A 71,735-nucleotide genomic window follows, 5' to 3' on the forward strand; every position below is an offset into this window, starting at 1 on the left:
GCAGCAATCCAAATCTAGCATCAACTTTACCATAGAGACTTTACTTTGCACAAAAACATGATAAGGAGAGGTTGCTACAGTAGTAAACAACTTCCAAGACTCAACAATACTGTAGCAAAATAAACACATGGGTTATCTCCCAAGAAGTTCTTTCTTTATAGCCATTAAGATGGGCTCAGTAATTTTAATGATACTCTCGCAAGAAATAGAAGTTGAAGCAAAAGAGAGCATCAAGAAGCAAATTAAAAACACTTTTAAGCCTAACCCACTTCCTATGAAAAGGAATCTTGTACACAAATAAATTCATGAAGAACAAAGTGGTAAGCATAGAAAAGCAACACAAGCGCAATTTCAAGATTCTCAACATAAAGAGGGGAAACTTAATATTATTAAGATGCATATAACCATGTTTCCCTCTCTCATAATAAATTTCAGTAGCATCATGAACAAACTCAACAATATAACTATCACATAAAGCATTCTTTTCATGAGCCACATGCATAAAATTATTACTCTCCACATAAGCATAATCAATTTTATTAGTTTTAGTGGGAGCAAATTCAACAAAGTAGCTATCATTATTATTCTCATCAAGTGTAGGAGGCATAGTATAATCATAATAAAATTTACTCTCCATAGTAGGCGGCACCAAAAGACCACTATCATTATAATCATCATAAATAGGAGGCAAAGTATCATCAAAGAAAATTTTCTCCTCAATGCTTGGGGGACTAAAAATATCATGCTCATCAAAACCAGCTTCCCCAAGCTTAGAATTTTCCATATCATTAGAAACAATGGTGTTCAAAGCGTACATACTAATATCATTGCTACTAGCATGCAAATAAGATTCCATAGGTTTTTTAATTTTCGCAGCAAACAATCCATGTCTTAACTCAGGAAATAGAATAAGAAGCTCATTGTTACTTTCCATTATGCCTAACTAGTGTAAACAAGAAACCAAAAGATACAATTGCAGGATCTAAAGGAAATAGCTTCGAGCACTTACAACGGCAACAGAAAATAACTTAGTTACCTGGGACCGGAGTATGAGTGCCTTTTACCTTTCCTCCCCGGCAACAGCGCCAGAAAATAGCTTGATGTCTACTCACGCTTCTTTTCCTGTAGACAGTGTTGGGCCTCCAAGAGCAGAGGTTTGTAGAACCACAACAAGTTTTCCCTTAAGTGGATCACCCAAGGTTTATCGAACTCAGGGAGGAAGAGGTCAAAGATATCCCTCTCAAGCAACCCTGCAATCACGATACAAGAAGTCTCTTGTGTCCCCAACACACCTAATACACTTGTCAGATGTATAGGTGCACTAGTTCGGCGAAGAGATAGTGAAATACAAGTAGTATGGATGTATATGAGTGGTAATAGTAATATGAATAAAATATGGCAGCGAGTAAACATGCAACAGAACGGTAAATAAACATGTAGTAGAACAGTAAGTAAGCGGTGTTTGCAGTATTGGAAACAAGGCCTAGGGATCATACTTTCACTAGTGGACACTCTCAACATTGATCGCATAATAAATAATAGCTTCTCTCATTTGTGCTACATACACTCTTTTGTTGGATGACAAACACCAGTCGTTGTGTAGGGCTACAAGAGCTCCCTCAAGCCGGAGTTAACAAGCGCCACAACATTCAGCATTCATATTTAAGTAACCTTAGAGCATAATAGATCTTTGCAAAATAAACCAAGAACTAACATAGCATACACACTGTCCACATTACACTATGAAAGGAGGAATAGATCACATCAATACTATCATAATGATAATTAACTCCATAACCTACAAGAGATCATGATCATAGCCTACGACAAGAACCACACGGTGCACACACTGGCACCTTTACACCATGCAGGAGGAATAGACTACTTTAATAACATCACATGAGTAGCACATAGACTAGTAGCGATACAAAGCTCATCATATGGATCTCAATCATGCAAAGCAATTCATGAGATCATTGTATTGGAGTACAGAGAGAGATTAACCACATAGCTACCGGTAGAACCCTCAGCCCCGGGGGAGAACTACTCCCTCCTCATCATGGGAGCAGCAGCGTTGATGGAGATGGCGGTGATGTCGATGGAGAAGCTTTCCGGGGGCACTTCCCCGTCCCGGCGGCGTGCCGGAACAGAGACTCCTGTCCCCCAGATCTTGGCTTCGCGATGGCGGTAGCTCTGGAAGGTTTCTCGTACCGTGGCTTTTCCGTATCAAAGATTTAGGTCAGGGGGCTTCTTATAGGCGAAGAGGCGGAGTCGGAAGGGCTACGGGGGGCCCACACAGTAGGGGGGCGCGCCTGGCTCCTTGGCCGCGCCACCCTACTGTCTGGTGGCCCTGTGGCCCCCATCTGGTTCCTCTCGGGTGTTCTGGAAGCTTCGTGGAATTCTAAGATGCTGGGCGTTGATTTCGTCCAATTCCGAGAATATTTCCTTACTAGGATTTCTGAAACCAAAAACAGCAGAAAACGAGAACTGGCACTTCGGCATCTCGTCAATAGGTTAGTTCCTGAAAATGCATCAAAACGATATAAAGTGTGAACAAAACATGTAGGTATTGTCATAAAACAAGCATGGAACATCAGAAATTATAGATACGTTTGAGACGTATCAAGGCCACATCCTCGGACTAAAAGACGATGTCTCTTTTTGCAAGGATCGTGTTTGTAGGGCTTGCGTTCAAGGAAAAAATGCATGGAGCTCCTCACAAGGCCAAGACAACCATATCTACCACAAGGTGCTTGGAGCTCCTACATGTTGATCTCTTCGGACCGCCATCTCATGAAAGTCTTGGAGGAAAGAAGTATTGTCTTGTCATCGTTGATGACTATTCACGCTATTGTTGGGTATTCTTCTTCAAGCACAAGAGTGAGACTCAAGAGACCATGATGGAGTTTGCTAACCAAGTTCAACGCAAGTACAACACCACGATCCTCGCTATAAGGAGCGACAATGGAACGGAGTTCAAGAACTACACCTTGGATGACTTCCTCGGCGAAGAAGGAATCCAACATCAATACTCCTCGCCATACACTCCCCAACAAAATGGGTCGCCGAAAGGAAGAATCGAACCTTGATTGGAGCCGCTCGAACAATGATGATGGAGTACAAATCCAAGTATAATTTTTGGGCGGAAGCTATCTCAACCGCTTGCCATGCTACTAACTGCCTCTACTTCCGCAAGGGTTTGGAGAAGACACCATATGAGATCCTTACTGGTAACAAGCCTAATGTGTCATACTTCAAGGTCTTCAGATGCAATTGTTATGTGCTAGTCAAGGACACACGTCTATCCAAGTTTGATTCAAGAGCTCAAGGAGGAATCTTTGTTGGCTATGCAACGGATTCTCACGCCTATAGAGTCTTCAAAAAGTCAAATGGGCGAGTTGTAGAATCTTGTGATGTGACATTCGATGAAGATGATAGATCTTTGGAGGAGCGAAGTGCTTCTTGTGAGAAAGGAGATGCAATTCCCCCGGATGCCGTAGGAAGGATGGGTGTTGGCATTCGCCGACCTCAAGAGCTACCTTCTATGTGTACCGGGGAAGGACCAAGTTCCACCCATGTAGAGCCATCTATACCACAAGGCCAAGCTTATTCCATTGAGCAACCAAATGCAAGCCAACCACTACCTCAACCCCAAGTTCGACATCAACAACCAAGTGCAAGTCAACCACTACTACAACCTCAAGTTCAACATCAACAACCGCAAGCTCATCTACCACAACAACAACAACCGACACCAAGTGATCAAGGCCAAGCTTCAAGTTCTTCACCAAGTGATTCGGGGACAATCTTTCCGGATACTACCATTCCCAATACCCCGAGTCATCCGGTTCTCATGATGATGATGATGTTCTCAACAACAACAATGAAGGTCAAGGCGAGGACCAAAACCATGATGAAGATCAAGAGACCTCACAAGAACCTATTCCTATGGCCGATACTCGCTGTGAAGATACTACTACAAGACATTTGCGTCTCAAGTCTCATTACTTGCATAATGTCATTGGAGATTTGAAGAGCAAAGTCACTACCCGGAGGCAACTAGCAAACTTTTGTGAGCACCACGCCTTTGTCTCTATGGTGGAACCACTTAAGGTCAACGATGCACTTGGAGATCCGAATTGGTTGATTGCAATGCAAGAGGAACTCAACAACTTCAAGAGGAATGATGTGTGGACTCTCACTAAGCGACCCGATCATTGCCGCAATGTTATCGACACCAAATGGGTCTTCAAGAACAAGCAAGATGAACATGGCATTGTCATCGTCATCCGCAACAAAGCAAGATTGGTGGCACAAGGCTATTCTCAAGTTGAAGGCGTGGACTTTGGCGAAACCTTTGCACCCGTTGCAAGGCTCGAGTCCATCCGTATCCTTTTGGCCTTTGCCGCTCACCATGGTTTCAAGCTACAACAAATGGATGTCAAGAGTGCTTTTCTTAATGGTCCTTTACATGAGGAGGTATATGTGAAGCAACCCCCGGGGTTCGAGGACCCCCATTTCCCGGACCATGTCTTCAAGCTCAAAAAGGCCCTATATGGTCTCAAACAAGCTCATAGAGATTGGTATGAGCATTTAAAGGAGTTGCTTGAAGACCGTGGTTTCGAAGTGGGGAAAATCGATCCCACTCTTTTTACTAAGAAAGTCAATGGGGAGCTCTTCATATGCCAACTTTATGTAGATGACATCATATTTGGTTCAACTAACACAAAGTTTAATGATGAGTTTGCAAAGTTGATGACTAATAGGTTCGAGATGTCAATGATGGGGGAACTCAAGTACTTCCTCGGGTTCGAGATCAAGCAAATGCAACAAGGCACCTTCATCAATCAAGCGAAGTATCTTCAAGACATGCTCAAGCGCTTCGATATGAAGGGAGCCAACGGGATAGGAACTCCTATGCACCTAAAGTGTCAACTCACCCTCGACGAGATCGGCAAGGCGGTGGACCCCAAGCTCTACCGTTCGATGATAGGTTCGCTTCTTTACCTTTGTGCTTCTCGTCCAGACGTCATGTTAAGCGTTGGTATGTGTGCACGGTTTCAAGCGAATCCGAAGGAAAGCCATATCATGGCGGTGAAGAGGATCTTCCGATATTTAGTTGATACCCCAAACTTTGGTCTATGGTATCCAAGGGACACAGACTTCTCGTTGGTTGGCTTCACCGATTCGGATTGGGCAGGAGACAAGGTTGATAGAAAGTCTACATCCGACGCTTGTCACTTCCTTGGGAGATCTTTGGTGTGTTGGTCCTCTAAGAAGCAAAATTGTGTCTCCGTCTCCACCGCGGAAGCCGAGTATGTTGCCGTGGAGAGTAGTTGTGCACAAATCTTATGGATGAGGCAAAACTTGCGGGACTATGGACTTGAGTATAGCAAGGTCCCTCTATTGTGTGATAATGAGAGCGCCATCAAGATCGCCTACAATCCGGTACTCCATGGCAAGACGAAGCACATTGAGATAAGGAATCACTTCATCCGGGGTCACATTGCTCGAGGAGATATTGTCCTATCCTTCATTGGCACCAAGGAGCAATTGGCGGACATCTTCACAAAGCCCTTGGATGAGAAGCGTTTCATTGAGTTGAGGCATGAGCTAAATATCATTGATCCCTCGAACTTCGCTTGACCGTCGTGCGCACATACCAATCTTTAGCTATATGTCTAGATGAAAATCACACATGAACATAGGGGGAGTGCGGTTTAAACTTATTGAGCTATCCCTCCCCCCATAATGCATAAAGAAAACCAAAACATATGCTATTTGTCAAATAAGTGACTAATGAGCTTCATGTTGAGTTGTAGCCATGAGTCCTAGATACATCTATGCGACCTCACACTACTATGCTCTTACACGGTGGCTTCGGCCACCAACCTCCTCCTTGAGGAGTTTTTGGTTCTTCTTGTTTCTATTTGACTTTCTTTTGTTTTTATTCTTTTGTCTTTGGTTCTTTTCTCCATGTTACTTGTGGAAGTCACACCCAAGCTTTGTTTTTCCTTGTTGGTTTTTGTGAGCTTGGTTGTGTATTTTCTTACCTTCCTTGTTAGTATGATTCTTCTCCTTGTTGGTGTTCTGATACGTCTCCAACGTATCTATAATTTCTGATGTTCCATGCTTGTTTTATGACAATACCTACATGTTTTGTTCACACTTTATATCATTTTGATGCGTTTTCCGGAACTAACCTATTGACGAGATGCCGAAGTGCCAGTTCCTGTTTCCTGCTGTTTTTGGTTTCAGAAATCCTAGTAAGGAAATATTCTCGGAATTGGACGAAATCAACGCCCAAGATCTTATTTTTCCCGGGAGCTTCCAGAACATCAAAGAAGAGTCGGAGACGAGCCAGGGGGGCCACACCACCAGGCGGTGCGGCCTAGGGCCTGGGCGCGCCCCCCTATGGTCTGGTGGCCCCAGGTCCCCTCCGAGGCTGCCCCTTCGCCTATATAAAGCCCCTGCATCGAAAACCCTAAAAAGAAGAAGCCACAGTATGAGAAAAGTTCCAGAGCCGCTGCCATCGCGAAGCCAAGATCTGGGGGACAGGAGTCTCTGTTCCGGCACGCCGCCAGGACGGGGAAGTGCCCCCGGAAGGCTTCTCCATCGACACCACCGCCATCTTCATCGCCATCGCTGTCTCCCATGATGAGGAGGGAGTAGTTCTCCCCCGAGGCTGAGGGCTCTACCGTAGCTATGTGGTTAATCTCTCTCTCTGTACTCCAATACAATGATCTCATGAGCTGCTTTACATAATTGAGATCCATATGATGAGCTTTGTATCGCTACTAGTCTATGTGCTACTCATGTGATGTTATTAAAGTAGTCTATTCCTCCTGCATGGTGTAATGGTGACAGTGTGTGCATCGTGTGGTTCTTGTCGTAGATTATGATCATAATCTCTTGTAGGTTATGGAGTTGATTATCGCTATGATAGTATTGATGTGATCTATTCCCCCTTTCATAGTGTAATGGTGACAGTGTGTATGCTATGTTAGTACTCGGTTTTTTTTGCAAAGATCTATTATGCTCTAAGGTTACTTAAATATGAATGCTGAATGTTGTGGTGCTTGTTAACTCCGGCTTGAGGGAGCTCTTGTAGCCCTACACAACGAATGGTGTTTGTCATCCAACAAAAGAGTGTATGTAGCACAAATGAGAGAAGTTATTATTTATTATGCGATCAATGTTGAGAGTGTCCACTAGTGAAAGTATGATCCCTAGGCCTTGTTTCCAAACATCGAAACACCGTTTATTTACTGTTCTGTTGCATGTTTACTCGCTGCCATATTTTATTCAGATTACTATTACCACTCATATACATCCATACTACTTGTATTTCACTATCTCTTCGCCGAACTAGTGCACCTATACATCTGACAAGTGTATTAGGTGTCTTGGGGACACAAGAGACTTCTTGTATCGTGATTGCAGGGTTGCTTGAGAGGGATATCTTTGACCTCTTCCTCCCTGAGTTCGATAAACCTTGGGTGATCCACTTAAGGGAAAACTTGCTGCTGTTCTACAAACCTCTCGCTCTTGGAGGCCCAACACCTGTCTACAGGAAAAGAAGCGTGAGTAGACATCAAGCTATTTTCTGGCGCCGTTGCCGGGGAGGAAAGGTAAAAGGCACTCATACTCCGGTCCCAGGTAACTAAGTTATTTTCTATTGCCGTTGTAAGTGCTCGAAGCTATTTCCTTTAGATCCTGCAATTGCATCTTTTGGTTTCTTGTTTACACTAGTTAGGCATAATGGAAAGTAACAATGAGCTTCTTATTCTATTTCCTGAGTTAAGATATGGATTGTTTGCTGTGAAAATTAAAAAACCTATGAAATCTTATTTGCATGCTAGTAGCAATGATATTAGTATGAACGCTTTGAACACCATTGTTGCTAATGATATGGAAAATTCTAAGCTTGGGGAAGCTGGTTTTGATGAGCATGATATTTTTAGTCCCCCAAGCATTGAGGAGAAAATTTTCTTTGATGATACTTTGCCTCCTATTTATGATGATTATAATGATAGTGGTATTTTGGTGCCGCCTACTATGGAGAGTAAATTTTATTATGACTATACTATGCCTCCTACACTTGATGATAATAATAATAATAGCTACTTTGTTGAATTTGCTCCCACTACAACTAATAAAATTGATTATGCTTATGTGGAGAGTAATAATTTTATGCATGTGGCTCATGACAAGAATGTTTTATGTGATAGTTATATTGTTGAATTTGTTCATGATGCTACTGAAAGTTATTATGAGAGAGGGAAACATGGTCATATGCATCTTAATAATATTAAGTTTCCCCTCTTTATGTTGAGAATCTTGAAATTGCACTTGTGTTGCTTTTCTACGCTTGCCACTTTGTTCTTCATGAATCTATTTGTTTACAAGATTCCTTTTCATAGGAAGTGGGTTAGGCTTAAATGTGTTTTGAATTTGCTTCTTGATGTTCTCTTTTGCTTCAACTCTTCTTTCTTGCGAGAGTATCATTAAAATTACTGAGCCCATCTTAATGGCTATAAAGAAAGAACTTCTTGGGAGATAACCCATGTTTTTATTTTACTACAGCAATTTTTGTTTTGTTGAGTCTTGGAAGTTGTTTACTACTGTAGAAACCTCTCCTTATCATGTTTTTGTGCCAATTAAAGTCTCTATGGTAAAGTTGATGCTAGATTGGGATTACTGCGCAGAAACAGATTTGCTGTCTGTCACGAATTCGCGCAGAAGTCTCTGTAGGTAACTCAGAAAAATCTGCAAATTTACGTGTGTGATCCTCAGATATGTACGCAACTTTCATTAGTTTTGAGTTTTTCCATTTGAGCAAGTTAAGTGCCCCTGCAAAATTCGTCTTTACGGACTGTTCTGTTTTTGACAGATTCTGCCTTTTATTTCGTATTGCCGCTTTTGCTTTGTTGAATGGGTTTCTTTGTTCCATTAACTTTCAGAAGTTTTGTGCAATGTCCAGAAGTGTTAAGAATGATTGTGTCACCTCTGAACATGTGAATTTTTTATGCACTAATCCTCTAATGAGTTTGCTTGAAGTTTGGTGTGGCAGAAGTTTTCAAGGGTCAAGAGAGGAAGATGATATATGATCAAGAAGAGTGAAAAGCCTAAGCTTGGGGATGCCCCGGTGGTTCATCCCTGCATATTTTAAGAAGACTCAAGCATCTAAGCTTGGGGATTCCCAAGGCATCCCCTTCTTCATCAACTTATCAGGTTTCTTCTAGTGAAACTATATTTTTATTCCGTCACATCTTATGTACTTTACTTGGAACGTCTGTGTGCTTTTATTTTCGTTTTGTTCTCTGAATAAGTTCATCCTTGTGTGGGAGAGAGACACGCTCCGCTTTTTCATATGAACACTAGTGTTCTTAGCTTCACTTTTAATGTTCATGGCGAAGGTTGGAAACTGCTTCGTTCATTGTTATATGGTTGGAAACAGAAAATGCTTCATGTGGTAAATGGTATAATGTCTTGAATAATTTGATACTTGGCAATTGTTTTGAGCTCTCATAAATCATGTTTAAGCTCTTGCATCATGTAGTTTAAATCTAGTAGTGAAGAACTACTGTAGAGCTTGTTGAAATTTGGTTTGCATGATTGGTCTCTCTAAGGTCTAGATATTTTCTGGTAAGAGTGTTTGAGCAACAAGGAAGACAGTGTAGAGTCTTATAATGCTTGCAATATGTTCTTATGTAAGTTTTGCTGTACCGGTTTATACTTGTGTTTGCTTCAAACAACCTTGCTAGCCAAAGCCTTGTACTCGAGAGGAAATGCTTCTCGTGCATCCAAACACCTTGAGCCAAAACCCATGCCATTTGTGTCCACCATATCTACCTACTATGTGGTATTTTTCTGCCATTCCAAGTAAATACTTCATGTGCTACCTTTAAACAATTCAAAAGCTATTATCTCTTATTTGTGTCAATGTTTTATAGCTCATGAGGAAGTATGTGGTGTTTTATCTTTCAATCTTGTCATTTACTTTTGGCAAACTTTCACAATGGACTAGTGGCTCATCCGCTTATCCAATAATTTTGCAAAAAGAGCTGGCAATGGGGTTCCCAGCCCCAATTAATTAACTTGCATTAATAATTCTCTTCACATGTTTTGCTCTGATCTATCAGTAAGCAACTTAAATTTGCAAATAGACACTCCTCCATGGTATGTGAATGTTGGAAGGCACCCGAGGATTCGGTTAGCCATGGCTTGTGTAAGCAAAGGTTGGGGGAGTGTCATCTAATAAATAAAACTAAAGTACATGTGTAAACAAAAGAGAAGAGGGATGATCTACCTTGCTGGTAGAGATAACGTCCTTCATGGGAGCCGCTCTTGAAAGTCTGGTTGATAAGGTAGTTAGAGTACCCATTACCATTCGTTGACAACAACAAACACCTCTCAAAATTTTACTTTTATGCTCTCTATATGATTTCAAAACTTGAAAAGCTCTAGCACATGATTTAATCCCTGCTTCCCTCTGCGAAGGGCCTATCTTTTACGTTATGTTGAGTCAGTTTACCTACTTCCTTCCATCTTAGAAGCAAACACTTGTGTCAACTGTGCATTGATTCTTACATACTTGCTTATTTGCATTCATCATATTACTCTGTGTTGACAATTACCCATGAGATATGCATGTTGAAAGTTGAAAGCAACTGCTGAAACTTATATCTTCCTTTGTGTTGCTTCGATGCCTTTACTTTGAATTTATTGCTTTATGAGTTAACTCTTATGCAAGACTTTTTGATGCTTGTCTTGAAAGTACTATTCATGAAAAGTTTTGCTATATGTCATCTATTTGTCAAACTATAGATCATTTCTTTGAATCACTCCATTCATGTCATATGCTTTACAATAATGTTGATCAAGATTATGATGGTAGCATGTCACTTCAGAAATTATTTGTTGTTATCGTTTACCTACTCGAGGGCGAGTAGGAACTAAGCTTGGGGATGCTGATACGTCTCCAACGTATCTATAATTTCTGATGTTCCATGCTTGTTTTATGACAATACCTACATGTTTTGTTCACACTTTATATCGTTTTGATGCGTTTTCCGGAACTAACCTATTGACGAGATGCCGAAGTGCCGGTTCTTGTTTTCTCGCTGTTTTTGGTTTCGGAAATCCTAGTAAGGAAATATTCTCGGAATTGGACGAAATCAACGCCCAAGATCTTATTTTTCCCGGGAGCTTCCAGAACATCAAAGAAGAGTCGGAGACGAGCCAGGGGGGCCACACCACCAGGCGGCGCGGCCTAGGGCCTGGGCGCGCCCCCTATGGTCTGGTGGCCCCAGGTCCCCTCCAAGGCTGCCCCTTCGCCTATATAAAGCCCCTGCATCGAAAACCCTAAAAAGAAGAAGCCACAGTACGAGAAAAGTTCCAGAGCCGCCGCCATCGCGAAGCCAAGATCTGGGGGACAGGAGTCTCTGTTCCGGCACGCCGCCGGGACGGGGAAGTGCCCCCGGAAGGCTTCTCCATCGACACCACCGCCATCTTCATCGCCATCGCTGTCTCCCATGATGAGGAGGGAGTAGTTCTCCCCCGAGGCTGAGGGCTCTACCGTAGCTATGTGGTTAATCTCTCTCTCTGTACTCCAATACAATGATCTCATGAGCTGCTTTACATGATTGAGATCCATATGATGAGCTTTGTATCGCTACTAGTCTATGTGCTACTCATGTGATGTTATTAAAGTAGTCTATTCCTCCTGCATGGTGTAATGGTGACAGTGTGTGCATCGTGTGGTTCTTATCGTAGATTATGATCATAATCTCTTGTAGGTTATGGAGTTGATTATCGCTATGATAGTATTGATGTGATCTATTCCCCCTTTCATAGTGTAATGGTGACAGTGTGTATGCTATGTTAGTACTCGGTTTATTTTGCAAAGATCTATTATGCTCTAAGGTTACTTAAATATGAATGCTGAATGTTGTGGCGCTTGTTAACTCCGGCTTGAGGGAGCTCTTGTAGCCCTACACAACGAATGATGTTTGTCATCCAACAAAAAGTGTATGTAGCACAAATGAGAGAAGTTATTATTTATTATGCGATCAATGTTGAGAGTGTCCACTAGTGAAAGTATGATCCCTAGGCCTTGTTTCCAAACATCGAAACACCGTTTATTTACTGTTCTGTTGCATGTTTACTCGCTGCCATATTTTATTCAGATTAATATTACCACCCATATACATCCATACTACTTGTATTTCGCTATCTCTTCGCCGAACTAGTGCACCTATACATCTGACAAGTGTATTAGGTGTGTTGGGGACACAAGAGACTTCTTGTATCGTGATTGCAGGGTTGCTTGAGAGGGATATCTTTGACCTCTTGCTCCCTGAGTTCGATAAACCTTGGGTGATCCACTTAAGGGAAAACTTGCTGCTGTTCTACAAACCTCTGCTCTTGGAGGCCCAACACTGTCTACAGGAAAAGAAGAGTGAGTAGACATCATGTTCCGATGCCAAAGGGGGAGAAGTTATCTAACTAGGACGGGTTTTTGCATGGGGACGTGTTGGCTGCGTCTATTCTATGGAGGCTCCTTATGTGAGTTTGGGTATACTCAAGGCTAAGGTATGACAACTTCACCCAAAGCTCTTTGCATGATCTTGTGTTGCCTCCATAGTATGCATATGCTATATGAACATGTCAAGTATCCTAGTTGCATATGTGCATGGTTTGTAAAATCTAGGGGGATTTATGCCTCTAGGATGTGTGTATATGTATTCAAATGCATATTCTAGTTATGCACACGTCTAGGGGGAGTTCCGTCTAGATTTTGCAAATCTAAGAACCTCATCATAATATCTTATGCTATTGCCAATTCTGTGTTGTCATCCAACACCAAGAAGGGGGAGACTGAAAGAGCAAAGTCTGTACTCCATGTTTTGTGTGTTTGATAACAACACTTGAATGAATCTCACCGTGTACAAAGATTGTCTTTGATAGATTTGCAAGTGCACGGTAACCTCGCTGGACACGTCATGATCGGAGGACTGAAGCGTAGCTTATAGATTTTCTGGTTTTGTGTGTGTATCGCGAGGTGACATGGTTGAAGAGAAAAAGAGGAGAAATCAGTTTCTGCTAAAGCGGTACTACCGGTACCAGTAGCGGTCGTACCGCTACCCTCACTGGTACCGCTCCGCAGTACCGCTCTGGAGGTTTTACACTGAAAAGTCCCACAGAACAAGTTACGGTACCTCTACGGTACCTTGTGCGGTAGTACCGCCTCGGTACCGCTTAAGTACCGTTAACAAAAGTTACGGCACTACCGCCGTGATACCTCTTAGGTACCGCTTGGGATCCAGTACTCCCAGAGGCCATTGCGGTACCTCAAGCGGTACCGCATGCGGTAGTACCGCTGGGTGTCCACCTGGATAAGTTCTGTGGGGGTTTCGAATTCAGAGCGGTACTACCGCTTCCAAAGCGGTAGTACCGCTTAGGCGGAAACTGCACATAACGGTTGGATTTCGGGGGGCCCTATATAAAGGGCCCTTCTTCCCCAGCTCGTTTTTATCCCTTCTCTCTCTCTCTCCTCCATTGTTGCTGAGCTTAATCCTTGAGGATCTCCCCAACCATCCAACCAATCTTGCCCAAATTTTGAGGAGTGGTGGAGGAGGCCCCGATCTATAGTTCTACCAAGAGAGATTTCACCAATTCGTGCTAGTCCTTAGTGGATCTTGGTCGTAGGGTTCCTATGGTGGGATCTTGGATGAAATGCTCCTATGGAGGCTAGCTTGGAGTTGTGCTAGCCCCATAGGGTGTTGGAAGCCTCCTAGTGTTGTGGAGCTCGCCCAACCTTGTGAAGGAATCACCGCCTCGACCGGTGCCTTAGTGGAGAAGGGGGGGCCCCTTTGTGGAGCTCTCTTGAGGAAGAAGGTGAGGCCTTCCTTCGTGGTGTGGCCGCCTAGCCTCTTGTGTGAGGCTAGCACCCCCTCAACGCAGAAGTACTCCCTTTTGTGGGAGGAACTGCGGGAAACAAATCCTCGCCTCGTCTGCGCGCCCTCCGGTTGTCCCACTCCTCATCTTTATTATTGTTGCTTGGTTCCTTTGCTTGTTGCACTACCCTAGGATCATACTAGGATCATCTCTAGCATCAAAGCTATCACCTTTACTTCCGTTGCACTAAAAATTGAAAAAGGCTAAAAGTTGCGTAGCGCCCATTCACCGCCCTCTTGTTCGCTACGGTCCATTCAACAAGATCGGGTAGTATTCGGTCGTGCGCACCCATGCTTTTATTCCGACCGTTTGGTTACGGAGGGAGCGACACGAAGCTCTGTTCTGTATTGACATCAAGAGACTTTTGGTCCATGGTGAAGTCAGAAGCAGAGAATTTCATGAAGGCAGGATTGAAGGATTAGCTAAATAAGGTTAAAGTCTCCGCGGTGTTGAGGAACTTGCTTGGTGTTCCGGGATTCGCAGTAGTGGTATGAAAGTGGGGGCGACAACACATGTGAAGTTCAGAGTCCTACCTTTTAGGGTGAAAATCCAAGGTCTGGCCTTAACTGGTTGTGCCTGGCAATGACCTTGTTGGAGGCATTGTTTTGAGAGTGGGGACTATCTTCAGGGTGAAAACCTAAGATCTTTGATCGGGCGACGACGGTGCTGGTGCACTGTTTCTTTCTTGGAGGCGTCGCTTTTGGAGAGTCTGTATTTCAGGTGTTGTCTAGGGGGTGGATGTATTACTGTTGCTAGGCTTAGAATACTATAGAGGAATTTTTCTGTCATAGTTTTTTTTATTTTTTTAGCTGTGTGCATCCGTACTGCCATTAGGGTGTTGCGTTGTTGCAGAAGTTGAATATAATTGATATCTTTTAATATTAATATATTCTCTTTATCGAAAAAGGCTCATATATGTTGATACACCGATTGACCGATGTGTAAGCTACGAGCTAGTAAATACTCTTACTCCCTCCGTCCTAGTTTGTAAGTCATAATTTTTGAATATCTTAGCCCAAGGTACTAGCTGATTGGGTCTCATTTTCTCTCCCTTATTGGTGCATGCAGCCCTTTCTCTCCCTCATTAGTGCATGCATTCTCTTTCTCTCCCTCATTGGTGCATGCAACCTCTTTCTCTCCCTCATTAAATAAAATTATGCCTTAGAGGTGAGTAGGGTTGTAAATGGTACGGATAATTTCCGCTCCGAATCCGCATCCGTATCCGTTTTTGAGGATATGGTATGCATTTTTAGAAATCCGCCGGATATGGATGCGGATGCGGATAGTGCTCAAGCGGATATCCGACGGATACGGTAGAGGATATGATATTGATACTATCCGACGGATACGGATTATCTTCCATTTTTGCGGATTATCCGAGGTCCTCCATGAGGATAATCCGAGAAAATTAGCCCAACCCTAAATATTTAGACAATATAGTTAGTTCATCGGCTAAAATATGTATGCTATTAGCACGCAATTTGCTTTGTTGTACAAACATGTGTGTACATTTAGCTATAGCCTATAATTACAAACATATTATACATAAAAAAGCATACTTCTATTTTTATGTGTATATTTGCTTAATAATCCGCTTCCGATCCGAATTCGGTCCGAATCCGCTCCATATCCGTAGTCCGATATAATCCGCATCCGACCATTATCCGCTCCGATCCGAATCCGTCATAAAAATATGGTAAAGGATATGATAATAGAAATATCCGATCCGATCCGATCCGATCCATTTACATCTCTAGAGGTGAGGGTTATGGAACAAATAATTTTTAGAAATATGCCTTAGACTATAGAACGGAGGGAGTACTAGCATTACCACCAACCGGGCAGTCTTTGTTGTTTGCACTGGATCGCTAGTCCGTTGTAGGCTTGTAGCTCCAAATAAACTGCACGATTTGTCGCTCAACAAAGTCGTTGTAGTATAGTGGTAAGTATTCCCGCCTGTCACGCGGGTGACCCGGGTTCGATCCCCGGCAACGGCGCTTCCTTTTACGTCCGGCGAGTATTCGGTCTCTGTGGAGGGCACGCGGAAACTACTGTGATCCCATGTCGGCGCCTCCTCCTTTTTTTCAAGTGTTCTAGACTCCTTTTTAAGTGCCAAAACCTTCAGCTCTCTCATCCCACACGTTCTTTTCTCTTCCCGGCCCCCATGGAAGACCACCATAGCGCCGCCGCGAAGGTCTGCGTGAACGGCGCGCCGGCCGAGGCGACACTCTCCACTGGTGGCATCGGCGGCGCCGAACTCCGGTGGCGCTACAGCGCTGGCCCCGCGGCGGAGAGGAGCCTCTCGCTGGAGGCCGACGTGCTCGGCGTCGAGGCGAACGGGAAGGAGGTCGTCGTCAGGGCCTTCGTGGCGGCCGGCAAGGCGGCAGGGAAGAGGCGCAGGAGGAGGGACTACGTGTTCGAGATGGCCGACGGCGAAGGCGCGGCCGCGGCGTGGGGCGACAGCCTGCGATGCTGCTTGGACTCGTTCGGTACGTAGGCATGTGCCTCTTTGGTGCCTCCGCCGTGCTGATTGATCAGCACGCGATCAGGTCCAGATAGTTAGGGGTGGAAATTGGTAGTGGATAGTCCATATTATCCGACATTCGTATTCGAAAAATTGGGGGCAATCCAGGAAAACCCTCCAAGTTGGTGCACACTTTTATCATAGCCCCCCTTGTGTCACTGACATGTGGGTCCGGACCCCACATGTCAGCGACACAAAGGGGGGTTATGATAGAAGGCGCCCCAACTGGGGGGGTTATCATCAATTTTCCCGAAAAATTGAAAATGGAAGTGGTAATGTCCGAATCCGGACGTCTGTGAAAATGGATATGGTAAATATCTAGATCCGTTTTACAAAAAATAAATACAAATGTGGTATTGAATTTTGAAGAAAATGTGGATATGGAAATGGATTTATCCGTATCCGAATAAGATTATGGTAGCCAATTTTAGTAATTCGACCCCAATATGCCAATTGCCTAACTAAAAAAGCTAACAAATCGGTCAAATGTTATTTTATGCGTGCATAATGCCATTATATTTATCTCTGTATCATTATATAGTTGGCCATTATAAGACATAAATCTATTGTTTTCTTATATTCGTATCCGCTCCGAATTGAGAAAACATCCGATCCGTATACGTATTCGAGTAACATCCGCTCCGAATTCGTATCCGACAACATCCGCATCCGCATCCGTATTCGTTTTGAAAATATGGAAACGGATATGGGAAGGGCACTATCCGATCCGCATCCGATCCGTTTTCACCCCTACCGATAGTCTCCGACGGAGATTGCTGGTTCAACCTAGATGGGAACGCATTGTTCCTCTGTTTCTCAGCCTGTTTTTACCTACTTTTTTTTGTTCAACGAGAGATTGACGTAAAGACTTTATACATTTTTTTTTCCTGAACACCTGATAGGCCGGCCGAAGAGATTATTCGTCTTGGTCAACCCTTTCGGCGGCAAGAGATGCGCGAGCAAGATCTACGAGGCAGAGATCAAGCCCATGCTCGAAGCTGCCGGTGTCGACGTCACAATGCAAGGTTTCGGCGCGCAAACGTGCATTGTTTCTACTTAATTTAAGCGTTTTTTCCCCTACATTCTTGGCTCTTGCAGTTATTTTGAAACCGTCTGGTTCGTGCTTCTTGTTTTGTTTCAGAGACCCAGCACGGGGGGCATGCCCGGGAGTTGGCCACTTCTCTTGACCTTGCGAGATACGACGGGATCGTGTGCGTTAGTGGTGACGGCGTCCTCGTGGAGGTTGGTAACCAATACCCGACTGGCCGCTTGTGTGTTGCAACCAACCAACGTCTTTTGCATAGTTGGCATGATACGATTTGATCCTCTACATCCTTGTGATACTTGTTCGCATTGGCCATGCAATTGCAAGTTGACTTTACATGACGGATCTCGCAGAATCATCTTTTATCTGAAAAAAGCTAGCGATGCAAAAAAAACTTTAATAAATGTTTGTTGAGAGAGAAAGCCGTCCAGGTATTCTTGAGGTTCTAACTTAAGTCTCATACCTGGCAATAGGTAGTGAACGGAATTCTGCAGCGAACGGACTGGGAGGAAGCAATAAAAATGCCGATCGGGATAGTTCCAGCTGGTACGAATAATTCATCTTATTAGGAAAGATACCAGTACAAAAAAAACTTGCGAACACGTACTCAAACAAATTCTGGAATTGCAATCTATGCAGGTACAGGGAATGGCATGGCTAAATCACTCCTGCATGCTGCAAACCAGACATGCTCAATTTCAGACGCTTTATTCGCCATTATCAGAGGTCATAAGCAGGCCTTGGATGTCTGCACCTTAGTGCAAGGGCAGAAGAAAATTTTCAGTGTGCTGTCAATTACCTGGGGTACATACGAAACCATGCAATCAACAAAAGTCCAATTCCAAAGGAAATTATGTGCTTCCTAGATCTGACTATTTCAGATGAAATTCAGGTTTGGTGGCAGATATCGACATCGAGTCCGAGAAATACAGGTGGATGGGGAGTGCGCGCTTCGACTTTTACGTGTGTATTCTTATTATATCTTCAGTAACTTCAAATCTTTGGAAACTGCCGCCTTACATCGAAACAAATTTTTATTGATTTACTTCAGGCTCTGGTTCGTATAATGAATCTGCGCCAATACTACGGAACCATCCATTTCGTGCCTGCCCCGGGCTATGAGGCGTACGGGGAGCCTGCCAAGGAAGTCGAGAGTTCCATTGTGGTACGTCTGGAGCAGAATGAGGAACCTCAGGTGTGTTCTTATCAAGGTCCTTCAGCTGAGTTACAAGGTTCAGACTGGAGATCCATTGATGGCCCGTTTGTGGCCGTGTGCCTCAATAACGTGCCATGGGCTACTGAGAGTGTCATGGCAGCTCCTGAAGCCAAGGTAATTGAATCCAGCTCCATGTTGTTCTTCAAGAGCTTTCTGTTAGCTGTTGATTTGTTTTGCTTAACTAGTGTGAGATGCATGATGTGGCTGTCGATGCAGTTCTCAGATGGATATATGGACGCAGTCATAATCAGAGATTGTCCAAAGGCTGATCTTTTAGCTCTGATGCTAAAGATGAGCGATGGGAGCTATGTGAAGTCGAAATATGTTACATATCTCAAGGTTAATTACGGTTTCAACTTATATGGATTCAGATCTTGTGCTACCTTTTTCCCCGACTACTTCATCAATAGCAAATGCCATCTATTTTCAACTTTGCAGGTGAGATCTTTTCGGTTATCACCAGGACAGCTTGTCGAGAATCCCAAAAGGGGTGGCATCATAGACGTGGATGGCGAGGTGATTGCCAGAGGAGAAGGAGCGTATGGCAGAAACAAGAATCAAGATGTGATGGCGTATGGTCACCAGGGCTTGGCCACTGTATATTGTCCCAAATGATTTCCGATCTGTGTCGATTTCTTTATTTGTTTTCAAAAATGTAAAAGTACTCCACTGAATTACAAACAAGGGCAGCTCAAAGAAAATGTTTCAATCTCTGCATAACACCCCTCTGCGATCATAGAGCGTGCCACATCAGAGCAACTTCTGTTACTTCGTTTTTTTAGTAAAAGAGAGCCTTATATTAACTGTAGATCACCCGAGGTAGTGTGATGGGTTACAAGCTCCCTTCATGAAAGTTTTAAACATAAGGGCAAGCTCCCTCACGACGATGCCCGCCCCTCCCGACTGTTCACAGCTGGAGAAGGACCCATCAGTGTTGATCTTGACCCAGCCCAGAGGAGGAAGAGACCAGGAGCCGAAGAGTTGGAGGCATCATGGTGTCAGGAGCTTGATCATTCGGCTTGCCCTTCAGGTCCTGCATGGTAGATGATGGAGAATGGCTGTCGACCAGATATGGCTGAAGAAACACCACAGATTCATCGATCCTGACTTTTCCATCTTGATGGATGACATCATTGTGCAGGTGCCACGCGCGCCAGAGGAGCAGAAGCAGAAGGATTCTTGGGCGCAATCGATCGTCAGCCTGGGCGAGGAGGTTCTGAAGTCAGTCGGTACCAGTGTATCTGAACTTGGATTCACATGGAAGGACCCAAAATCTGCGCGGGTGTAAGCAACGACAACAAGGCGTCACGGCAGGTCCATCTGTGAGCACGACCGTTGTGTCCCACCGTCTCTAGGTACCACTTCCTGGGGTTGTCGGCCTTGTACCTTGTCTTCTGCAGCACGGACGGCATGTCACACTTCATCGCTTTGTGGCTGATCACCCCGCAGAGTATGCAGAAGCTGGGCAGCCGCTCGTAGACGATGGAGACGACCCCACCCCCTCATTGCTCGTCCATCAGCGTGATCCATCGCTGCCCCGCCTGGGCAAGGGACAGATGAACTCTGGCGCGGAAGATATCGTCGCAGATGTCGCCCGCATTGTTGAATAAACCAGACGCAGCTTAGGGCTTTAGGTTTACTGCTTTCTGAATTTTCCTGTTTTTCGTCAGTTTAGACAGTTTAGACAGTAGTCGCTCCTCGTTTTGCTTAACAAACTCGGAGGGCTTCTTACGCATGACTTGGTCCATTCGTGGGATGGCACGGACGTAGTGGATCACAGATCGTGTGCTTTGTAATCAGAATAAGAGAAAGAAAATACAATCAGAAAAGTCGCAAGTTGTTGAGCGCGATGCAAACTCTCTCTCTCGTTCGAGCTTTGCCTTCTTTGTTCTTGAGCTTCTCCAGCGAGATCTTGAGGTTAGGGACCACAACTGGTATCAGAGCGGGACTGGAAGATGTCAGGTGACCGGCGCACAGCTCCGACGCCTCCACCACCGCCGCTCAACCAGCAGCGCACCGCTCCAACTCCACCTCCACTCAATCAGCGGCGTCCGTCGCAGACCCCTCCTCCGGCAGATCAGCGACGGCGATCGCTGAGCCGGGGACGGAGCAGGGCCCGGCATGGCGGCGGTGAGGTCGTTGTCCAACGGGAGGTGATCCGGGAGGTGGCTGGTGGCGGCGCGGGCCTCGTCTTCCCGATGCTCAAGCGCGGGGACTACACCAACTGGGCCATGGTGATGGAGGTAAACATGCAGGCAGCCTCACTTTGGGACGCGATCGAGGACATCGCCATCTCGCGCCGGGAGGACAAGCAGGCCCTGGCGGCGCTGCTGCGCTCCACCCCGCCGGAGATGCACCCGATGCTGATAAGCAAAGGCTCCGCGAAGGCCACGTGGGAGGCCATTCGGGTGCAGCACCAAGGAACCGACCGTGTGTGTGACACGCGCGTGCGGCGATTGAGGACGGAATTCGAGACGATCTCCTTCAACCAAGGGGAACACGTCGACGACTTCGGCCTCCGCATCTCCAACCTCGCCACCACCATGCGGTCACTTGGCGACGCCTGCGACGAGGTAGTCAGAAAGTTTCTGTTTGTCGTTCCCAAACGTTTCGTGCAGATTGCTTTCAGCATGGAGACGCTCATGGATCCAGCGACCCTCACTGTCGAGGAGGTCGTTGGCCACCTGCGCGCCGTCGAGGAACGTTTGGAAGGAGACCAGACCGACTCCGGTGGGCAACTCCTGAGTGGGAGGAAAAGTGGAAGCAGAATCAGAGCGGTGGCTCCGGTTCGGGCGGATCGGGCGGTGGCCGTGATCGCGGCGTGAATAACGTGCCTCGCAAGACCGGATCGCCGCAGACCAAAGGCCCGGTCTAGGGCGGGGAAGCCGTCGACGAGGATCGGGACAAGTGTCGCTACTGCAAGAAGAAGGGGCATTGGGATCGTGATTGCAGGAAGAAGAAGCGTGATGAGGCCGCCAAGGCAGCCCACCTCGTGCAGGAAGACGACGGCGATCACAGCGTCTTCATGGCCACTGTGATCGAGCTCGACTCTGCTGTCACTGAGGTCGTGGCGTCAGGAAAGGCAGTGGTGCCCGCGGCAACAGCCGTGGCCGCCGCGCCCATGGGGGAGCAAGTCTTCCTCAATGAGGAGCGGGCACGAGTCGAACTCCGCCGCGATTCGGGCGACCTCGACGCCTCGTGGTACCTCGATACGGGAGCTTCAAACCACATGACAGGCGAAGAAGATGTCTTCGCCGAGCTGGACAAGAGCATCACCGGCAAGGTGCGTTTTGGCGACGGTTCCATCGTCGACATCCACGGGCGCGGTACGGTGCTCTTCGCCATCGACGATGAGCGACACCGTGCGCTCACCGGGGTCTACTGGATCCCCAAGCTGAAGTCAAATATCGTGAGTATTGGGCAGCTTGACGAGATCGGCTGCCCCACGCACGTCGAGCATGGCTTCATGACCATCCGCGACACGGAACGCAAGCTGATCGCAAAGGTGCCAAGGGCGCGGAACAGGCTGTACATTGTGCAGCTGCAAATCGTGAAGCCGATATGCCTGGCGGCTCACGTCGACGACATGGCCTGGCTCTGGTGCGCTCGTTTTGGGCACCAGAGTTTCGAGGCTCTGCAGAAGCTGTCCAAGAGGGACATGGTCTGTGGGATGCCCACGATCGCCCACGTCGAGCAGATGTGCGAGGCATGCCTGGTGGGCAAGCATCGTCGTGCACCATTCCCTTCCGTGGCCAAGTTTCGTGCCACCGAGCCTCTGGAGCTGGTGCACGCCGATCTATGCGGGCCAATATCGCCAACGATGGAGGGAGGCAACCGCTACTTCCTTCTCCTTGTGGATGGCTTCAGGAGGCTTATGTGGCTGTACCTGCTGAAGACCAAGGACGAGGCCTCGACGGCGATACGGCGGTTCAAGGCACAAGCGGATTTGGAGTCACGGCGCCCCCTGCGGGTTCTGCGGACAGACCGCGGAGGGGAGTTCACGGCAACGGAGCTCGCTGAATGGTGCGCTGACCTAGGGATCAAGCGCCACCTCACCGCTCCATACTCCCCGCAATAGAATGGAGTGGTCGAGCGTCGCAACCAGACAGTGGTGGGCGCGATAAGGTGCATGCTCAAGGCGATGGGTGTCCCGGCCAAATTCTGGGGGGAAGCAGCACACACGGCCGTGTCCGTGTTGAACAGGTCTGTGACACGCAGTCTCGATGGACGAACGCCTCATGAGGCCTGGTATGGGGTGAAGCCGAGCGTGCATTTTCTGCGTGTGTTTGGCTGCACGGCATTCACAAAGGAGACGAGGCCGGGCCTCAAGAAGTTGGATGATCGGAGCAGACCTATGGTCATGCTTGGTTACGAGCCCGGCGGCAAATCGTATCGGCTCTACGACCCTGCCAAGAAGAGGGTCCATGTGTCTCGGTACGTGGTGTTCGACGAGACCAGAGCCTGGGACTGGGGGGAGCATGACGGCAGCACTCTCCCCGTTGACAACTGGGTGCTGCCGCAGCCTCCGTCCCCTGCTGCCGGAGAGGTTGCTGAAACTCCACCGTCCGCAACTCCTTCGCCCTCACCGCAGCGACTCAGTCAAAAACACTTACAGTGCCTCCTACACCTGCAACACCACCGTCATCGCATGCACCAACCTCCGCTGTCCCGCAGCCACAGCGGACAGTGGAGTTCGTGTCGCCACCACCAGCAAATGAAGATGACCTGGACGCTGAGGACGACGACGACGTGGTGCACCGCTACCGCCGCGTCCTGGATTTGTACGATCCCGATGCGGACAATCCTGGAAGGACAGAGCGGCTATTTCTCACGCCATCAGGTGAGCCTGTCACTCTTGCTGAAGCCGAGGCTGAAGAAGCGTGGAGGCAAGCAATGCGCGACGAGCTCGCGTCCATTGAGGAGAATGAAACATGGACGATGACGGACCTCCCTCCAGGTCAGAAACCCATAGGTCTGAAGTGGGTGTACAAGCTGAAGCGATGCAGCGCTCGGGAATTGACTTTGATGAGGCGTTTGCCCCAGTTGCGCGCCTAGATTCTGTGCGCCTTCTTCTTGCCATGGCTGCACAATTTCAGTGGGAAGTACATCACATGAATGTAAAGACTGCGTTTCTGAACGGGGAGTTGGGCGAGGAAGTGTATGTGTCCCAGCCGCCGGGTTTCATCGATGGAGCCAACTCTAGCAAGGTGATGCGTCTGCACAGAGCTTTGTATGGCCTCCGTCAAGCACCTAGAGCCTGGAACAAGAAACTTCACTCTGTTCTGGTGGCTCTTGGATTCAAGCGAAGTGCTTCAGAGAATGCAGTTTACACCCGAGGTGAGAAGGATGATCGGCTTCTCCTCGGGGTGTACGTGGATGATCTGATCGTGACTGGTGCAAGCAAGGCAGCGATCAGTGAGTTCAAGCAAGAGATGTGCAGCAGATTCAAAATGAGTGACCTCGGGCTGCTTGCGTTGTACCTCGGCATTAAGGTGAGCCAGGCACCAGGACTCATCACTCTGAAGCAAACAGCTTTTGCGAGCAAGCTCCTTGAAAAGGCTGGAATGGGCGATTGCAACAACGTCCAGTACCCTATGGAGCCTCGGCTAAAGTTGTCCAAGCGCAGCTCAAATCCTCCGGTCGACGTCACCATGTACCGGAGCATAGTGGGCAGTCTCCGCTACCTTGTCCATACGCGACCTGACATCAGTTTCAGCGTCGGCATGGCGAGCAGGTTTATGGAGGCTCCCACGACGGAGCATCTGAGCATGGTGAAGCATATTTTCCGCTATATAGCGGGGACTTTGAACATTGGTTGTCGCTATTCCACCTCCACTGGCGACGCAGAATTGGTGGGATACAGTGACGCAGACGTGGCCGGTGATTTGGATGATCGGAAGAGTACCAGCGGGACTCTCTTCTTCTTCGGTAACTGTCCAGTATCGTGGCAGAGTCGGAAGCAGCGAGGAGTTTCGCTGTCATCACGTGAGTCGCTGCGGCATGCCAAGGAGTTTGGCTTGGGCGATTGCTGGGCGATCTGCTAGGAGTTGATCCTCTCGTCGTCAACCTGAACGTGGACAACAAAGCCGCGATTCAGCTCTGCAAGAACCCAGTTCATCATGACAGGAGCAAGCACATCGATACAAGGTACCATTACATTCGGGACTGCGTTGAAGATGAAACTGTGACTGTCTCTTACATCAGTACGGTTGATCAGCTCGCCGACATTTTCACCAAGGCACTTGGGCGTGTCAGGTTTCAACTGCTGCGTGAGAAGATCAACATCGTGGAGGTGTAGTAATCGTGCTGCATCTGGCTTTGGGGGAGTTTTGTTGAATAAACCAGACGCAACTTAGGGCTTTAGGTTTACTGCTTTCTGAATTTTCCTGTTTTTCGTCAGTTTAGACAGTAGACGCTCCTCGTTTTGCTTAACAAACTCGGAGCCCTTCTTATGCATGACTTGGTCCGTTCGTGGGATGGCACGGACGTAGTGGATCACACATCGTGTGCTTTGTAATCAGAATAAGAGAAAGGAAATACAATCAGAAAAGTCGCAAGTTGTTGAGCGCGACGCAAACTCTCTCTCTCGTTCGAGCTTTGCCTTCTCTGTTCTTGAGCTTCTCCAGCGAGATCTTGAGGTTAGGGACCACACGCATTGTTGTCGATGCAGATCCGTCGCCCGATCCTGCTGTACCCATATGGGCACCAATTCGAACTGAATTAAGTCCGGGTCCTCATCGTCTTCGAGCACCCAAATGAGCACTGTGTCGCCCTCGTATCCTGAAGGTCTCGTGTGAACCAGCTCTCGATCACTTGGCGAAACCTCGGCAAATGATCCAGAGCTGTTTCACACAAGAAATTCAGGAAACTACAAATACATAAGAAAAATTGCCACACAGAGAGAGCTGCAGGAGGTCAACTACAATATTTTTCCGAGAAAATGCAAAAGACCCTTTGCGTTTCTTTTCGTCGAATAGCTAGAGTTTGGGTTACAATCCTCCTAGGAGGTCAACTACAATATTATATGGAAATATGGAGTTTAACCCTCCAGAAGTACATGGCATACCAAAGCAAAACACAAAAGACAACAGTCACACTCCAAGACAGGATCACAAAACAATGACAGCAACATTGAACAGTTTTGACACCAGTATCTCACCACGGGTGGTAGAGCAGTTGATACTAGAGAGTTGGAAGAGCGGACACGTTTAGCAACCGACGAAGAAGGGAACCAATGGGTCAGCACCAGTGACAGTGCGGCGAGAGTGGAAGTGTAAGTGAGCTTGAGGCACTCATCTCAGTGGATACGAGATCGCTTCAGGGGACCGATCTTGAGCCTGTTTTTTTTTTTTCTTTCTGTTGGAAAAGGAGGTTTCATTACTGCCGGCTTGCGTTCGAAATAAATGAAGGCAAAATATAAATGAATGAAATTTGTTTGTGGTGGGAGATTTAACCTTTACATTTGTTTGTAGTTATGAATCTGAATCACAATTTACTTCTGAAATCCTTCCATCGGACATGCGCAATCTTTGGCCAGCTTTCTCCATCAGGTGCTCGGCAGCTCTCAATCAGGCGCTCACAATCCCAAAAACATATATGTTGGAGGGAGGATGGCAGATCTGGTAAAGATGATATGTTTGGGCATTCATAGATATCGAGTTTCGTCAGACTGGAGAAGCACTTCAGATTTCCTGGCAGGGACCTCATTTCACACCCACATAATGTCAGGCACTTGACATAAGTGAAATTTGCAGAGTCTTTAAATGACACAAATGGCTCTTTGCATTCTTGAAGAGAGAGAAATGGTGGAACTGTGAAACCTTCAGCCAAGAGCATTTGGTTGAGCATCGCAAGGCTGCTAACACAGAGTGACTTCTGGGCTCGAAACTGTCCGATGCACTCTGCAGTTAGCTTCGGGACATCTATCAAATCTAGGCGCTGAAGTTTAAGGGATGGCAGTCCTTCAAGTAAGCACAGATCAGGCATACCTTGTAGTATTAGTGATTTAAGGGAGGTCAGATGACCAATCGACAAAGAAACAGAGCTTCTGCAGCCAAACATGGAAAAATATTTCAGGTGCGGCAAGTCACTACTGAAGAGATTAGTTGCAACCACGGAGCTGGATATAATGAGCCTCTTAAGCATTGACGGCATTAAATCTGCTCCGCCTTCCAAGTCCAAAGAAGGGCAGGAAAGCAATCTTACATCCAAAAGAGAGGTAGCAACTCGTAAGCCCCCTAATGACCTGAAACACCAGCAATTTCTAATGATTAAGTACTCGAGCTTATGCAAATGTTGGAAGACCTCTTGTGACGGAAGTGTAGTTAAAGTCATGATCTCCACTAAGGACAAATCTCTCAGTGAAGTGAGACTATCCAGGCATACAGCTAATGCCCCGTCTGTGATACTGCATGAAGAAAGAGCAAGTTGACGAAGTCCTGATGGTGGAACCAGAGGCATCCCGATGTGCCTTCCATAAACGAATCTTATCCTCTTCTGATGGCAACATATCCATGCCTTGATGATATCCTCTTTCAGAATTGTTGCGTCGTTCTCAGCATTTGCAATGGTTTGAAGATGTGACATGTCAGTATCCATCAATGTCATCAACTGCTTCAGAGATGAGTGGTCTGATGAAATTACTTCCCTAATTTCCTCTCCGGAATCCACCTCCCATATGGAAGCAAGTTGTGATGCCAAGTACTCTGTCCTCGTGGTGTTCTCACTCTGATCATGTTGTTCTAGTTCATCATTCATAATAAAAATAAGCAGTGGGCAACTGGTAATTGATAAGTGTGTAAGTTCTGCTGGAAGACAAGATAATATTTTCAGACTTGGGACATTCTCGAGCAGCAGTTCAGAGCAATGCCTAAAGAGCTCTATATTGATTGGCAAGCTTTCTAATGCACTGCAATTAACAAGCTTAAAGGATTCCAAATTCTCAAAATGTAAACTCTCGACTAACCATCTTGGATATGTTGCAGATTTGAAACCCTCGATTTTGAGGCCCATAAGTTGTGGCGGCGGCACCAAACCTTCTAGAACTTCTAACTGTAAACTACCCTCCGAATCCATGCCATCATTGCAACTCCAGACAAGCTCCAAGCTTCCAAGATGACTTTTCTGATATAGCTTCGACTCCAAGGCTTCATCTTTTCCGTTGACATTCTCGAGATTTTTTATACATAAACTACCACTAAGCTCTTTCATCTCTCTGAGTTGTCCTAAGTCACATCCCTTCTGCTTTTGCACACAAAATTCTTTAACATGTTGGAGCAAACCTAGCTTGCCTATATAAGGGATTTGAGGCAGCGCTTCTTCAAACAAATTATATAACTCACGATACCCCTCAAGATGTTGTAGCTTACTTAAATTGCAGAGTTTGTCAGGTAAACTCTTAACTTTATGGTTCAACTGTAGTAACTGTAAGTGGTAAAGAGCACATAATGAACCAGGTAATTCAGCAATGGAAGTTCTAATGAGGTTTAAATACCGAAGGTGCTTCAGTTCACCAACAGTTTCAGGCAGCTTGCTACTATTGTAAAAGCACAAATGGAGTACACGCAACTTCTTCAAATTTTGCAGTACGTGATGGAAAATATCACTCACATCGTCTGTAAGTGGGTCAATGCAGATAACAGTGCGCAGATTATGTAGCTTGCAGATGATGTGCTTATGCTGTTTCATATTCTCAACACGAACAGATAGATGTCGAACAGTGCATGGTATTTCTGTCACCTTATCATCCTCTAAGCGAAAGCAGTGTTCTTTAGAGAGCGACTCTGCCAAATCATGAAGAAGATCATGCATAATGTAGCTTGGCTCTTTATATTTTTCAGAAAATGGTTGCAAGAAAGACCCAGAAGCCATCTCATTGAGGTAATCCTTTCCAACATCTACCATTCTCCTGTTCTGGTTGCATGGATCAATAAGTCCCTCCGCTATCAGCAGGTGAACCAACTCATCAATGTTATACTTGTGCCCTTTCGGAAACAAGCTGCAATATACAAAGCACCTCTGCAGACGTGGATCTAACTTCTGATAACTCCACAACAAGGCTGTTCTGGGCTCGTTTAAGCTGACGATCTTTAAAGTTAGAGCATCCTTCCAGGCAGAGATATTCATTTTCCCTTTCAACTGGGAGCCCACAACTTTTGCAGCCAAAGGAGATTGTCCAAGCCTTTTAGCTATCTTCTCTGCAATTGCTTCTAGCCTTTGAAACAATGGAGGGTTGCTGATTTCTGCTCCAGTGAAGGCATAGTGTTTGAAAAGTGCCAAGAACTGAGTATCTTCCATGCTTTCCAAACGGAGCCCCCTTTCACAGTAAAGAGCAGCAGGAAATGTATCCCGGCGAGAAGTTACTAGTACTTTGCTTCCCTTTTGCTGCGAAACTAGAGGAGCTAAAAGTTGGTCCCATTCCATCTGACTGCTCGAGTCATCAAACCAAACATCATCCAACACAAGCAAGAATTTCTCTGATTTTTGCAGTATGTCCCTTAATTGGCACTGGAGAGTATCCAGATTACCAACGCGTGGGCACTCCCGCTTAGCTGCGGATTCAATAATCTCACATGTGTGACGATGGACATCAAGTCTACGTGAGACGCAAACCCACATCCGAGCATCAAAATGGTCTTGCACCCTCTGGTCATTGTAAACATGTTGTGCCAAGGTGGATTTTCCCATGCCTCCTGCTCCAATAATGGCCAAACCCGAATATATAGCTGAATTAGCCTCTGGACCAACCGGCTTAGTAAGAAGGTCTATTATATGATCGCGATCTTTGTCACGGCCAATTACTTTCAGAGGTGGTAATGATGTGGCCAGAGGAACAAGGGATGTTTGTACAGAAGGGCCATCTATACTGTTGCCAGCTGGTAAGCAAAGAAGTGCACGGAACACCTTGCCTTTCGCCAGAATGGCCTTCAGTTCATTCAGCTGGCTAATTAGCTTCCTATTCTTGGAGCACAGATTGGACAACCGGTTGGAAGCAGCATGCAGAGGCTTCAGAATAGGGCTGATGGTGGAATCATGTGGTGGCGAGGTACCCTTCCCGCTCTTTGCTTTGCGCTCGAGGAGGTTGTACTCGTGCATGTCGAGCAGATCTTCGGCTTTGTAGAAGGCTTCTTTGAGTTCTTGGAGCCACTTGTCCAGCTTGGTCCTGTGGTTGCTCTTGTTAGCTGCTTCAATCATCAGCTCAAGCTGTGGCATGATGGTGGTCTCCAGTTCATGGAGCTCACTCGCCATGTCAACACCAAGATACCTGGAAGCATCAGCGAGGAGCTTCTTTAGGATCGGCGATGCTGCCATTTGTAAGCCAGCCAGCACCACCTCCGCCATTGAATTGCAGATTTTTGGATGTCTTCAGCTAATTTATAGAATGCATGGATCTCAGGTGTAAAGACATGAAAACAGGGAAAGGTGGTTAAATTGGAGTCTTGGATAGTTGGATCTTGGATGCCGGAGGAGATGAAGAAGTGTTTATCCAGGGGGACAAGGGCGGAACATCAACACGTAAATCATGGTAAACAGGAGCAAAACAAAGTCTCCCCTCTTTCTTTTGGAGTTTTGTTCTTTTTTTGTATGGAATGGTGCGAGGAAACGAAAAAAAGAGCAATAGAAGTGCTTCTGGAATGAATCTGGAGGGGCAAACAAGCAGTGAAGACAGCCACAGATGAAAAACCTGTAGAAGTGATAAACAATGAGATAAATTAGTGAATTACAAGGGCGAGAAGCCGAGAAAGAGCCCAGCCCAAACAGTAGATTTTTCATTCTTCGTTTTTGTGCCACCAGAAGTATTTCTGGAGGAAAATAGAGGGGAAAACCTAGCAAGTGAAAACAGCAAGGGAGTTCTGAATCTTACGTGGATTATGGACCTCGGAAGCAGAGCTGTTTGAGCGGCACGGCGATGAAGGTGATGCAAGGTCACCGGAGAGGAAGATGGGAGTCAGTGTTCTGTTGCAAGACAACCCTAGATCCGATCCAGTGTACATCGACTGATCTACCCAGTTGCCATTAATTAAGTTCAGACAGTTGCCATCAATGATTAAAGGGAAAATATACTGAGCGGCGTCGCCCTCTCCTGCGGCGCTAGGATAAAAACATCGCTACCTTATAGGCCGATCACACCTATTACCCTCGTGGCCTTATCCCCTCCCGAGTGCTCTCACCAACCAGTCTCTCTCTGCATCGGAGGAGGCTGCCTATGTCGACATCGGAGCTGACTTTTCTCGTTGCGTATTGTATGCTATCACTTTGTTTGTCCGTTAGTTCCAATACGCCCAGCTTTTGCAAATTATGTGTAGAGACGCTCACGGCTGGTGTGCTGATCTATGATTGACATGTTGATGCAAAGGCGCGGCATGTTACTCTTTTTTAGATGGTTAATTTTTACTGAGACACTTTGTGATCGGTGAACTGTAATAAGGGAACCTGATACTGCTTGTTTTTGCTGGTCAAAGTTCTAATAAAAAAGGCCGTATGCATCACTTATGCAGAGGCTGGAAATGCCCCATTTCGAAAAAAATATGGACCGCGGGATTAGTTTTGAGATGGAAGATAGCCGCCGCACGGAATATGTTGCGTGCGGCGCAGCCAGGTAGTGCATCCCATGATTAAAATACATGCAAGTAGCCTGACGCCCTAACCTATACCCAATAAAACAAAAGCAAGTGGATGTCCATACATACTATGAAATTACTTGATCAATCAACACATGTTAACGTGAAGGAATATACCATAACCAAGTCTTCAGCAGGGACATATATCTCTCTCGGTAATTAGTTCTTAGTAGTAGTGGGTTCTGCGAACACGAGACGAGTAACTAAACAACATCTAGTTTGTGTTAACCGCTGAATCTTCACCAGTTAGACACATAGAGCATCTTCACTCGTCCCCAATACCACGTCCGGCGCCTGACCGTATGAATCTTCACCAGTTAGACACATAGATCATCTCCACTCGTCCCCAATACAACGTCCGGCGCCTGACCGTATGGGGATGCTGCCGCGTAACCCCTAGATAGCAGAGTACCGGCCCAACCGCACCAGCCACACCCTCTAAACGCACGTCCCCAAATTAGAAACTTTAGAACATAGGCCGATCAGATTTCGCGCCCAAAGGATCATTGTCTCGACGAAACACATCGTCGCAAATGGAAGTCTCGACGTACACATCCTCGCAAATCGCGGCATTGAAATATCTAGCAAACCATAAAGGGGGCACGCAGGCTGGCCGGCAACGCGGGAATCAAGCGATTTCCTCAACCGGGGAATCAGGGACCATGGTGGGCGTCGTCGGCGTAGGGATCGGCGATGGCGGTGAGGCAGTTGATGGGGAAGCGCCAGTGGCCGGTGGAATAGTAGCCGTCGCTGGAGTCGCGGTGCTAGGCTAGGGCGCGGGTGGATCTCGACTCTCCGCTAGGATCGTGGCGCGCTGCGGGACGCACCACACCTTGACGCGTCCATGCCGCTGGTGTCGACGAGCAGGATCGCCAGATCCTCCTTCCTCTTCTTGGCGACGATGTTCGCCTTGATCAGGTCGAGCTTGATGTCCTGCCTCTCCATGACCGACGCCCACCTTGCTGACGCCACCTCCTCCATCTTCGCGGCTTGCTCCGCCCGCGTGGCAGCATGCGCGGCGGCATCAACGATGCACGCCAGGATGGACGAGTGGAGCTTCTCCTTGGCTTTCTTGTTCCCGACGGGCCGGCCAACAACAGCCGGTGTAGGCTCGTCGTTGGGGTCGAACGATGCGTTGGCCTTGGCTAGGGCAGTCCGGACCTCCTTCCACTTGTCGCACGTCTCGATCCGTGCGAACACATGCACAAACTTGAACTCCACGTCGTCGTTGTCCTCGCGGTAGGCGGTGATCATGGCGCGCATCTGCAAAAAACGGCGAACGGTTGAAACACCGGTGTTCAAGGGAAATGCATGGTGGGAGCAGCGGCGACAGTACCTGATCCTTGTAGTTGGTGCCGCTAATGTGGACGCGGAGAACCTCCTCCACAACGTCGTGCCACTTGTTGCAGGCGTGCTGGATCATGTGCCAACGGTGAGACATGGTGGAGACGTTGCGATCAGCGGTGAGCGCCTTGAATTAGGGATCCAGTAGCCGATGCTCGTCGAACGCCGCCTTCACTCTCTTCCAATAGGACTCGGCGTTCTGGGTGGCTCCGGTGAAGGGGTCGATGCTCACGGTCTTCCATGCCTTGGCGAGGCACTCGTCCTCCCTCGAGCTCCACTTTGGCCCACGCCTGCCGGCCTTCTTCTTTTGAGTCCGTCGCAGTAACAACCGGTGTGGTGGCGCCCGACGCGGTGCCGGCATTCTTTTCTTCCCTTGGGGTCGGCGACGACCGGCGCGATTTCTTCGGGAGCCTTGGCGTAGGTGTACACATCATTCTCCCACCCAACGTCGTCGCCTTCTTCCTCATCTTTGGCGTACGCCTCGGCTTCCTGCTGCATGAAGGACGGCAGCCCGCTGGTGCCATCGATGATCATGTCCTCCAAGATGGCGTCGCCCGACATCGGGCCGAACGGCGCTTGCGCGCTGCTTCTCGCGGCGAACTGCTGGTAGCCAGGGTGAGGAGGAGGCCCGCCTCCACTGTACGAAGTGCGCCGGAGCTCAGACGATCCGGCCGCCAGCATGTGCAGGTCGGCGGCGGTGAAAGTGTTTGGGGCAGCGAAGGTGTTTGGGGCAGCGACGGTGTTGGGGTTAAACCCACCAAGCGGGTCAAAATCGTGGCAGCTCGGTGAGAAGCGGGACAGGTGGGGTGGGTTACCTTCGGCATCATGGAACAAAGGCGACAACGACGATGTGGACGGTGACGGCGAGGAGACGCTGCACTGGCTTCTGCTCCACGCGGCGGTGACAGACAGATACGCCGGGGTGTGGGGCGCCGCCATGGCAGCGGCCTGCTCCATCAACGTAACCTCCTTCGCCGCCGCTGCCGCTGCCCTCTTCGCCTTCAGCTTTGCCTCCCTCGAGCGGCGGCTGGCGTTCTCTATCACCCGACGTTGGATGTCGAACGCCCACTCGGCGTTGGTCATCCCCGGTGGCCTCTCCTTGACGACGGGTGCATGTGCCACCTTCTTCTTTTCGAGAGCAGGTTTGGCGGTGAGGGCATCCTGCGCCAACGCGCATGAAGCGACGTACTGCCTCGTCTTCATGGCTGGACGGCGGAGAGAGGCGATAGCTAGCGCGGCAGAGCGAGGCGATGGCTAGCGGGGCGGGCACGGGCGAAATGGCGGGAACTGGCCGAGAGAAGGGGAACGGGGTGGTATGGTGATACGTCTCAAACGTATCGATAATTTCTTATGTTCCATGCTACTTTTATAACAATACTTGCATGTTTTATACATACTTTAGAGCATTATTATACATTTTCCGGCACTAACCTATTAACAAGATGCCGAAGTGCCAGTTGTTGTTTTCTGCTGTTTTTGGTTTCAGAAATCCTACAAAGAAAATATTCTCGGAATTGGACGAAATCAACGCCCAGGGTCCTATTTTTCAACGAAGCTTCCAGAAGACCGGAGGAGATATGAAGTGGGGCCGCGAGGCGACGCCACACTAGGGCGGCGCGGCCAGGCTTGGGCCCGCGCGGCCCTAGCGTGTGGGTCCCTCGCGTCGCCCCCTGACCTGCCCTTCCGCCTACTTAAAGCCTTCGTCGGGAAACCCTCTGTACCGAGAGCCACGATACGGAAAACCTTCCAGAGACGCCGCCGCCGCCAATCCCATCTCGGGGGATTCAGGAGATCGCCTCCGGCACCCTGCCGGAGAGGGGAATCATCACCGGAGGGCTCTACATCATCATGCCCGCCTCCGGATTGATGCGTGAGTAGTTCATCCTTGGACTATGGGTAACCATCTAGCTACTGCTATGGACCCGCAGCTCTAGTTCCCCGCCGACGGACGGCCGGAAGGAGGATTGGGAGGCCGACGTCGGCCATGAGGAAGAGGGGAAGGCCGTCACCGACGAAGACCATGAGAAGGAAAGGAAGGCCATCCCCGACGACGGCCATGAGAAGGAGAAGGAGGAGGAAGAGGATGGAGATGCCAGGTGGAGACGGCTGGAGACGGAGGAGGCGGCTGAGGAGGCGACGATGGCAAAGGAGGCAAGGGGCCATGCGAAGGCAAAGGCGTAGCCGGCGAGCACGGACAACGACGAATACAACAAGGACTAATTGTCGGAGGGGGTCACAATATCCTCCGACGCGTCGAACACACAACCAGGTCGCAAGAGGTGACGAGCAGGAAGCGCTTCCGTGAGGACGACGAGGCGGGGCCATCAAAGAAAAAGTAGTTTAAAAATTTAGTTTATATTTTTTGAAATTTTTATGTGTAATTTGTTACAATATGTTTCACTACTTTGAAAATCTTGATTGTACCTACAATTTTTTTATCTCTATTGAAATAAAAAATGGAAAAATAAATATATAATGAGTTATTTTAATGTTTGGGGGCGCGTTTGGGGGACGCCGCTGGGAGCGATGTCCTCCAAACACGGCACGAAGAAAAAACGTCCGCGGCGGCTGGAGCTCTAAGTCAGTGAAATGGTTGATACATTACCTGCTTCTCCTATTTTATTGTCCATCATCAGCAGCAGCATTTCAAGCTTCGCAAGTACCACTGTCTCAAACTCTCAATTATGAAAGCTACGAGCAACAATAAAATATGACTCTGTTGGTCTTGGATATACAGGAAATCCATGACAATGTACAATTTGGAAACAGGTAACATGCTCTCCATCAAATTGGGTCCATATATATTACATGAGATGCACTTCTCATATTGCATTAATCTTGGAGCAACATGACCAAAGAAGAATGGAGAGACTATGACAATCCAAAACACAGAGGCAGGAGGGATGGCGATGCAAACAAAGTAATAAACACACTACTGAGCTACTCCAGAGAATACTGAAAGATTACCTGTGTTAAATCTACAAAAGTTACCTATGTTGCAGCCTTGCAGGCATATGTTCTTTATTTCTCATTTCCTTTCTTTCTTTGGGAGTGGAGAAAATTGCACAAACCAGTAACTCTTGAGGTTGTTATTGCACAAACCAGTGATTCAAATTTTTTGTTGAACAAACCAGTGAATCTAAAGTTAACTGTATAGAAGAAGCTATGCTGATCTGTTTATACTGTTTAGCAGTGTATTAGATAATGAGAACCCACCTTATAAGTGACATGGCTGTGGCGTGTGAACATCCCATACAAAAATAAATAAATCAAAAGCATGGACTAAGCCGGATCAGTTTGGGTGCTAAAATAAGGGTATTGTCCCGCCCATACTAAGTATAATAATAGAGACACAATTTTTAAAAATTATTTCTCTATGCCAAAAGCAGGAACTTGAAAACTAAAACCCGAATAACTATGAATCACTAGTACAGAACTGGCCATCAGAGGCGGTTCCCCACCATGTGCCGGCGGCGGTTATCCATTCCGTCTCCTACGGTAGTCGTTGATAATACGATTTTTTTGCACACGGTTTCCTATGCCGCCTCGAAAGTACGCACATGGTCGATTTTTTTTACCACCTCTAAAGATCCATTCTTCTGAGTCGGATGAAATAATCGACCGCATGTGCACACACAGTCGACTAGATATACGCCCCGCATCAACACCTCCGGGGTGCCCGACAGTTTACTGGATCCCAAAGACATTGCAGCCGGTGTAAATACACCAAACCGGAGCGGCAGCAACGGCCGAATAATACACCCGCATGTGCTATATATGGGTCTTCCGAATTTCTACGGGCCACCCATGTTTTCACAGTTGTTGTCTCCAGCGGTCAGACCATACGAATATTATCACACCGCCGGGGAATAAACCGGAGAGTCCGGTGCGCCACCCTCCTCGCTCCATAGAGTGTACGTGCCGATGTCGGAGTCATCGTTATCGTAGTCACCACTACACCCCTCCTAGGTCGACGGAGTGTACTGCCACGAGTCCCAGCTTAGGACCACCACATAAATTATTGGAGCCGGTTTTAATTTTGAGCACCTCTAAAATTATTTTGTTGGAGGAGGTTATTTCTTTAGCGGATCCTATACAAAAAAAAAACCATCCATGGAGCAGTGTTTGGAGCCGGTCCATTTTGTTATGGGTTAGAACCGCCTCCAAGCAGTGCCTCTAATAGACATGTGTGTCATCGGACACATAGATTTGGTTGCATCGGGTACCAATTGGATGCAATTTTGTTTTAAGTAATTCATATTTGTGATATATCGCTATCATATATGAAGCTATATTGCTCCAGTTTTGTTACACAATCAAGATGTATTGATATAGTTTTGTTTCCTTTTTCTGATGGTTACTATATCTAAAGATGTGAAAAATCTAGGTACCAATTTCGTTTTAAGTGCAAGCATGTTGTTTAATTGCATATTCTGTTAATTAGAGCTCCTTGCAACTAACTACCCCTAGAGTGACTGGTGTGTGCAACTAAAAATTTAAGTCACTGGTCTTTGAAACAATAACCCCAAGAGTTGCTGGTTTCTGCAATTTTCTCTTGGGAGTGTAACAAACACGCTAAGGAAGAATCCACAGGACCAGTTCCAGCTGCCATGTAGTTCAGTTGGATCAGTGTTGCAAATTGAATGATCAACCAACACAGGCCAAAAGGTCAAAAATATTATTTTGATCAATTGTTATATCACATCTGACTAAGGGTATTTCCTCTTGGCGATCCAATTATTTGGAGGAGTATAGTGCCTACTTTATATATGATAAGCCCTTATATTTATATGGAACGTATTAAAGTAGATAATCCTGCTACCTGAAAATATGTTAACCAACTGCCTCAAGGCATTTCAATTTCAGCAGAATCATTAAATGGAGCATTTCTCAGGGTGATATGATAGTATCATCTTATCATGTTAGACTACAGCTATCAAATCCATGATGGAGTTTACCGAAGCATAGACTTTTTTTCAAGAACACGCGAAGGATCGCATGTCATCTGCATTAAGATAGAAAAAGAACTTGATACAAACTCACACAAGAACAGAGGTCAAAGAGACCTTGTCCAACCACACACACAACCACACCTCCACACCAACAGCGACTAAACAAAACTCGACTTGCTCGATCCGTTGCCAACCATGGCGAAGAACCGCGACACCGAGCGCTGAGACCGCGTCACAACCGGTGCCAGAAGCTTCCGAAGAACAGCCATGACTTCAAGCAGCAGCCCGAGCAACGTACCACCCACCCATGCGCCTAGACAGAAGAAGTCGGCAAGTGAACGGCAGGCTCGGACCGGACCCGAAGAAGACTACGCCAAGGAAACGCCGGCAATGGCGTACATTGCGCCCTCAAAGCCCATGCCTTGCACCGGAACCAAAACCAGCTCCAGCAGCTGCTCTAGAGACTCCCCAAGCAACTCCTACAGCACCCCCAACGAGGTAACGACGCCGTGGCGCCGCTGCTGCATGTACCGGCATGCCGGACTTAGGGTTTCCCCTGATGCTAGAGGAAGGGGATTCGCAGTCAAGGCCATAACAACGCCTTCAAGAAGGAAACGGCACCCGCAGGCGTCGCCGTCGTCAGCGCAAAGCAGGGATTTCTCCCTGGCCCGCCGCTCATCCCCACGAGGTCCATCGGAACAGCGGCAAACGGAGATGGAGGACCGCCATCGCAAGGAGAGGAATCTTGTGTCGTCGTCGTTGGGAGAGGGGCTCCACACCACCGCCGGCCGGATCATGGCAGGAGGCCTCCATCCGCCGCCGCGTGGCCCCACGCATGCCGGCCACCGGGCCGGCGCCCACTGAAGGCCGCCAGACCCCCACGCCGGCACCACTGCAGCCTCAGCAGCAGCACCCCGACGGTGCCCATCCGCCTCGCCGCACGCTGCAGGTCGCCGCACAACCAGCGCCTCGGGCCCGCCAAAGCCCATCGGCCCTCTCCCGGGCCCGATGGCCCTGCTGCCGCGAGCGCCGCGGGCGCCGAGCCAGCGGCCGAGCATCACGGCCCGCCGCCGGCCGCCACACCGCCCTCCACATCGGCCCGAGCCCGCCGGCTCGGCTTCCCCTCCCCCAGACCGCCAGCGCCCCCACGAGCCGGTCTCCACCACGCAGCTAGGATCCCTCGACGGCCTTTGGCGCCAAGGGGGCCGCCACCGCCGCGGCGAAGGCCGGCGGCGGCAGCGGCAACGGCGTCCTTTGCGGGTGGGCTCGAGGCGGGCGCGATTTTTCGCCCCTAGCGCCGCCTGGGGGAGCGGCGCGAGGGGTCCCTCTGATCAAGAGTTCCACCGAAGCATAGACTTCATGACTCGGATTTTCATAACAGAACCTCCATGTATTTATGCACCAGTTCAGGAAACTAGTGCACAAAGCTAAAACATCAGTGCAATCAGTTCCACTTCCACCTTCGGCTGCCCTAGAGTAAAACAAGATTATTCCTGCAAACTAAAAAGATCATAATATCCACCAGGAAGCGAAATATAAATTGCCACTTACTCAATATATATTATGCAAAGATATGAAACATATCCAATGGACAGAACACAGGCGAGCATTCTACCATTATTGGACATCACAAAAGAAAAGTGCAGTATATACCAATTTTTTAACAGAACCATCGAGTGATTTTTTGGTAATGTTCGCCCTCTTTTTGACAAAGAATAGAACGCAATCCAAATCAAACATCTACAGTGATCAAAAGACGACAGCCTAACAAAGTGGAAACAGAGGAACAACTCAGAATCAAACCGATCGATCCTTTCTCACAAGCCAGAGCGAGGCAGTGAACGCACTGTACGCCGAATCCAGGTCGAATATGAGATTTTTGGCACTGGCGCGTTGCTCCAAGAGCTCGTCCCCAGCCCACCCCACCTTAGGTAGCTTTGCGAGCCAGTCGTTCACCTTGACCTTCCCCTCGAGTTCGAAGTCCGGCGGCAGGACAGTGCCTATCTTCCCCATTGAGCCTGGAGAGGTCGTGGAGCAGGGGGGGCGTACCTGGTCGTTGGCGATCATATTGGAGCTAGACAGCGTCCATGGCGGTGATGGCGGCTACGGCCGGCGCAGAGCAGGATGTGGTGGCAGCACGGAGCTCGACGGTGGGAGGAGGAGAGGGGGTTGAACGGGGAGACGGGATTGAGGCAGTTGGCCTCACCGGCGGCGGCGGCGGCGGCGGGGGAGAGGAGGTCACGGACGTCTTGTTCCAGTTTCAGTTTTAATCTGAGCCAACCCCTTTTCGAACCCAGCAATTGTACCCGTGCACCGGACCTCAAGTGCACAATTTTTATTACTAGGAAAATGCACGCGCTCGAAAGGGCAAAGTATTCTGACTTCAAAACAAAAAAATTAAACATTCCTCTAACAACATGGTAAAAAGCTAAATTGTTACACTTCTGCACAAATAACAAAGACCAATCAAAGGAGACCATGAGACACCTTATCATGGGTTGCCCATTCTCGGACGATCTGTACGAGGTGCTAACCTAGATGCAATCCACGACTGGACCTCTAGATCAGGAGGACGACTTCGTCGAGTTCGGAAGACGGCTATCCAATCTACCCGATTGAGTCAGTTTTTCGAAGGCAGCCGAGGTGCTCGGTCGGGAGCATTACGAGTGTGCCACGAATGGTGGTAGAGACCCACTCGAGTAGTGCGTGCATAGTCTGGAAGGTCCATCTTAACCGGCGGCGGGTGAAGGAAGCGAGAGCGACGGAGGTTGCCCTTTTTCCCCTGCATGTGAACCTTTTTTTAGCTGTGTGGTGGCAATCTTCCTAATTAGGTTTGAACAATAGATGCAATTTTAAATTGGATATAAAAAATGGCAGAAACCTTAGCTTCTTTGTTGTTTATGGATTTCAACAAAAAAAGGTTGAGTCAGGTGTCTGATCACTTCAGCTGTCACCATAGCCATGTCCCGCCATCCCCTCCGAGATGTATTCACTCCCTTAAGGTGGGAGAGTAGAAAAAGAGAGATAAATCGTTGGGAAAGAAGTCCGAAGTGTTGGATAATTAGTCACCATTTCCATGATTAATTCTAGAATATTAAGCATGACACACTAACTATTAACATGTAAAACTCGAACATACTAGATGCATTAATCAACATGAACAGTAGTAGTGCAAACGATACAACATCCATCGCTAAACAGATCGAGATACGTCGCACGTACCGGTGGAGGTGGCGGTGGAGGTGTAGCAGATGATGTCGCTGCAGTAACGTTGTTGATGACAACATTATTGACGACAGGAACGACGGATCGAAGTAGACGGCGTTGAAGACGACGATAGGCATCACCGCCCGACTTGGACGGAAGGCGACCCGTGATGAAGAACTTGAGCAGTTGCGCAAAGCGCTTCCCAAAAACCTAATTCGCCCTCTCCCGTACAGGATCGCAAAGGCGAGCGGTTCAGGAGACCTGCTATCGCGCTCGCCGGTGCACGCCGGCGGGCGGGATGGAGTAGGGTACGATGACGACGCAAGCAAAGAGAGGTGAAAACCCTAACTCGTGTATATGGTGTGTTTCTGCGGTAGCCATGCATGCTCGATCCGGGAACAACCCGAACCGACTAACTATGACGCATCCGTCTAGGACTCTGTTCGTTTTCCTAAACTACAAAAAGAAAGGAAAGTCTCGGCTCGAGGCTCAATCCATTCACCACGATCACGCGTCGCGTCGAGCGAGGAGGAGGAGCGCGCGTGTACCACTCCTATTCTCACTCACTTACTAGTGGTGGAACAACCCACCTTATAAGGTGGTATAACTTCCTCTCAACTTTCCATGTAGGACTAAACTTCTCATCTCTTGTCACTTCCTATTGAGCTGCCACCAACTTGGGCTCAAACTCACATGAACTGCCATAATGTGGGCTTTAAAATTTATAGAGAAATCTATAATCTAATATAGACCACTAATAGTGGACCAATATTTCAACACGAAGTAGGCAACCTGCATTGCTTGAGCTAAGGATTCTGAGACGCGGAGACTATATCTTTACTATTAAACGCCGATCGGTGGTGGTCGTACGTAAAAAAGTCGTTCGTACGTCAAAAAAATCGGTCCGCGTTTGTTTGATCGAACACAAAGCCTGGTCGTCCAACTATAACTAAGAAAACCGACCGTCCGTGTTCCCGTCTGGTATCTCCCCGCATACCTTCCGTAAAGAAAAAACCAGTAGCGATCAGAATTCAGAAAAGGTAGAGATAGTATCGGTATCCATATTCTTATCCGTCTCAATAGTCGATACTCGCAGAAGGTCTTGAATACCGCCGTCCGAAGTCGACCTTTCCGATGCTCGTGTACTACACCGACGCTCTGGAACTCGCTGACGATCATGTATCACGGCGGCGCTCCTAGACCTGGCGCACATACAAGCAAAACGGAAGAAGGTGCAGTCGTCCGCTCAAGCCGACAAGCCGGTCGACAAGATCCGCAGTTCTGGCCGCCTCGCCGGAGCCGGTCGTCGCTGCCATGCAGGAGCTCGCCGCGTTCAGTTTCTATGCCGGCAGACAAATCCCGGCACTGCTGCCGCTGTTAATGGTGGCTGGTGGCGCCTGCCAGCCGGTGGGTGAAGGAAAGTGCAATCCGCTCATGCCTGAAGACATGCGGCAGATTTGTGTTGTGTCAATTTTTTTTTTTGCTGCTATCGTTCCGCATCTATCTGCTTACAGAGCTTGCAAATGCACATATTCTTGTTCTGTTTCTCAGTATCTCCTCATAGCTGCTGGCGGTGACGTACTAGGCAGGGGGTAGGCCAACTGTTCATGGAGCTCGTGAAGAATCATGAAAATGTCTAATATATTGCAGGCCTCACAGCTTGCTAAATCCTTGTATCGGTTTCAGTGAAGAAGCTCGAGAAGACGATGACGTGGGTCGGCCAAGCACAATACTACTGTGTCTTGTTGGTGGGCGCCGATATGCGGTGTCTGCTGAGCATTCAAGCCTCGCCCAAGGAGGAGATTGTCAATCACCTGCTGAGGTCATCGCCAAGAGGTGGAAGACCGCGTGTGGCGGCCGGCCCTGAGTAGCGCGGTATGCAGGGCCGCGGACTTCATGATAGCTATAGCGGTGCTCCGGCTGCTCATGTTGGCGCCAAGCAATTTATTACAAGTGAAGACAAGACGACGAGGGAAGTGCAATTACGGTGCCCGTTTATTTGAAGAAGATACATGCACATTTGAATGATTCATTGAACGGCCAAAGGTAGAAGTATAAACCTCCGGGGTAAAGGCATTGGGTAGAGAAAATACAGGAGACACGAGGATTGTACGAGGAAAAGACATACATTGTCGTCAATAACTTACGGAGATGAGGAGATGGTAAGAGGGAAAGGCATCGACTGTCTAGAATAACATATATAAAAGAAAATAGAGGAAGGGGTGCTCAAAGAATAAGAGTCTGTGGTAATTATTTCATAATTAAACAAGATCAATCATCTATTATTTATCATTGTTATAATTAAATCACTTAAAAATATCATAATTATACTATTCACTTGGTTGACACTATAAATTCACGTCTTTTTTATGCCGTAGCAAAGCACGGGCATTTGGCTAGTATACACTAAATAGACAACCATCTTTTATGAATGGAGAGTAAGAAAATATGGACCGAACCGAAGGTTTGTACTTCTTAACTTTATTACTAACCAAAGTATTGTGTGCATTCTTCACAACCCGAACAATAAAGAAAATAAATTAATCCGAGCGCTTACGGCGACAGACAATTAACAGCTGATCAATTGACAACTGATTCAGCTCTCAAAGTAGTGCTGGCCATGGCCTTCAGCGGGCATACGCGAAACTGAATGAGCAATATTTTTTTTTATCTTCAGGTATCCAATCTTCGCAGCAACGGACTCGCATCTAGCATCTAAGAGCATCTTCACTTGCGTCCTCTAAACCGTCCCCCGAAACAACACCAGATTGAACGTTTGGGGGACGTGTTTCGTTCATGCCACGTTTGGGGGACATCGTTCCGCAGCCGCGTCCTCCAAACGCCGCCCCAAAACTTAAAAATAATTTTAATAGATAGAAGAAAACTCTTTATTAATATTTAAATCGGTGTAACATAAACAAAGTACATATAAAACTTTGAAAAAATATAATCAAATTACATATAAATTATTCTAAACTACTACTTCTTCTTCTTTGATGATGGCCCCGTCTCGTCGTCCTCATCACGGTGGCGCTTTCTGGTCGTCATCTCTTCCGAAGAGGCGGTGTCGGTCGACGCGTCGGAGGAACTTGTGTCCTCCTCGTCGTCGCCGGCTACGCCTTGGCCTTGGCTTTCACTTTCGCGTCCGCATCCGCCTTCGCACGGGCCGCCGCCGCCTTCTCCTCAGACCCTTCCGACTCCACCTCCTCCTCCACGGCCTGCCATTCCTCTGCGATGTCAAGTGGCGGCGGGGAATCGTCACCGCAGCTGGTTGTCCGGACTCTGTCCCACCAATGGCGCCATCCTGGAGGCTTGCCCTCGTTGGAGGTGTCAGATGGAAGGTCAGAGATGTAGCTCATCGTCGTGAGGAGAATCTTGGATGAATGGCGGCCGGTTGAAGATCCTGTTATCACCAGAATTTGACCAAGTCAGAGGTGGGCCGCGATCAAGATGGACGTGAAGATTATACATGGAAGAAATACGTGAATCGGCCTTTTATACCAAGTTGGGCTAAAACCGCCCGTGTATCTGTAACATATTAGAGTACGTCTTAGTTTAGAAATCAGAGTTTATCTCGTGCACGGTTAGTGCACGCCCACATTAGAAAGTCCCCTGGACTATAAATATGTACCTAGGGTTTATGGAATAAACAACAACCAACGTTCAACACAAACCAATCTCGGCGCATCGCCAAACTCCTTCGTCTCGAGGGTTCCTCCGGTAAGCACCATGCTGCCTAGATCGCATCTCGCGATCTAGGCAGCACGAGCCTGCCTAGTTGTTCATGCGTTGCTCGTGCTGAAGCCTTTTTGATGGCGAGCAACGTAGTTATCATAGATGTGTTAGGGTTAGCATTGTTCCTAGTATCATATGCTTTCGTAGTGCAACCCTTGCGCATCTAGCCGTCCTTGTACCTCATCATGGGTGCAGGGACGGCACCCCGCTTGATCATCGTTTAGTAGATCTGATCCGTTACGATCGCTCCTTGATTCGTCAAGGATTAGTTTAATATCTGCAATAGTTAGGCCTTACAAAGGGTTGGAGGATCCAGCGGCATGCCGGGTGTAGTTTGCTGCCCCTAGACAGGATGTTCCGAGGATCAACCTAGTGTTGGTTTTTAGGCCTTGTCTAGGGCTGGCTTACGATTACCGTGCGTGAGCGCGAGGCCCAATCGTGAGTAGGATGATCCGATTATGCGGTGAAAACCCCAGATCGTCGTGGATCTCATACGCTTTACCTTGATCAAGCAAGACCACCATATATTCGGCCCCCTTGGACGAATCATGGGTGGATCGGCTCCATGAGCCGATTCACAGGACAACCTGAGAGCCGATCGAGGCTCTTATTTAACGTGTACGTGTGTGCCCTGCAGGAAACTAAGCGAGGCATCATCCACACCTTCACGACCGGGTATAGGTCAGGTGGCACGCCCTTGCGATTTGCATCGGCGCGCGACCAGGAGGCTTTGCGGGCCGTCGCTCTGAGGGACTGGGGCCAGCCGCAGCCCTAGTTGTTCCCGGCTCTACGGTGTTGACCAGTCACTGCCCGCCGGTGGGTTTCTGACGTCAACAGATTCTGGCACGCCCGGTGGGACACTCTTCAACATCCACGACATCCACCACATCGCCATCTACATCCAAGATGGCGGAAGAGACTCCGGTCACTTACGAGGACCTCACTGGCGAGCTCAAGAAGAAGTATGACGAGGCCAAGGTCCTCCTCGAAGCCGACCTCATCGGCTCTTTCCACAGGACCCGCTCCCATGGCATCAGATGGAAGGGGTTCTCACCCGAATGCGCGCTTGATGGAGTGGACCTATCCACCCCGTCAGAAGAACGCACCAGGTCGCTGCGTCAGGAGATCAACTTCATGGTGGCTCATTCACTGCACCGCCACTCTGAGAGCCTGGTGAACACATTGGAGCACGTCGCTCTTCGTGTGATCCAGGAAATCATGAGCCATCAGTACTCTCCGTCAGGACCAGCTCTCGGGACGCATCAAGGAGAGCTGCCACTCCAGTCCCGTCCGCCGCTGCCATATGCATTGGCAGCACCAGCTGAAGTGCCGGCTACACCGGCATTCGTCGTCTACAAGATCGGTGGTGACCCTAGTGACTACCGAGTTCTTGGCGGAGGCGCCTAAGGAGATCCCTCAAGGATACGCGTGCACGTATGTGCCGGATTGTGGCAACCGGCCACTCTCGAACCAGGCCACAACATCGGGGACTCCGGCGAAAACAGGAGGAGCGTCAGAAACAGAGCTCGAGAAGCAGACGTGGCTAGCCAAATACGCCACCCCGACAAAACTCCCGAGCCCAGCTCCTGCAGTTGGCTCAGAGCCAGAAAAACAAGCATGGCTGGTTAAGTACGCCACTCCAACGAGCCTTCAGGGTTCAGCACCTGCAGCCATCACCGCGGATCAAATTTGTACGATCCTGAAAGATCAATTCGGCATGATGCCGAAAAGAAAGGCGATCGGCTATACCAAGCCGTACCCCAACGAGTACGAATTGATCCCGCTACCACCCAAATATCGGCTCCCGGACTTCACAAAGTTCGGCGGATCGGATGGTTCCAGCTCCATCGAGCATGTGAGCCGATATTTGGCGCAGCTGGGAATGATCTCAGCATCGGACGAGCTGCGCGTGAGGTACTTCTCACGGTCCCTCACGGGATCGGCTTTCGGTTGGTACACGTCGCTGCCACCGAACTCGGTCCGGACTTGGAAGCAGCTGGAAGAACGGTTCCATGAGCAATATCACTCGGAGGCTTCCGAGGCTGGCATTGCCGATCTTGCACAAGTGCGACGAAGCGCGGGGAAACAGTGTCAGAATACATCCAGCGCTTCAGGACCGTTAGGAACCGATGCTATTCGGTTCACGTAAGCGAAAAAGAAGCAGTCGAGTTGGCGGTGGTGGGTCTATCATCATCAATCAAGGACGTGGCCTCCCAAGCGGACTACCCGTCACTAGCGCACATGGTACAGAAGCTGTCAGCGTATGAACAGCGTCACCCAGATGTCTACCAGGACAAGTTCAAGCATGTGGTTACCATGGTCGACGCAGGCGAAGATGAAGTCGCTACGGGAGAACAAGAGGTCGCGGTGGCTGAGTGGACTCGAGCTGCAGGCCCAGTAACCTGCAAATGGGTGAAACCACCCGGACCTCCAAGAGGATTCGACTTCGACGTGACGAAAACCGAGCAGATTTTCGATCTCTTACTCGCGGAGAAGCATATAAAGATTCCCGAAGGCCACAAAGTTCCCACGGTGCAAGAGCTGAACGGAAAGCCATACTGCAAGTGGCATAACACGTTCACCCACACCACTAACGACTGCAGGGTGTGGCGTCAGCAGATCCAGATGGCAATAGAAAATGGGCGGCTAATTTTTAACCAGTATGCCATGAAGGTCGACACACACCCCTTCCCCGCCGTCAACATGGTGGAGTTCGCCCACCTCGGAGGGTGCCAGCCTGATATCTCAGCCAAAATCAGCATGGTAGAGCTTGGACACCGCTCCGAGAAGGACGGGGATGAGGACAGGCTGCTCTCGGAGTAAGGACACGAGAGGGGCCGCTCCATGCGATCGGCTCCGTCAAGATGGCAAGCGCTACGTCACGAGAGGGGAAGTTAAGAACATAAGATATCAACGACCCCTCTCTGATCATCTCCTCAATAAGTACGTGAGTCGGTATGACCAACGCCGGCGACACGGCGACGATGATGAAAGAGGTCGTCTGGCCGGATACGACAGAAGGCACCGTCGGCATGATCACGATGAGGAGCGACAGGAGCGCCACGCAAGGGAGCAAGACGACACGGGCAGACATTGGGACTGTCCCTTCTTTAGACACTGCTGGGATTCAGGAATGAGCCGATTACCAACAATCGGCAACTGCCCAGAATGCAACCAGAAAAAGAAGGAGGCAGCCAACGTGTCTGTGTTCGAGCGCCTAGGGCCTCTCCCACCACAAAACAGACGAGCTGAGATCCCTCAGTCGGAAGATCTCGAGGATTCGGAAGACGAGGGGGAAGACGAAGAAGATAGGTACCACCGTCCAAGGTGGTGCCCTGATGGTCTCAGCCATTCACAAAAGCGCGGGGTTCAGCGATTACGCGGTCTGGAGGAAGCCGAAAGGTTATACTTGCATACGCTGAGGAAGGCACGACCTGATTTGGCCGCAAAGGTCCAGAGGACCCTGGATGAAGAGGGGCTGCCGCAAAGGAAAGAGTGGCGCCCCAAGCAAAGGAAAGCCGATGACGAAACATCGGCTGGCACGAACATGGTACTCGTTCGTCCGGCGGAGTGTAGACCTCCACGATCACACGTTGCACCCAAAGTGGACATCGGCAAGCGCTCCAACGTGATAAAATCGGAGATTGGGCTGGTTTTATCCACCGGCATGGACGAGTAGCAAGACTATGTCAATAAGCAAAGGTGGCGAGGCTGATCCTTGCGATCGGCCCTTAAAAAATTTATGAAGGGGCATTACAAGACCCCTACTGAGCAAGCAACGTGGAGGCCGATTCCAGCATTCGGCCAAAATTATCCTCACCATCCATTCTGCCTGGGATCAACTTTTGGCCCAACAGGGGTTACCTAGAAAGCCGATACCATCAATTCTTGACAGAATCGGCTCGGGGGGCACCTAGATGGGTGAAACATGAGGGTATAAGGTGACACTATCATATATGGGGGCCGACACACAAATCGGCCTAGAAAATTCAAAAATTTTTGAGCACAGCCGATGCAGGGCCATCGACTTAAGAGGAAAGGAGCCGATCTGACCAGCAGGGCGCTAAGAGCGGACTGGAGAAACTCGGGGGGCAGCTCGCCTTGAAAGCTCTCTGCTTTGGGAAGCCGATTTATGTGCAAATCGGCTGGTTCTTCATGATCAAGCCCAGGCTAATTCAGCTAATTTACACGTCCTCGTTTCTGTTTTTGCCTTGGCCAAGACTCGGGGGGCAGCAAGCCTGGCGGATATTTTGTTTTGCTCTGTTCAAAAGAACCGATTGGGATGCTATCGGCTGATTCTTCATTACGACCTTCTTCACAAGTGATGAGTATTGAAGAGGTTTATTGGGTTTGGTTGGGAAAGTTTAAAGGTTTTCCTGAAGATCCTGCATTTTCTGCCAGATTTAGAAAATCATCAGTTGAAGGAGGGGAGCGCGAGTTTCAAGGGGTCGATGCGTTGCTATCGGCTCATTATGCGTTGGCAAAGGAGACGAATCGGCAAGGTCAGTGGAAGAGTGAATCGGCGAATCAAATTGGGGGAAAAGTTCTTCATTAATAAGAGAGATTTCTTACATAGTAGAGCTGATTGCCCTCAAAAGGGGATACATTGCCCCGCCTACTTCTACGGATCCTATGCTAAGGGCCCTATCTACGGGCCGTTGCCGCCCTCGTCGTCGCCGTCGTCGCCTCTGTCGGCGCTGCTCCCGGCTGGCTCGTCGTCGCTGCTCCAGCGGCCGCCAGCAGGACCTTCATTGTCCTCATCCTCCTCGTCGTCGTCGTCGTCGCTGTCGAAGTCGCTCAGATTTCCCGGCCAGGGGCAATGGCGCTTGGCCGGCGGCTCGTTGGGGGAGCTGTCGTCGTCGTCGTCCTCCTCTTCCTCCTCCTTCACCTCCTCGGAGGTGGCCCCATCCCAGGGGAAGTGATCATCCTCGCTGTCTTCCACCGCTTCCTTATCGGCAAGGAAGCGGAGATCGCTCTCCCCGTCGGTCAGGGACCTGTCGTCCTCTGACCAGATGGAGAAATCATGGCTGGGCTCATTCCCGGCCTCGATGGCGCGGCGAGTGTTGGCCGCGTGGGCCTCCGCTGGGTTCCACTCCGGCGTCGGCTCGTGGGAAGAAGAGGACTCGGTGGAAAAGCCCGATGAGGCGGAGGGAGAAGAGGACATGGTGGCGCAGGAGGGTTTTTTGGGTGCTAATGCGAAGGAGATGCAGAGGAGAACTGTTTGGGGCGGTTAAATAAAGAGGACATGGTAGAAGTTCAATGCCACAGCAGTTTCCGAGGAGGTGGTGCCAAAACTGTCAAATCGTGCAGAGAAGTTGAGAAGGCAAGTTATCATGATGAAGGACTCTGCGACGGTTACTGCTCTGCCACGACATGACCCTACGAGAGAAAAGCATAATGATTTTGGAAATGTCATTTCCAAAACCAGGGGGGCATGTGTTATCACCAGAATTTGACCAAGTCAGAGGTGGGCCGCGATCAAGATGGACGTGAAGATTATACATGGAAGAAATACGTGAATCGGCCTTTTATACCAAGTTGGGCTAAAACCGCCCGTGTATCTGTAACATATTAGAGTACGTCTTAGTTTAGAAATCAGAGTTTATCTCGTGCACGGTTAGTGCACGCCCACATTAGAAAGTCCCCTGGACTATAAATATGTACCTAGGGTTTATGGAATAAACAACAACCAACGTTCAACACAAACCAATCTCGGCGCATCGCCAAACTCCTTCGTCTCGAGGGTTCCTCCGGTAAGCACCATGCTGCCTAGATCGCATCTCGCGATCTAGGCAGCACGAGCCTGCCTAGTTGTTCATGCGTTGCTCGTGCTTGAAGCCTTTTGATGGCGAGCAACGTAGTTATCATAGATGTGTTAGGGTTAGCATTGTTCCTAGTATCATATGCTTTCGTAGTGCAACCCTTGCGCATCTAGCCGTCCTTGTACCTCATCATGGGTGCAGGGACGGCACCCGCTTGATCATCGTTTAGTAGATCTGATCCGTTACGATCGCTCCTTGATTCGTCAAGGATTAGTTTAATATCTGCAATAGTTAGGCCTTACAAAGGGTTGGAGGATCCAGCGGCATGCAGGGTGTAGTTTGCTGCCCCTAGACAGGATGTTCCGAGGATCAACCTAGTGTTGGTTTTTAGGCCTTGTCTAGGGCTGGCTTACGATTACCGTGCGTGAGCGCGAGGCCCAATCGTGAGTAGGATGATCCGATTATGCGGTGAAAACCCCAGATCGTCGTGGATCTCATACGCTTTACCTTGATCAAGCAAGACCACCATATATTCGGCCCCCTTGGACGAATCATGGGTGGATCGGCTCCATGAGCCGATTCACAGGACAACCTGAGAGCCGATCGAGGCTCTTATTTAACGTGTACGTGTGTGCCCTGCGAGGAAACTAAGCGAGGCATCATCCACACCTTCCCGACCAGGTATAGGTCGGGTGGCACGCCCTTGCGATTTGCATCGGCGCGCGACCAGGAGGCTTTGCGGGCCGTCGCTCTGAGGGACTGGGGCCAGCCGCAGCCCTAGTTGTTCCCGGCTCTACGGTGTTGACCAGTCACTGCCCGCCGGTGGGTTTCTGACGTCAACAGATCCGAAAGCGCCTACGTACGGGTCTTATTGAGCGCGGATGAACAGCGGCGCATAAGCCGAAGAGAGCGGCGGTTGCTCTTCCAAGGAGTTCGCGCTCCATTTCGGCGGTTGGCGCGTCGGTCGATGCGGTTGCCAATGCGACGGTTCCGCTTCCCGGCAACTGCACCGTCACTACGTAGGCGGCGGTTGAGCGTCCGAGCCGCTGACGCGTCGGGCCCGCGCCTCCTCGCCTCTCATTTCGTTGTGTCCGGCGTGCCCGGAGCATCCCCTGTGACGGCCTCGGGGCGCCGGACACCGTATTGGGCCGCGTCGGACAAAAATGGCCTTTGGGGCGCGTGGCTGGTGACAAAGGATTAACTTGTCAATGCCTACAGATTGTAGACTAGGGTTTTGCTAGAAGTAGAGGGCAAGTAGATCTCGAAGGTTCAGGCGAAAAGTACTCGACGACTATGAAAACTAGGGTTATGTTGACAGTAGATTCGATCCTTTCTTTGTCCTTCGGCTCCCCCTTATATAGGAGGTGGAGCCGAGGGTTTCGTAATACACAAGTTACAGAGTTCGGGAGGGATTCGTATCCAACCCGTAAGATTACAAATCTCTATCTTTCCTAATACAAATTATCTTTCCTAATCACTAAATGTGCTTCCGAGTCTTCTTATTCTTCGAGTTACGGGCCTTCGATAAACCCCGGGTACCATCTTTGGCGGGCCCATTGGGGATGCCTATGTCGGTAGCCCCGAGATTTTTCTTGAATCGAAGAATCAGGGAAAATCTCCAACTTTACTCATCACATAATATTTTGATATGCAAACACTATTTTGTACAGGGATAACGGTAGTTGGGGCTAGTTCATCTGACGGATCAGGTACTAGTTAACTGCTCTAGTGGCAATCCGCAAAAACCTACTTCAAGATCACGTCCCTGGACATGATCTCGGGATACTGGTGTAAACTTCGACAGGTGCCGCTTAAGGTCTTACCATTCTGTCGAGTCCCAGTCATATTTTATCGGGTACCTAACGCGTCCGTTAGGATTTTTCTTCGTATCTGTTGATATGGAAAATAGTACCAATCCGCCGTCAGAGACGGTGCCACGCCGCTCAGAACGGATCTGAGGTCTTACCTTCGCAAAGTTTTGCGGCATTCAGAGATTTATTCGCGACTTTTAGCGCTCTGAGAATATATTGTCGAGTGCTTTTCGGCTGTTGGAATAGCACATTTTATCGAGTCATATTTGATGACTTATTTTGTCTTCCCGATGGGAGTATATGTAGAGTTATCTGTGTAACTCGAAATATGCTCACTTCTAAAAATTCATCGGGCACGCGTACAACGTTCCAGATGGGAGTAGCCCCCGAGGCTACAGCCAAGAACTTGTGCTTGGGTGTAGGCTCCACAGATTAGTATCCTTTGCCGCTATATTTATAATCCTTCTCGATATTTTTATATCTATCGGGTGCGCGACCAGCGCTCCCGATGGGAGTAGCCCCCGAGGCTATGAACAAATGCTTGTATTTGATCATAGCCTCTCGCCATTTCTATCTTGTCATACTCGAAATTTTTCTATTTTTCCAAAGTAGCCCCCGGGCCTTTGGGCAAGAACTTATGTTTGATCAAAGGCTCCCGAAATAATCTTGCGTTGTCGATATACTTTCCCTAGCTTCATAGTCGAGCTTTTCTTTTACCTTGATGACGTAGTTGCTGATGATAGCCACGATTCCTGTGTTGGAAATACGCGAAAACCGCTATGTGTCACTGTCATGTGGGTCCCTTTTTCATATCCAGTTGACACGTCGTGCAAGTGGGGGACACACGTCCTCCGCTTTTCCTGGCACTATTACTGTATCTCCTGCCTTTTCACTTCTCGGTAAAAATACACTTTTACCCCTTGTCCACGTGGTTGCCATCTGCATCCTTACTTTTGCCAATCCAACGGTTGCGACGATCCGGCACACTGCTATATAAAGCCATCGTCTTCCTCCTTGAGCACTTTCGCTCACGCCGCACCTCTGCTTCTCCGCTGCAACTGCCCCCTTGCTCCCATTAGCTCTAGCGCTCGAGCACTTTTCTCTCTTCTCTGCTAGCTCCGTTGATGCCGCCGCGCGCTCGTTTGACTAGACACAGCACACCAGAATCGAAGATGACATCAACAGATCTGGGAAGTGCCGAGTGGGAGAGATCCAAGATCTCAGGCCAAGACATCAACATGCTGAAGAAGATGGGATTCAGCAAGAAAGAGAACGCGCTCCAGTTTCCCAAGGAGGAGAGCTACCCAAAGCCTCCAATCAACTACCGGGTCAGTTTCGTTGACCACCTCATCCGAGGACTTTCTCCCCCAATCCACGAATTTCTGCGTGGTCTCCTTTTTGTCTATGGGCTTCAGTTGCATCATCTGACGCCCAACTCTCTCCTCCACATTTCGATTTTTATCACACTCTGTGAGTGCTTTCTCGGGGTCCAACCCAATTGGGCCCTGTGGAAACGCATCTTTTGCATTCGCCGCAATAGCCACCACAACGTCGCCTACAATATTGGCGGCGTTGTTATATGTGTTCGGTCGGAAGTCGACTATTTTGATGTCAAATTTCCCGACTCCGTCCAAGGCTGGCGGAAAAAGTGGCTGTACGTCCATGAAGAAAGTTCCAACCCGGCGGAAGAGAACATCGCCCCTTTTGACGGAGAAGCTAAAATCTTTCGTCGCCGTTCTTGGGATGCTGAAGCTACTGAAGCGGAGAAATTGGCGACAGAGGCGCTGACGACTCGCATTCACGAGCTACAGAACACCCGCGGGAAAGAACTTTCGGGTATTGAGATTACTGCCTATTTCCTTAGGACTAGAGTGCAGCCTCTCCAGGCTCGCAAAAACCCCCTCTGGAAATACGCTGGTGAAGAAGATGCTGACAGGCTCTCAAAAGATCTTCCCTTGAAAGACTTTGAGAAACTTATCCGCAAAATCTCATCGCTGAACAAGAAAGATTTAATTCCTACTTCTTGCCGTGTCGCGCCATATAGTAGCGCCAACCCCCTCCCCGAGGTAATTTCTTTTTTGTAGCTGTATTTGTTTCCTCGGGCTTTGTTATTTTGTCGATTACTATTTTGTTAATGCCTTTTTCTCGACATTTTTTCTTTTCTCAGGGCCACCTCGTTCTTTCTTCTCTTCCTCCTCTTCCTGAAGGTGGAGAAGTGGAGGAGCGTGCCGTTGTCGACGATGACAACCAAAGCACCACTCGCCCTGCTACTGAAATCGCGGGTTCTCACAAATCCGCGGCTTCTGCTGAGTCAGAGGCCACTGCCTCAACACACTCTCTTCCTCATGCTTCAAAGAGGAAGAGAGACGACGTAAAAGATTCCGGCACTTCCAAAGCCGAAGAAGCTGAGCCTTCACATAAAAAGGCAGCTTTTAACCCATACACTGATGCCCTTGTCAGCTCGTGAGTTACTCCTTACTCTTTACTATTCCTGTTTTGATGTTTCTTGTCTCTTGCTTCTTATACTGCCGCCATTTTATTGTAGTGATGAGGAGGAAGAACAAGCTGTTGATGCTACTGCACGAACGAGTACATCGCGTACTTTGATTGTGTCGGAGGCTCAACATGATGGAGATGAATCTTCTCCTCCCCAACAAGACATCGTGCAACCATCGCTAGTGGAGAGCCCCCGAGCCTCTCCATTAAAAGGAGCGAGAATTGAGCCATCGAGAGATTCTATCCATTTCCCTGGTGGATCTTCAACACCTTCATTGGATGATGTAAACCTTAAATCTTTCAATACTTCAATCATACTGAATGTTTGCCGAATATATATTGGTTATATTGACTTCGTTTTCCTCCTTGATCGTTTCTTCAGCCATTGATGAAGGAATTTATTCGCCTTGGTACCCAATTTGTCGGGTATCGTGACTACACCAAGAAGCTCGAAGGTATTATTGTCCTGTTCTTTTGCTGCATGTGTACCATGATTTCATCATAGTATTTATCTGCCGCAATTTTTCCAGGAGATCTTGCGGAAAGCAACAAACATGCGAACGCTCTTGCTGTTAAGTTGAAGCAGAGCGAAGAAAATCGCCAAAAAGCCGAAAAGGATGCTGCCACCATTGAAGATCTTCGAAAGAGGCTTCATAACGCTGAAACGTCATTGAGTGATAACATAACTCAGCAATCAGCTCGAGAGGCAGAGATTCTTTCCCGCTTGGAATCGCAATGTCGGCGTTTTGTTAGTAAGTTCTCGAATCTTTGCTTTTCCTCGGATTATCTTGCATTTCACCTGTAGTCTTTATTTTTTATACGGCTGTCTGATTGTTTGTAGGGTGGACGCATCAAGAATATGAGGTTGACGGTCCTGTGGGTGACGAGCTTCTCGACGCGCTGACCCTTGTCGAAATTCATGGGGATGAAGCACGCGACGGGCTTGAAAATGCTGAAGCTGGCTTGCTGAAGCTTTTCCCTTACTTCTTTCCGAAGAAAGAGACCCCCTCTACCTTTGTGGAGCTCGCAAAAACCTTCAATGGACCCGAAGATCTTGGGCTGAAACTTCGCCAAGAAGGCCTGAAAATTGGCGTTGAAGGCACCATCGCGCTAACTGCTAATAGTCAACAAGACGTCGACTGGGCCAAGGTTGGCAACATAGGGGAGATGGAGACAAAGAAATGGCAATCTCTAATTAGAGCTGCCAAACCTTCTGCAAGACCCATCCTCTCCTTCCTAGGTGTTAAACCAGCACCTGCTCCAAGCGCATCCAAGCCGGAGGTCAAGTAGACCACCTTGTCTCTTTTTTTTTATTTCTATCTTTTGATGCTATCGCCTTAGTCCTCCTGGCGGTGATTAGGTCTTCTAGGGGTCCTCCTTTTGTAACAGACATGTATATATTATGAGAATCAATGGAAATCTATCTTTGTCTCAATGATTGATGTCGACGTTTTTCTATTTTTTCAGTAAATTTTTGACAACTATACGTCCATTCCTGGTCCTTCCGAAGTTTTTCCTTCGTCCCTTCCGAAGAAGTCATCTGTCCCTGTTAATTTTGTTGATGATTCTGCGAGTAAGGATCTGACAGAAGAATTGAAAGAACTTCGAGGACAACTCCAATCCGTGAAGAAGCAATCACTTATGCTCATGGAACAATCTCGAGAGTCTTCTGAAAGGGAAAAAATTGCACTCCAACAAGCTCAAACTGCCATCACTGAAAAGGACTCCGCTGTTGCTGAAGCTGCTGCAGCTACGTCTCGAGAAAATTCTATGCTCCAGCTGCTGATAGATGCTAGCTTGGATATGGCAGGTATGTTTCATTATCTTTATCGTGCTTCTTCTTTTTCTTTGCTGCTTATCTCCTTATTACCCACTGACTTGTTTTAAGAAACAATAGGTGCTTTTTTGGATGCTGCTACTGAAGATGAACGTGTCGAGGCTCGTTCCAGTGTTCTTCTTCGGCTTGCACGTGAACATGGGTCGACTTTTTGGGGCACGCCTGAACGGACTCGCCAAATCGTCAGATTTCAAGATCGTGCGCTTCAGGTTCGCGAGTATCTTGACTTCTGTACGAGGACTTTGTCTCTGGTCTATGGTACCATGTTTCCTCGCAATAAGATGTCGAGACCCTTCCTGCGTTGATGGACAAATTTCGAGATGCTCCTCGCATCCATGGCTTTGTACGAGCCCAACTAGCTGCTGGCGCAAGGTTTGCGATGATCATGATAAAAATCTGCTACCCGAAGTTAGACGTGGGGCAAATTGTTTCAAAGTGCTTGGAGAAGATGTCGAAGAGGAAAAGAAACTTCGGCAAATATGATGACATTGTTACTCCTGTTGCCGAAGATATGATGGATGAACTTCTTCGGATGGATTCCGAATTCTTCGTGAAGGGTAGCTACGCTGAGCATAGCACTCGTGCTGTAAATAATGAGCGCTTAACCATAGACAATATATTGGGAAATCCTTGAAGACGAACTTGTTCCAAAGTTTGTATCCTGTGTATATGATCTATATTGTAAAGTCATTATATTTTTATTTTTGTCGCCAAGCCCCCGGGCGTTTTGATTGCAGTATTTTTGTTTATTATAATGCGAGGTTGTCCCAAGGCAAGATAATATACACTGTATACTATTTTTTGCGGGTGCGAGCCCCCGAGCTTTTTGTTGATCGCTATTTTGTCGATATCTCTTTTTATTTTGGCAAGGTATTTTTTTACCAAGGCAGGATGCTTCTTTTGCGTTTAGCGACACTGTATATATATATATTGTATCATTTAGGGGGAAGCCCCTGAGCCTGTCGAGAAAAAGATATATGATTCCACTATCTTTATTATATTGCAGCACCCGAGCCCGCCTCATTAAAAACCTTCTCCGGCCCCACTCGGTGCCCCGAAAAAGGAAAAGAGTGCGTCTGAAAACTCGCGGGCATTTCAGTACATTGTATGTTTACAAAGGAGACTATATTTCGCTATCTAGGCGTCGAAACGCCTGAGCTGCGCCACGTTCCAAGGATTTGGCTCAACGTTCCCCGTCTTCTTGTCCTTGATTCTGTATGCTCCTCCTTCGATGACTTCTGTGACGATGTAGGATCCAAGCCATGGTGACTCGAGTTTTTCATGACTTTTTTGATTGAGTCGCAAGACTAAATCACCAATTTGAAAAGATCGTGGCCGCAATCTTCGACTGTGGTAATTCTTCAGGTCCTGTTGATATTTAGCGACTCGCGACAGAACTTCATCTCGAGCTTCGTCAAGTGCATCGACGTCGTCCTCCAAGGCTTTCCTCGAGATTTCTTCATTATATTCTGTAACTCTTGGGGAATCATGCTCGATTTCTATCGGCAGGACTGCTTCGGCTCCATGGACCAGAAAAAACGGCGTTTCCTGTGTCGCCGTATTTGGTGTTGTTCGGATACTCCACAACACGCTTGGCAGCTCCTCCGGCCAAGTATGCCGAGCTTTTTCCAGTGGGCCTAGCAGGCGTTTCTTGATACCATTGCAGATGATGCCGTTGGCTTTCTCGACTTGTCCATTGGTCTGTGGATGTGCGACAGACGCAAAACTCAACTTAATGCCCACTTCTGCGCAGTATGCTTTGAACTCCTTGGACGTAAAGTTGCTGCCGTTGTCTGTGACAATGCTATGAGGGACTCCAAATCTAAAGACGATGCTTTTCACGAACTTAATCGCCGACGCACCGTCCGGTGAATTTATCGGCTTAGCTTCGATCCATTTTGTAAATTTGTCGACAGCGACGAGCATATACTCATAGCCTCCTGGCGAAGATTTGTGTAGTTTTCCCACCATGTCGAGACCCCATTGAGCAAAGGGCCAAGATAGTGGGATCGGCATAAGTTCTGCTGCGGGAGAGTGAGGTTTGGCGGCAAATCTTTGGCACGCGTCGCAGGTTCTCACTATTTCCTTCGCGTCCTCTATTGCCGTTAACCAGTAGAATCCTGCTCTGAAAACTTTGGCCGCGATAGCTCGGCTACTCGCGTGGTGACCGCATATTCCTTCATGCACATCTTTCAGGATGATTCTTCCTTCTTCGGGTGTAACACATCTCTGTAGCACGCCTGAGATGCTTCGTTTGTACAGCTCCCCTTTTATCACAGTAAAAGCTTTTGATCTCCTAATTATTCGCCTTGCTTCAACTGGATCGTCGGGTATCGTTTTCTTTAGGATGTATGATATGTAAACCTGCATCCATGGAATTTGCAGCATCATGACTAGCTCTTGCTCTTCTTCTTCTTCTGCTATGTCTTTGGTGATACTCGAGGGTTTCTCTTTCTTCTCCTTCTTTGTTTTTGTTGGCTTTGTTGACCTCTCGCTTATCTCTTCCCAGAACACGCCTGGAGGAATCGCGAGACACTGTGACCCGATGTTTGCAAGAACGTCGGCTTCATCGTTACTCATCCTGCTGATGTGGTTTACCTCGCATCCGTCAAATAATTTCTCCAGCTCATTGTATACCTCTTTGTATGCTATCATACTTTCGTTGACTGCATCACATTGGTTCATAACTTGCTGTGCCACCAATTGTGAATCGCCGAAAATTTTCAATCGGGTTGCACCGCAAGCTTTCGCCATCTTCATCCCGTGTATGAGAGCTTCATATTCTGCTTCATTGTTAGACGCGTTTGGGAACGTCATCCGCAAAACGTACTTCAACTTATCGCCTTCAGGTGATACCAATATCACGCCTGCTCCAGCACCTTCCAGTCTTTTGGACCCGTCGAAGTTCATGGTCCAAGTTCTCGATAAATCTGGAGGCCCCGTGTTTTGTAGTTCCATCCACTCTGCGATGAAATCTGGTAAAACCTGTGATTTTATTGCTTTTCTTTTTTCATACGTGATGTCCCGAGGAGAAAGTTCTATTCCCCAAAGGGAGACACGACCCGTAGCTTCTGGGTTGTTCAGTATATTTGACAAGGGAGCCTCATTGACCACTATTATCGGGTGCGCCGAAAAATAGTGTCGCAATTTTCTTGCTGTCGTGAATACTCCATATGCCAGTTTCTGATATTGCGGGTATCGCTGTTTTGAAGGCGACAGTACTTCGTGATGAAATATACTGGCCTCTGAACTCCATGAAGCTTGCCTTCTTCTTCTCTCTCGACTACTAGGGCCGTGCTGACCACCTGAGGTGTGGCGGCAATGTATAAGAGGAGAGGTTCTTTCTCTTTCGGCGCCACCAATATCGGTGGTGTCGAAATTGCCCGCTTGAGGTTCTCGAAGGCTCTATCTGCTTCTTCGTTCCATTGAAATTTTTCCCCCTGTTTGATCAATGCATAGAACGGTAGCGCCTTTTCTCCTAGCCTGGCGACGAATCTGCTTAAAGCTGCGACTCGCCCCGTTAGCTGTTGTATTTCTTTCAACTTTGTTGGCTTTCGCATAGTCACTATGGCCTGGATTTTTTCAGGGTTGGCTTCAATCCCTCTTGCTGATACTAAGAACCCGAGGAGTTCTCCTGCGGGAACTCCAAAAGAGCACTTTGTCGGGTTCAGCTTGAGACAGAACTTGTCGAGGTTGTCGAAGGTTTCCTTCAAATCTTCGATCAGAGTTGACCCCTTCTTTGATGTTATTACGACGTCATCTATGTAGACTTGTACATTTTTACCAATCTGTGTTGCTAGGCACTTCTGCATCATTCGCTGATACGTTGCTCCCGCGTTTTTCAAACCAAAGGGCATTGTTTTGTAACAAAACACGCCGTAAGGTGTGATGAACGCTGTCTTGGCTTCATCTTCTTCTTTTAGTCTGATTTGGTTATAACCAGAGTATGCGTCCAAAAAGGAAAGACGTTCGCATCCTGCCGTGGAGTCGATGATTTGATCGATCCTTGGGAGGGGAAAGTGATCCTTGGGACAATGTTTATTGAGACACGTAAAGTCGACGCACATGCGAAGGACTATTGTATGTTTTTTCGGCACCATCACTGGGTTAGCTACCCACGTGGCTTCGGTAGATATTTCCCTGATGAAACCAGCATCTTTGATGAGTCGATCTATTTCGGATAACATGGCTTTGCGGCTAGGCTCCGAAAAACGCCGCAAAGGTTGCTTTCTTGGTCTTGCGAGAGGATCCAAATTGAGGTGGTGCTCGGCAAGTTCCCTGGGTACTCCTGGCATGTCGGCTGGACACCATGCAAAGATTTTCCAGTGCTCACGGAGGAACTCGACGAGCGCGCTTTCCTATGCGACATCCATGTTTGCGGCAATGGATGTCGTTTTCTTTGGATCTGTCGGGTGGATCTGTACCTCTTTTGAATCCTTGGTTGTACTGAAAGTTGGCTCCTTGGAAGATCTCCCTACTTCTGGCAGCACATCATAATCAGTGAATCTTGGCGCCGCATATTCTGCTTGCATCCCGAAAGTTTCCGATAGTCGATGAAAATCCTTGTCGCATTTATCAGATAATGCGAAACTTCCCTTGATTGTGATAGGTCCCTTAGGCCCAGGCAACCTCCACAACATATATGTATAATGCGGCACTGCCATGAACCTGGCATATGCTGGTCGTCCCAACAAAGCATGATATTGCGATGGGAAATCCACAACTTCGAATTCCAAATTCTCTATCCTGTAGTTTTCTCGGGTTCCAAACTGAACGTCGAGGTTGATTTTGCCCAATGGGTAACTTGGCTTCTCTGGTGTAATCCCGTGGAAACGTGTGTCAGTTGGTTTCAAGTTTGCTAGGGATATGTTCATCTTCCTCAATGTATCTGCATACATGAGGTTTAAGCTGCTGCCGCCATCTATGAAAACTCTCGACACGTCAAAACCCGCGATTACTGCTGGTAAGATGAGTGCTGATTGTCCTGGTCGAGGAACTTGCTGCGGATGGTCTGCGATTGTGAAGCCGATGTCTTGTCCCGACCAATTTAAGTACTCGACTGTTGGTGGAGGCATCTTTTCTGCCATGAACACTTGTCGCGAGATTACCTTCTGCGCCCTGTTTGATGGCCTAGCTTTCTGAATCATCGAGACCGCACCGTTAGAATTAGGATCAACATATGGAGGTGGATGTGGTGCTGCCGCTATTCTAAGCTGGTGCCTATTTTTGTCCGTAATTGCGGGAGGAGGTGGAAGGTGGATCTCGCTCCTTGGCCCCTGGGGGTTTCTACTCGTGGCCTGGGCGTTTGCGATTCCTGCGGCCCGCAACATTGCCTGAAAGTTTCGGCAATCTTTCTGGAGATGCCCTGACTGCCTCTTTCCGTTATTGTCAAGATAAAAATGCATCTGGCACGGACCGTTCATCATCTCTTCGGGGGACACATAAGGTCTTTGGAACCTTGATCCATTGTTTTGTCTGTTGCCGCGAGAATCGCCTCTATTGTCGCCTTGATGCTCGTTACTCCTTTGATAGTCATCTCGACTGTTTCCTCCAGGATTTCCTCGAAAACCAGCCGATATATGGCCGGGAGCATCGTTGTTGTAGAACTGGCGAGAAAATCGCCTTCTATTTTGATAATTTCGACCATGATCCTCTTCTGGCGACCTGTGTCGCTTATTGTATATTGCGTCTTCTCCATCTGCCCATTTATTGGCTATCTCCATGAGTGCTGATATGGTCTTAGGGTTAGTTCTCCCTAAGTCCTCGACGAAGTCTCCTCGCCGAATTCCTGCCACGAACGCATCTATTGCTCGCTCGTCAGATATATCTTCTGCCGAGTTTTTTATAATGTTCCACCGCTGTATATATTTTCTCATCGACTCGTCATGTTTTTGTCGACACGCCCTCAACTCTTCCAATGACGCAGGTTTCTTGCAGGTAGATCGGAAATTTTTCACAAAGATATCCTCAAAGTTATCCTAGCTATCGATGGAACTTGGGGGGAGTTTCTTTATCCAAGATCTCGCGGCACCGCTCAAGTGAACTTGGATACTTTGCATAGCTGTTGCTCTGGTTCCTCCTACCAGCTTCACCATCTCGAGATAATCCACGAGCCAATCCTCGGGATCTTGCAGGCCATCGAATTTCTTGAAATTTTCGGGTAGCTTAAACCCTTTTGGGACTCGAGTCTTTCGAACTCTTCTCGTGAAACACGGGAGCCCACACATATCTTCGTCGGCAACTTCTGGTGAATGCTGACGCTCTCTTCTTTCTTGTCGCGCTCTGTCCACCCTTACTTGGACTGCTTGTGTCTCTTGCTCCACTTGTTCTTGGGGGATCTTGAACTGCTGCGGTTGGTCGTGGACTATTTTGCCTAGGGTTTTCTTCGGGAGGCGTTGTTGCAAACGCTGTTCCCATAACTCCTACTCCAGCCATCGCCATATTGAACAATGGTTCTCTCGGGTCCCCAGGAGGTGGTCTGGACGCCAAGATGTAAGCTTGTGTTGCCATGTAACCTGCCTCTTGCGTTTTTGGGATGATATTTCCCCTTTCATCGATCGACATAAAGGACATGTCGAGATTTTGGATTATGTTTCCTCTCTCTGCTTCGGGTATGTTTTGCAGCCGAGACATTGCTCTCCTCCGAGCTTCTCTGTGACTGTCTCCCGAAGTTCCTGATTGTCGACTTAAATCTGCTCGGCGTCTGCTTGATGCGGAAGCTGCCTCTTTTCTTCTATTTAATGATGCTGTCTGTTTTTCCAACTCTCTGCTTACTCGAGCAAGTCTATATTGATATGCTTGTAGTTCTTGTACAGTAGCAGTGGTGGTCATTGGTTCTGAACCATCCATGGCTCTTGCAGCCCTATCCCATGCTGCTTGCGGGAGTTGGACTTGTGCTCGAGTTGAAGTCCCAGCATATTTAGTGCCTAAGCCTTTTACGAGATCGGCGGGATCGATGTAAGGATTTCCCAAATCATCGAAAGCCTCTGACGTTTCTGGTTCTGACCGGCCTGCCTCTTCTATCGCATAAATCTGATGATATTTTGCGTATTGATTTTTGTCAGGATTGGTGACACCATTATATAGAGTGGTGAAGACCTCTCCGATGGCGACAGATTTGTCGATGAAGTTGAAGCTGTCGATGCTGTCAGAGTCGCTGCTTATAAAGGAGTCCGCAGACGACTCGAAGGATGTGTTGCTGAAGATCTTGGCGAGCTTTCCGCTTGCCTTGTTGTCGACGAAGCGTGGCGACGAAAACTCCTCGTCACTCGACGAAAAGTTAGAATCGACCGCTGAAAATTCCGACGAGATCGGAACTTCGAGACGGTAGGATCCTTCCTTGTTGACGCCAAATCGGAATTCTCCGAACGTCATGATGATGGGCTCCTCCAGATAGGCACATGCATCCATACGGGAGGGCGGGTGAGGAATAAAATTGACTAGATCAGTTTTTCCCTTGTTACCTCGATCCATCGCGTTGCTTGCTATCGACGAAGTCGAAGATCTTGAACGTGCCATCGAGATCAGCTCCTTGCAACCTCTAATTCCCACAGACGGCGCCAATTGACAAAGGATTAACTTGTCAATGCCTACAGATTGTAGACTAGGGTTTTGCTAGAAGTAGAGGGCAAGTAGATCTCGAAGGTTCAGGCGAAAAGTACTCTACGACTATGAAAACTAGGGTTATGTTGACAGTAGATTCGATCCTTTCTTTGTCCTTCGGCTCCCCCTTATATAGGAGGTGGAGCCGAGGGTTTCGTAATACACAAGTTACAGAGTTCGGGAGGGATTCGTATCCAACCCGTAAGATTACAAATCTCTATCTTTCCTAATACAAATTATCTTTCCTAATCACTAAATGTGCTTCCGAGTCTTCTTATTCTTCGAGTTCTGGGCCTTCAGTAAACCCCGGGTACCATCTTTGGCAGGCCCATTGGGGATGCCTATGTCAGCTGGGAATGTTTTTTTGTCCGTCGCGCCCCAAATACCTTTGGGGGACGGTTTGTGGGACGTGACTGGAGATGCTCTAATCGATCCGCGCTACTTCCTCACCTCCGTCGTGGTGGCCGCGACCAAGGCTTGCACCAGCGCGGGGACCGCCTTGGTGATGGTCGCCAAGGGATGCTTATTATCCGACTGCCTCGACACCAGCCGTGCGTGGTCGTCAGGGACCTGGAAGATTCGGCGGCCTGTTCCCCGCATCGAGCCCGCATGCCAGACCCCAGCCTCGCGTCGTGCCCCTTCCAATCGAGCGCCGTCAGGCCTTGACCCCCGCCTCGACGCTCGCTAAGAGCATCTCCAGTCGCGTTCCCCAAACCGTCCCCCAAAGCGATTTGGGGCGCGCCGGACAAAAAAATGTTCCCAGCCGCGTCCCCCAAAGCCGCTTTTTGTCCGGCGCGGCCCGATACGCTGTCCGGCGCCCCGAGCCCGTCCCCGCCCCACAGGGGCCGCTCCGGGCACGCCGGACACAACGAAAAGCGAGGCGAGGCAAGGCAGGACCGACGTGTAAGCGGCTCGGAACTCTAAAACCCCGTCGCCTACCTTTGGTCAAGCGACGTTAATGGCGTCTCAGTTATCCCAGGCAACGCAGGGACGCGTCTCGTCGTGCATGGCCGCGTGGGTGTCCGCGCCGGTGTTATTGCGTGCAACCACCCGCTCCCGCTTCACCCGCCGCCGATGTGCATTAAGAGGCCCTACGGTTCATCCCAATCTCTCGCCGCTCCCAAAAATCTTCTCATTGCCACCCCCAGATCTTCTCCTCGCCATTCCAAGCAATGTCGTCGTCCTCCCGCAAGATCGCCGCGGCGAACGGCTTCGGCTGCGTCAGCCTCACCGTGAAGGAGTTGTGGGCGCTGTACCGCGCGGGATATCCCGTCCCGCCAGACATGCGCCTGCCAAGCAGCGGCGGCTGGAAGATGGCCGTGAACGGCATAGGCGTCCCGCCGCCGCCGAGGCCTAGCACGAAGCGCTGGAAGGACGCCATCAGGGCCCGGCGGGTAACACTCGACGCCGAGGAGCGGGCCGATCCGACCTGGGCGACCAAAAACAACGATGCCTGGTGGTGCACCTACTTCCAGGCGCCGTACGACATGGAGATGCGCAGCACCACCGGCCTCATCGGCGGGCCAAACAGCTGCAACAGGGACGGGCGCGCCCTGTTCTGGGGCGTTCTGGGGCGCACCCTGCGGAACGTCATCGACGGCATTCACAACGGCGCTCCAAGGTTGGAGGCGCCGTCCTCACCGCCACGGTCTCCCGCAGCGCAATGGAAGCCGAGGAGGACGTACTCGTCCTCCTCCAACTCTTCCTCCCCAGGACCGGCCCGATCGACGCCGTCCTCGTCGTACCGCTCCGCGCCCTACACCGTCCCCAAGCGCTTGGTGAAGGAGGAGCCGGCGACACCCATCAATCCGCGGCGTGGCGGCAACGGAAGCAGGCGGCAACAAGAGAGGCGCGGCGGCGCCCTCCTCATCCCGAAGCCTGAAGTGAAGGAGGAGCAGGACAACGAGGAAGCATCGAAGGCGGCGCTGCTGGCGGAGTAAGAGCGGCTGCAACAGCTCATCGGCAGCAACGACGACCCCGGGGACTGCCCAGGGCTGCGAGCGGCGTACTTTGCATCGCTGAATGACAAGGACGCCTGGAGGGGCGACCTCGACACGGCGATCGCCATGTCCATCCGCGACACCGGCAAGCCGCTCGTGGACCTCACCGACGACGGCGAGGCAGGACCAAGCGGCCTGGTGAAGGACGAGCCCGTCGACGAGCCCGATGAGCGCGTCAACCAGGAGGTCGTCACCGATGACATGTACAACTTCCACCAGTACTACGACATCTCCGGCCGCTGCAAGTACTTCTAGATTAGGTTTAGTTTAAATTTAGTCGAATCTCGTTCGAATCTAAGTAATACATGCCAAATTTGGATGAATTTAATCGAATCTCGCTCAAGTTTTAAATTTCCAAAATTTTGTATGGGGGACACGACTGGGGAGCGACGTCCCCCAAACACGGCACGAACAAAACACGTCCCCCAAACGCCCAATCCAGCGCCGTTCGGGGGACGGTTTGGGGGACACGACTGGAGATGCTCTAAGGGCATCTCCAACGCAGCGACCCATCCCGCGCGTCCGGATGGGTCGAACCAGACAAAAACCCGGGCCAGCGCCCGGACCCATCTCTAAAACGGATGGCCGCGGCGTCCGGGACGACTCAAAGCCGGCCCAAATCTGGGCCGCGTTTGCGTGGCCGCGGACGCCGATCGCATCCTCCCCTTGTACTCTCCTGGCTCGCGTGTCATAGGAACATAATTTCGTTTTTTAAACTAAATGAAACATATTGCAATTATCTTAATAGTTCCTACTACTAGTCTAGCTACGTAGGGGGCCGGCGGCCTCGCCGGCGGCTCACCGCCGACTCGCCGTTGGGGCCGTGGATTTCACTCGACGCGGGTGGCCTGTACGCGTGTGGATTCCACTCCAGATTACCAGCTGGGTGGCTCGGCGGCGACCCTCTTGCAGCGTTCCTGCACAGCCGCCCTCCTCCTTTCAGTCCTCGCAGCTTGGGTGCGCTCGCGCTCCGCCTCCTACGGAGTCAGCATCCGCTTCCCACACAACGTGAGCTCGTGCGCGGCGGCGCGTTCCACAGCGGTCCGTGCCTCTAGTCGGACGCGGCCGGCGTCCTGGCGCTCGTGGTTCTCCTGCCGACGACGCAGGCGCTCTTGGCGGCCGCGCTCCCTGACGCTGCATCCTCCCGGGTGCACCGCTCGGGCGAGGGCAGCTGGAGGAGGTGGCAGGCTGCTTGCAGAGCGAGGAGCTAGTTCTTCCGGCCGATGTGGTCGCCTAAACGGCGGCGACCGGCCCGGACGGAGGCCTCGTGCTCCTTCATCACACGCGTGAGCTCGGCGAGACGCTCCTCGATGGCGATGTTGAGCTTCGCCATCTCGAGGTCGTGGAGGTAATGCTCCACGTCGACGGGCGCGACGGCATCCGCCTCCTCCTCCGCGGCTGGCTCCGATCCCTCCTCCGCGGCCTCATACAAGCCGTCCGCGGCCTCGTGCCATCCATCCGCGGCCGCCTCCACCAGCTCCGCGTCCTCTTCCTTCTCTGCCATCCCCTCAGCCGCGATGCGGATTGCCTCGTCGTCGGCGACCCATCGCGCGTCCTGCCGCTCCTCCTCCTCCGTCCGCGGGAACCTAGCGCGGGCGGCGAGGGAGAGCTTGGCCCACGTGGTCTGTAGGGTGCGCGGCATGGCGATGGAGGAGGAGAGGGCGCCGGAGAAGGTAGAGGGGGAGAGAACGGTGGAGCGGGTGAGGTCTGCGAGGCCGGCGCCATCTTTTATAGCCAGCGGCCTTGGCGGGAAACTTGGGCGCAAGCTCGCGCCCATGGCCTTTTCGCGCGCGCGGGAACTTTCCCGCGCGTTCTCCCGCCCGTCATTGCTGTCCCGTCGAGGCCTGCCATGGCGCAGCGCCGCCCAGGGAAGACAAATCACGTGGCGGGTTTTTGGGTCACCGCGTTGGGCGCAGCGTGCAACCCAAACGGACACGCGGACGCGGGCCGCTATCTGCGTGTCCGCGCGGCCACCCAAACGGCCCAAAACGGACGACCCAAAACGGACGGCCCTGCACGTCCGTTTGGGTCACCACGTTGGAGATTCCCTTACGACCGCCAGTTCCACCCAGTCATCTACACCACCGGCCTCTCCCTCTTCGTGCTTGAGCTCCACCCCTAGCTCCTTAGAGCATCTCCAGTCGCCTCCCCGAGAGGCGTTTTTTTCATCCGGGCGGCGTTATTCAGCCCAGCCGCGCCCCCGGTTCCTCGTTTTCCCCCGGAATAGGCCCTTAATCCATCCGGAGAGCCCAGGCCATCACCGCCCCCCCGGGGTGCGCTCAGGGACTCCGGACGAGAGAAAAGCGGGAATAGGACCGCTCTATCGGCGAGAGAACACACGAAACCCACCATTTTCTCGTCGCAAATCCCCCTCCCCTCTCGTTGCTCTGTCGCTGCCGGCACCACCCCTCGCCAATCCATCGGCCGGTTGCGTGAACTCCACCGTCCTTCCAGCCAGCAGCCTATATTCCGCCATCCGTCGTGTCGTATGCCTATATTCCACCGTTGGGCAACTCCCTCGCGTCGCGCCTCGTCGACACGCCCGACAGGTGTTCGTCCATTTTCCTGGCCGGACATGGACTCCGACGACGAGGAGGAGCAGATGTTCGCCGGGCTTTTTGAAGAAGAGATGGCAGCCGCCGCCCAGGACGAGGAGCACATGTTGTGCACCGAGAAGGCCATTGGTCGCCGTGGTGAGTCGGCACCAGGTCGCTGGAAGTGCAAGCCGAGGCAGCAAATGGAGGGCTACTGCATGCTCTGCGCCGACTACTTTGCCGACAGTCCATTGCACTGTGAGGCTATTTTTAGGCGTCATTTCAGGATGAGCCGGAAGCTCTTCCTAAGAATTGTGTATGCCCTTCGAGAGTACGATTCCTATTTCAGATGCAAGTTAGATTGCACCGGCATGGTAGGGTTTTCCGCCCTCCAAAAGTGCACGGTGGCTATGCGGATGCTGGCATATGGAGCTCCTGGTGATTCTGCCGATGACTATCTTCGGATGGCGGAGTCCACCGCCCTTGATTGTTTCTACCGGTTCTGTGGGGTGGTGATAGCAGTGTTCGGGGACATCTACTTGAGAACACTCACTGTCGAAGACACTGCTCAGATCCTCGCTTTTAATGAAGCTCGAGGATTTCCAAGGATGCTTGAAAGCGTTGACTGCATGCACTGGAAATGGAAGAACTGTCTGTTTGTCTGGCAGGGAATGCACAAGGGTCACAAAAAAGGCTGCACTGTGATACTTGAGGCAGTGGCTACCCATGATCCCTAGATTTGGCACTCCTTCTTTGGTATGCCGGGATCCAACAATGTTATTAACGTCATGCAGTGCTCGCCGATCTTCTCCAAACTTGTTGAGGGTCATGCTCCCCCGGTAAACTTTGTGATCAATGGTCGGCAGTACAACAAGGGATACTATCTTGCAGACGGTATCTATCCAGAGTGGGTAACATTTCTGAAGACTATCTCAAGCCCCGTCGTCTCGAAGGAGGTGGAGTTTGTCAAGGAACAAGAAGGTTGCCGAAAGGACGTCGAGCGTGCATTTGGTATCCTCCGGCAGAGATTTGTTGTAGTCTGGTTCCCCGTTTTGACTTGGTCCAAAGATCAGATGTGGGAGGTGATGAACTGTTGTGTGTGCTTACACAACATGATTATCAAGAATGAGCGAAAGTATCCGGTTCCTCTGAGCGAACAAGCTGCACCATATGGAGGCTTCGAGGCAACACCAACTAGTTTCCATTTGATTTGTTTGAAAACTTGTTAAATTATTTGCTTGTTTTGTTGAACTATAACGTTTATTTGTAAAAATAAGCCAAATGTTGGCAAAATTTGTCAAATTCACCAAATTGTAAAACGTTTATTTGTGAAAAACGCCGATCACCGGGCGTCTACCTGGGGAGACAACTGGAACTTCGACGCTCCCCATGCCAAAGTTTCATCCAATCTGACGTTATTTAGCGCCGGATTTAGGGCCGTGGGAGGCGCCAACGGCTGGAGGTGCTCTTATGTCGAGTTCCCTCGACACTGACCAGACCTCGCCGTCCCCAACGACCTCAAGCCTCGGTTGGATGCTGGCAGCCACGCCACCACCGTGTCCCGTTTGAGGCTACGTACGCCTCACCTTCCTCAACATGGACACGCGGCCCCATGGCTCGAGCTCCCGGAGATCTGGCAGGCGCACACGGCGGTGGGCCTCTCACGCGACGATTGGGGAGGCACCCATGTGCGGGTCAGGACGGTCGGCGAGAACGGAGGAAAAGTGCGAGAAGGAAAGAAGAAAAATAAACGAACTCGTACCATGGCATGTGCATGTATTATGCATTTTGGTGGGAGGGCAAAACCGTTCAATGAAAAGTTAGACGAAAATTTTGATAGAAACCTTGGCTCCTTTATTATTAGCTATAGGTATAGATTGCATTTCACTGTACGTGACAAAATTGAAACACAATGAATCTCAACGAAATTTAATGAAACACTGTGGCATGAATTTTAAAGCGAGGAACTGACGGCACAAACATGCATGTCTAATCTACATTAGCATACTACCATACGGAAGTGTATACGATACTTTCTCGGTCTGTGGAGTGGAGTTGTAGCCTTCTTATCGTTGTATTGGCTGTCTTGGCCTCTCTTCTATATGATTAATACATGTCGTGGGAATAACCACGACAAATGTTGCGGGATAACTTATGAGAGGTGTGGAGCAATGCGATGAGGAGAATCCAGGAGCAAGATTGCCACACGATGTACCTAGGTTCACGTCCCCTCGGTAGAGGATCGCTACATCATGCTAGAAATCACTATGATCATGATAGATTGGTTTACAAGGAGTCGTCGTGGGCGGAGGGGAAGATTGTATGTCTAATGAGGGATGGTCTGTCTAGGAGGTGCCCCTAGTGGCTTTATATATGTAGCCAGTTAGGGTTTACATGTGCTTTCTTGCCTTCTACTCCAAGTCATTGTGACACACAGGCCCAATCGGCATCTTCGGTGAGCCTAGGTGAGTTGAGCTGGTGTGGAATCTCATTCATGGTGTACCTCGTAAGGCATATCCCCATCGATACACCTTCCAGGGTGTATTCTCGAAAAAGTATGTTTCTAAGCTATATCTAAGATACTTCAGACCAAATTTGATGAAAAAAATGCATGTGAGCACGTATTTTGCACTATATATCCAAAACACATGCATATTTATACGTAAATATAAGTATAAGTAAAAAATATACATACTACCTACAAAGTAGTAATCCCTCCAATCCGAAAAAAGAGCCGGACGAGCCATTTTACAAAAAGAACCTTGCATTTGTTTTATCCTCAACCCGCAGTCCACGCATGTACCTTTCTCCCTCTCCACATGGCAGCCTCCTGGCCACGCACTTCTGCTTTGCGTTCCTCCTATTCCCCCTTTCTATTCTGAGTTCTCTCCCGAGAGCACCACCGACCACCTCATCGCTGTCGATCGGCTAGCTTCTACCACTCCGCAACCCGCCAAGACCTCCACGAGTTCCTCCACATCTCTGTGTTTCTTCCTGAGAGATGAATCCTCCTGGGAGGCCCGGAAACGTCCCCACGGTCGCTGATTGCCTTCTCCAATTGCAACGCTTCGGCGTCAATTCCGAACGC

General features: G+C 49.1%; 2 protein-coding genes and 1 non-coding gene across 3 annotated transcripts; 2 read left to right on the forward strand and 1 right to left on the reverse strand.

Annotated features, from left to right (window-relative positions):
• The first annotated feature begins 15,887 nt into the window (after positions 1-15,887).
• Positions 15,888-15,959, forward strand: TRNAD-GUC. The gene has a single exon. It is a non-coding gene; the product is annotated as a tRNA-Asp (tRNA).
• Positions 15,960-16,126: 167 nt separating this feature from the next.
• LOC124667442 (sphingosine kinase 1-like) lies at positions 16,127-19,464 on the forward strand. The gene is made up of 9 exons (XM_047204723.1): positions 16,127-16,451; positions 17,389-17,511; positions 17,628-17,728; positions 18,005-18,077; positions 18,171-18,335; positions 18,424-18,494; positions 18,583-18,861; positions 18,964-19,086; positions 19,186-19,464. The coding sequence occupies exons 1-9, from the start codon at positions 16,127-16,129 to the stop codon at positions 19,360-19,362; spliced, it is 1,437 nt and encodes a 478-aa protein (XP_047060679.1). The 3' UTR covers positions 19,363-19,464.
• Positions 19,465-26,201: 6,737 nt separating this feature from the next.
• LOC124666471 (disease resistance protein RGA2-like) lies at positions 26,202-30,765 on the reverse strand. Its single transcript, XM_047203820.1, has 2 exons — positions 30,611-30,765; positions 26,202-30,430 (listed from the first exon to the last, which is right to left on the reverse strand). The coding sequence occupies exon 2, from the start codon at positions 30,085-30,087 to the stop codon at positions 26,233-26,235; it is 3,855 nt and encodes a 1,284-aa protein (XP_047059776.1). The 5' UTR covers positions 30,088-30,430; positions 30,611-30,765; the 3' UTR covers positions 26,202-26,232.
• Between the last annotated feature and the right edge of the window lie 40,970 nt (positions 30,766-71,735).

This window comes from Lolium rigidum, chromosome 6 (assembly GCF_022539505.1).
Source record: "Lolium rigidum isolate FL_2022 chromosome 6, APGP_CSIRO_Lrig_0.1, whole genome shotgun sequence".
In the NCBI taxonomy this organism is placed as follows: domain Eukaryota; kingdom Viridiplantae; phylum Streptophyta; class Magnoliopsida; order Poales; family Poaceae; genus Lolium; species Lolium rigidum.

Excerpts from the sequence above, each read along its gene's own strand:
- LOC124667442 (XM_047204723.1), top strand. The coding sequence starts at position 16,127 with ATGGAAGACCACCATAGCGCCGCCGCGAAGGTCTGCGTGAACGGCGCG. Across the intron at positions 17,512-17,627 it reads TGTCGACGTCACAATGCAAG|AGACCCAGCACGGGGGGCAT; the intron begins GTTTCGGCGCGC and ends GTTTTGTTTCAG. Across the intron at positions 18,078-18,170 it reads GATCGGGATAGTTCCAGCTG|GTACAGGGAATGGCATGGCT; the intron begins GTACGAATAATT and ends CAATCTATGCAG.
- LOC124666471 (XM_047203820.1), bottom strand. The coding sequence starts at position 30,087 with ATGGCGGAGGTGGTGCTGGCTGGCTTACAAATGGCAGCATCGCCGATC.